General features: G+C 44.9%; 1 pseudogene; it reads left to right on the top strand.

The window, feature by feature from the left end:
* The first annotated feature begins 18,212 nt into the window (after positions 1-18,212).
* Positions 18,213-42,378, top strand: LOC148138185 (uncharacterized; annotated as a pseudogene).
* The last annotated feature ends 29,711 nt before the right edge of the window (positions 42,379-72,089 follow it).

Raw genomic sequence — 72,089 nt, 5'->3', positions numbered from 1 at the left:
GTTTGGAGGCTCTTGCTGGAAGGACAGATTTGAGGTAGATTGACAAGCCGTTTCAAGGACAGCAGATTGTTACACAGTATGTTGTAGAACATAGGACATTACAGCCCAGTAGAGGGCGTTTTTTCCTTCATGTTGCGCCCACCTATGAAACCAATCTGAACCCAATCTTTGACTGCACTTTTCCATTTTCATCTATATGTTCGTCCAATTAACAATTAAATACTCATGAAATTGGCGAGTCTAGCACTGTTGCAGTCAGTGCGTTCCATATCTCAACTATTCTGTGAGTAAAGAATATATCTCCGATATCTGTCCTGTATCTATCTCGCAATTTAAAGCTATATCCGCTCGTGCTCGCCATCCTACGAAAAAGGCTCTTAATATCCACCATATCTAGTCCTCTGATTATGTTGTATGTCTCAGTTAAGTCACCATTAACCTTCTCCTCTTTATGCTAAACAGCCTTATGTCTCCTGGCCTTTGCTCATTAGACCTTCCCTCCAAAACAGGCAAAATCAGAGCAAAATGTCCTCTGGGCCATTTCCAAAGCTTTCACATCCTCCCTATAAACAGAAGTGTAAGCAATACTCTCAGTGCGGTGGCAACAGTGTTCCAGCATGACTTCATGGCTCTGCAACTCAATCCCTCCGCCAATAACTACTAACGCCCCAATACCCTTATTAACAACCCTATCAACTTGGGTGGAAACTTTCAGGGATCTACCCATTCCCACTCTCTCTATGTCACGACCTCCTTCCTCTCACTGCTCGTCTCGAGCCCCTAATCTCTCTTTGTCCACCCCTTTCACACTCTCTCTGTATAGACCCTCCCACACTCTCTCTGCCCCCTCCCACTCTCCCTATCCAAGCCCTTTCAATTCTCTCTCTCTCGCTCTCCACACACCCACTCTCTCTCCACCTACTCCTTCACTCTTCCCGCCTCACCCACTCTCTCTCTCCCCTCCAAACTATATCCCTCCTTCTGTTCCCTTTCCACTCTACCACTCTTTAACTCCTTCTCACTCCATTTCTCTCCAGCCCCTCCCACTCTCTCTCTCCACCCCTTTCCACTGTCTTTGTCTTTACACCTCTCCACTCTCTCTTCACGCCTTGCACTTGTCTCTCTCGGCCTCCTCACACTCTTTCGCCCTCTGTCTACCTGATTCAATGATCACTCTCTCTCCCAACTCCCTTCGTCTTTCCATTTCTCTCCACCCCTTCCCTCTCTCTCTCTCTGGCCCCTCCCAGTCTCGCTCTCTGTCCCACTCTCACTCTTTCTCCGCCCGTTCACAAGTTATCTCTCTCTCAACCCCCACTCCCTCTGCCTTTCTCCAACCCTCTCTCCCACTAACCCAATCCCAGTTTTTCCATACACCGCACCCACTCTCTCTCTGCCCCGTCTGACTCCCTCTCTCCCTCACTACCCCCTTCCCATGCTCGCTCTCTCTTGCTCTCCACCCCTTCCTCTCCCTCTCACCCTCTACCTGTCTCAGATTCACTCTCTACTTCCTTCCAACTCTATCTCTATAGCCCCAATTCCACGCTCTCTCTATGGCCTTACCACTCTCTTTATCTCTCCTGCTCCCAACTCTCTGTCCCTTCAAACTCTCTCGCTCTACCCCTTCCCATTATCACTCTCTACATCTTTCATCTCACTCTCCCTCTACCTCCTTCCACTCTCTCTGACCCCTTCCAAATCACTCGCTCTTTCTCCGTAACCCTTTCCCACTTTCTTTCACTTTCTAGCTCTCTACACACTCCCACCTTTTACACTGTTCTGACCTTCTCTCTTCAGCCTCTACCCACTCTTCCTCCCTCTCTCTATGCTTTCCTACTCTCTCTCTATCCTCTCCCTCTCTCTCTCTACCCCTTCCGACTGTCTCCCTCTCACTCTCACTCGACACATCAGCACCTGTCTGTCTCTAGCACCAACCACATTTTCTCATTATCTGTACCCCTTCCCTCTCCCTCACTCTCTCTCGACGAGCTACTCTCTGAGTCTCTGTATTACCTTCCTACTATCACTCTCTCTACCCCCTTCCCACTCATTCCCACTCTCAAACCCTCCACTCTCACTTTCTAGCCCCATCGCACTCTTTCTCTTGATCCCTTTATCTCTCTCTGTCGCCACCAACACGTACTCTCTCTCTGTATCCCCTTCCCAATTTCGCTGTCTCTCTCTACCATCTTCCTCTCTCTCCCTCTACTCCCCTCGCAGTCTGAATCTCTACCCCCTTCCATTCTCACACAATTCCTTCCCACAACTTCATTCGTACCCACTCTCTTCCTCTCTGTCTCTCTATTCCCCTCCCACTCTCAATCTCCCGTACCAACTCTGTATTCCTCAGCCCCTTCAAACTGTCTCCTTTTCTTTAATCCCCTTCCCACTCAATCTCTCTTAGCCACTCCACTCTTTCTCTCTGCCAGCTTCGATTCTCTCTCTACCCCTTCTCACTGTCTCTCTTCACTCACACTCTCTCTCGACCCTCTTCCAACCAACTATGTGTACCGCCTCCCACTCTCTCTGCAAAATCTTCCAACTCTCTCTCTGTTTCCCTTTGTCTACTCTCCCACTCTCTCTCTACCACCCACACTTGCTCACACTCTACACTCTCCCACTCGATGTCTGTCTGCACCACTCCGTCTCTCCTCTCGCTGTCTCTATCTTTCTGCCTGCTATTCACTCTGTCTTTCTGCAGCCCTTCCACTCTGTGGCTCTTTATCCAACCTGCTCCCTCTATCTCTCGACCCCCTACATCTCGTTTTACCTCCGCCCACTCTTTTTCTCTACCTTCCCAGCATTTTCCTGGCTCTGCCTTTCTTTCTCCCTCTAGCCAACTCCCACTCTCTCTCTTTCCACCACTTCCTACTCCCTGCCTGGAAACCCTTCCCATTCTTTCTTTCTCCTTCTCTCTCCATAGCTTCTTCCCACACAGACTCCACACTCTACCATTCTCTTTCTCTACCCCTTCCACTCTCACTTTCTCTACTCCATCCTTTACTTCTCTCTGTACCCACCACCCACTCCCTCCTCTCTCTCGAAACACCTCCAACTCATTCCATCCCGACGTCCTTACACTTGCTCTCTAATGCCTACCACTACCTCTCTCCATCCAACAACTATTTCTGTCTCTCCTTCCCTCCTCTTTATCTCTCTCTGCACTCCCCAATCTATTTCACTCGACACCCTCCCACTCTAGGTCTCTCTGCACCACGCCCACTCTTGTCTCCCTCTCTATCTTTCCGCCTGTCCCCTCTCTCTCTCTGTCTCTCTATATATATATATCCATTACCCCTCCCTCTTTCTCTCTCTACCTCCCTCCTACTCTCCATATCACCCTCACATTTTCACTCTGTCTCGCCCAACCCAACTCCCCCTCTCTCTATCTCATCTCACTCTCTGTCTCAAACGCTACCCCCACTCTCTCTTTGACCTTCTGTCTCCATAACTCCCTTCAACTCTCTGTCTATAATCCACCCATTCTCTCTCTCTACCCTTTCCACTCTCTCTTTCTCTAGCCCCTCCACTACCTCTCTCCCCTTTCTCTCTACACCCACCACCCACTCTCTCCCTTCTCCCTCTCTACACGCCTTCCAAACATTCTATTACACTCCGACTCATTCTATCTACCCCTTCCCATGATTTCGCTCTATCATGTCCCACTCCTTCTCTACCCACCGCCCTCTCTATCTACCTGTCTCTCACTCATTCGCCATCTATACCCCCATTCTCTCTCTCCCTCATCCCACTCTCTGTCTCCCCTCCAATATTCTTTTTCTCTACCTCCTCCCTCCCTCTGTCTCTCTCCTCCCTCTCTGTTCCCTACTCTCTGTCTTCCCTCTCTCTCTCGCCCTCTTTCTGACTACCACTTCCCATTCTTTTTCCCTCTACCGATCCCTCCAATTCTCTCTCCCTTCCTGTATCCCTCCATCTACCCCAGCCCATCCTCTCACTGTCTTTGTGTATCACCTCCGATTCTCTCTCTCTACCGTACAACTCTCCTCTCTCTCTTTCCCTCTCTGCCTTCTCCCATTCTATCTCCCTGTATGCAGCCCCCCACACTGTCTCCTTCGATCCACCTCCCATTTTCTCTCTCTACCACTCCCTCTCACGATCCCTCCCTCTCTCTCTAGTCGCCTTCCATACTCTCTCTCAGTCTGCATCCGTCCCACTCTCTTACTATACACACCTCCCACTGTCTCTCTTTGTCTACATCCCTCCTGCACTCTCTACCTTCCCACTCTTTCTCTCCATCTTTATGCTATCCCACTCCCAAACTCATTCTCTCAACTCTCTCTCTACCACTCTGTCTCTCTCTCTCTCTGCCCCCACTGTCTCTCTATCTGACTACGCTCTCTCTCTCGAATCCAACCTTCTTCCTCCATCTCCTTCACTCTCGCTTTAGACACCCCGATCCCCTTCTCTACCGCCTCAATGTCTCTCTGTACACCCCTTCCACTCTCCTTTCTCTTCTCTCTCTGTCTACCACGTCCAACTGTTATCCTCGCTAGCACCCTCCCAGTCTCCTTTGTCACTTTCTCATCTGCTTTCCCCTTCCCACTCTGTGTCTCTAAATGTAACATTCCACTCTTTCTCGCTCTCTCTACCCACTTGCCCCCTCGCTCTTCCACTCCCACTCTTTCTACTCCTCTCTCCCTCTCTTCCCCTCTCTCGCTACTCTGTCTATCTCTCCCACTACGCCGTCCCACTCTCTTTCTCCTCTCTCTCTCTTTATATCCCTCTCAATCTCTCTCTCTACTCCCTCCCACTGTTTCTCTACCCCACTGTCTCGCTCTCTCTGTGCCCTGCCACTCTACCTGTCTACTCCCTCTGTCTCTACACCCTCCCACTCTCTTTTTCACTTTCCCGCTCTATTCCCATCCCATTCTCCCTCTCTCCCCTCCCACACTCACTCGTTCGCTTCCTCCCACTTTCTCTTTACACTCCCTCTCTCTCTCTATCCCCTCATTCATTCTCTCTCAATCCATTCCCTGTCACCCACTCGACCCACCAATAGATCTGTCTCTTTATGCCCTCCCACCGTTTATCTCTCTGCACTAATCCACTCTTCTCCCCCTCTCTATCTCTATCTACACCGCTCCCAAGCTCTTTCTCGGCCCCATACCACTGTCTCTCTCCTTCTCTCTCTCTTGTCCCCATCCACCTTCTCTTTTTTCTCTTATGCCCTTCACATTTTCTATCACTACCACTCTCCCAATCATTATTCCTCTATCCCTGCGCGCTCTCTCACCTCTCCCTCTCCATACTCACTCCCCACTCTCTCCTCTCTCTATACATATATACACTCTTTTGGCACTCTGTCCACCCGCCTTCTACTCTGTCTCTCTGTACACACCACGTCATTTATGCAACTTACCCACTCTCTCTCTAACTCCTCCCCCTCTCTGTCCTCCCCCCCACACTCTGCTTCCTTGTCTCCTCCCACGCTCAGTCTCTCCCCACCCCTCTCTCCACACTCTCTGATCCCTCCCTCTCTCTCTGTTTTTCTGTGCATCCCCAATCTCACTCCTTCCACCCTGCTCCCAATCTCGTTCTCCCTCTACCCCTTCCTCTCTCCCTCTGTACACTGCATACACTCTCTCTGTACATCACCACTCTCCTCTCCCCCTTCTCTTTCCCTCCCAATGTCGCTCTCTCTCTCTGCCCCCCAACTCTCTATGTCTCTCTCTCCTCTCTCTCTAGCTCCTCCCATTCTCACTCTACCCCAGTCCAACTCTCCTTTATCTTTTCATCACTCTCTCTACCACAGTCCCTCTCTGTCTCGCTGTCAGCCCGCTACCACTCACTCTGCCTCTCTCTACCCACGTCCCACGCTCTTTCTCCCACCCGACTCTGTCTTAATGCCCCCACTCTATCTCTCCGTCCGTCCCTATAACCCCTTCCCACTCTCTCTCTCCATAGTTCCTCCCATTCTCCCTCTGTTGTCTCTCAATCGACCCGCCTCCCTCTATCTCTTTCACTACAGCCTCACTGCCTACTCCCAGTCTCTCTCCTTCTTCCTCCTCTGACTCGCTCACTCTTTCTACCCAATTCACTCTCTATCTCTCTCTCTCATCCCGTCTCATTTTCTCTCTCCCCTCCCACTCCTTCACTCTCTTCACACCCATCCATCTCAATAGCTTCCCCTGTCCCTCTGTCTCGCAATCTCTCTCTCCTACCTCAGCCTCTCCATACTCCCTCCCTCTCTCACTATACATTCCCAATATGTGTCTATCGACACCATCTCGCTCTCTCTCTTTCTGCACCACTCCCATTCTCCTTCCCTGTCTCTGACTGCACCTGTTGCAACTTCCTCGCTCTCTTTCTACACCCCTCTGACTCTTTGGCTCCCGACGTACTCTCCTCCCGCTCTCTGTCTCAACCTCCTCCCACTTTCTCTCTCCTTCTCCTTGGAGGCCCCTCTCACTCTCTTTATTTCTCTCTACATCCCTCCCATTCTCTCTCTCCACAATTCTCCCAGCCGTATTTTCCCTACCCCAACACTGTCCCTCTCCCCGGTATCTCCCTCTATACCCACCAAACCATCCCTCCCTCCCTCCCTCCGTCTCTATGCACCCCCTCACTGTGTTTCGGTCTCTCTCTCAAACTGCTTCCCACTTATTCGCTGTATAAAACCCCAGCATCTCTCCACCCGGTCCAACCACCTCTCTGTACCTACTCCCAATCTCTCTCTACACACCTTCCTCTCTGTATCTCTCTGTCCACCCGTCTGCCACTCATTTTCCCACTCTCTCTCTCCAACGTCTCCCACTGTCTCTCTTTCCTCTCCCATGCTCTGTCTCCCTACCACGTCCCACTCTCTCTTCCACATCCGTCTCTCCCCATTCTCTCTCCTCTCTTTCTCTCGACTATATCCTAATCTGTCTCCCTCTACCTCCTCCCACTCACTCTCTCCCTCGATACGCCTCACTATCTCCCTCTGTTAACTTCACATTCTCTCTCGCTACACCCTTTATCTCTCATCTTCCGCTGTGTCTCCCCATCTAACATTTCCCATTGTCTCTCTCTCCATACTTTTCCCACTATCTGACTGCAATAACTCCATCTCACTCTATTTCCCTCTAGCGTCTCCCAATCCTTCTCTACCCCACTCCTACTCTCCTACCTCTCATTTTCCCTCTACCCACTCCCACTGTGTTTCCCTCTGTGCCCCTCCCACTCACTGTCCCTCTCTCTACCCACCTCATAATCTCTCTCTTCCCACACTCTTTCTAATCCCCTCTCTCTATCTCTCTTTTACTAAAGCCCTGCTCCTCCCACCTCTCTCTACAGCGTCCTAATCTCTCTCTAGCCCCTCCTACTGTCGCACCTCTCTCTAAACCCTCACTCTCTCTCTACCCCTCACTCTCTCTAACCCATCTGACTCTGTCTCTTCCTACATACCCCTACACTTTCTCTCTGCACCTGCCCACACTCTCTTTCTGTCAATGCTGTCCCACTCTCTCTCTTTTTAAACCATCCCAAGCTCTCTCTGCCCCATTCGCATTGTATTTCTCCCCTGCCACTCCCTGTCTATCGCTGATCCCGCCCTCTCCATCGCTACCCCTCTATCTGTCTGTCTCCACCCACGCACTCTCTCTTCCCTCCACTTTAACTCTTCCGAAAGCGCTCTCTCTCGACACCAATCTCGCACTCAAACGCCACCCACTCTGTCCCTCTTAACTGCCCCAACTCTCCTCTACATCATCTCTCTGTCAACCCATGTTCCGCTCTCATCTTATTCTGCCCCTCCCACGTTCTCATTCTGTCTCTCTTCCTCCATCCTTCACTCTCTTATACCTTCCCACTCTCACTGTCTCTAGCCTCCATCCCAATGTCTCTCTCTATATATACTCCTCACTCTCTGTCTCTCACCCTCCCTCCCACTGTCTCTCTCTCTCTCACTATACACCCCACTAACTCTCTTTCTAGACATCCTTGCCACCCTCTGTTTCGCTCAACCCGCCTCCAACTCTGCCTCTCAACACCCTTATACTCTCCCTCTCTACACCTTTCCCTCAATCTCTCCGTCTCGACCGTTACCCCCACTTTCTCTCTTTCTATCCAACCCACTCTGTATCTATTTCTCCTAGTATCTCTCTACCGCCATCATTTCTCTCTCTGCACTCTGTGTTACTCTCTTTCTGTAACCGCTCCCGTCCTCTACTCTCTGCCACTCTCCCTCACTCTCACTCTGTACCCTCCCACTATCTCTCTCTCTCGGCCCCATCCAATTCTTCTTCACACCTCTCGATCCCGATTTCTTTCCTCACTCTCCCGACTCTATCTCCTACCCCCTCCCCGTCTCCTCCCTTGCACTCTCTCTGTACTCCTTCCCACTCTCTTCTCCCTCTGTCATTCTCTATGTACCCCCGCCCACTCTCTCTAAGCCCGTCCACTCATCTTTATTTCTGTCTCACACCCTCTAGGCTTCAGCCACCCTATCTCTCTCCCTGCCTCCTCCCACTCTCTCTGTCTCTCTGCCTCCCTCCCACAATCTCTACCTTCCCACTCTCTCTCTATACTGCTTCCTACTCTCTCTCTCTCTCTCCACCCCCCTCCCACTCTCGCTCTGTCGGTCAATTTACCTCCCATGCTCTCTCTCTACCTTCCCCTTTCTCCTTATACCCTATCGCACTCGCTCCCGTTCACATTAATACCCTCCCTGTATCTTTCTCTACCCTCTTCACTCTCTCTTGCACTCTCTCATGGCCCCACCCACTCTCTCTTTCGCTCTACACTGGTCCCTGACATTTACTTTCACAACACACCCATTGCCTCTCTGTCCACTTCCATTTCTCTCTGTCTTTCGACATTCCCAATCTCTCTCCCTCTATCCCTCCCACTTTCTATATACTTCCCTCTCAATCTTCAGTCCCTCTCTCTATTGATCTAACCTCTTCCACTCTCTCTCCCTATTCGCCTCCCACTCTCTCTCTACCAGCCTCCCATTTTCCTCTTTCTCTCTGTCTCCCCGTACCCCCATCCAACTCTGCCTTTCTGTCTCCGACCCCCACATTCTATCAACCTGTCTCTACCCAGCTCACTCTGACACTGTCTCTACTCATTCCCACACTCTCTTTCCCTCCACTCTACCGAACATTCCCTCTCTCTCTTCCACCCTCCCACTCTCTCTATACCCTCTCCTAAATTCTCACTCTACTCCTGTTCCCACTGTCTCTCTCTGCAACCAATTCTCTCTCTTACTCTCTCTCTCTATCACCCATCCCACTGTCTCTCTTTCTTTCTACTCTCATTAGGTCTCCCTCAACCTCCCACTCTGTCTCGTCCCTTGCACTCTCACTGTCTCTCCTAAGAACTCCCACTCTCTTCTGTCTCCTTCTGTCTCTCTCTCTCTCCCTCAACCCATCTCCCACTCCATCTCTCTCCCTGCCCCCTCCCAATATGTCTCTGTCTGTCTACGTCCTTGCTGTTCCTTGTCTCTAGCTCTCCACCCTCTCTCTGCATCTCACTGCTTCTCACTATCCTGCTCCCACTGTCTCTCTCTCTCTCTATCTATCTTTTCCTCTCTCTCTCTTCACCCGACCCACACTGTCTCGGTCTCTCTTTACCTACGTTGCTCTCCCTCTCTCAACGCCCCTCCCACTCTAACACTCGTGCTACCCATTGCTACTCTCTCCCTCCCGACCCCCTTCCGATTTCCTTCTCCCTCTGTAGGCCCATCTTTCTCTCTCTCAATTATCACCCTTTCCATTCTCTGTCTCTCAAACTTGCTCCCACTCTTTTTCTATAAACCGCTTCCACCGTCTCCCTTTTCTCCCTCTACACCCTTCACACTCATTCTACCGCTACAACCCCATTCTCTCCATCTGTGTCCTCCCATGGACTCTCCACCCCATTCCACTCAATCTGTCTCCACCCAGTCTCACTCTCTCTTTTGAATCCCTCTCTCGCTCTTTCCACCCACCTAACGCTCGCTCTCCCCACCTCCCACTCATTCTCCCGCCACACCCCCTCTCTCTCTCTTATCCGAACTCCCATTCATTCTCTCTCTACACCCCTCCCACACTCTCTCTGTTTCTCTACCTATCTCCCACTCTCTCTCTAGATTCCCACTCTCACTCCCTCTCAATACACGCCACACTCTTCCTCTACACTCTTCTCACTCTATGTTTCGACCTCACTCCCTCTCTCTCGCTTTCTCTCTGAAATCCTACACTCTGTCTGCCCCTACTCCACCTCACACTCTCTATTTAAGCACGTCCGTCTCGCTACCACCTCCCTCTCTCTCCCTAACTTCCCTCCTTCTCTCTCTTCAAACCCTCCTACTCTGTCTCTCTACCCCTCCCTCCCTCTCTCTGACTCACTCTCTACTCGCCTCACACATTCTCTCCCGACATCCGTCACACTCTCTGTCTAAGTCCCTTTCTCTTTCTCTCCATCCCCTCCCTATTTCTTTCTCTCTAACTTCCCTCCTGCTTTCTCAGCACTCCTCCCAATCTCTCATTCTCTCCTTAGGTACCCTCTCCTACTCTCTCTACACCGTATCCAATTTCCCCCTAAGCCCCGCTAATTCCTTATCTCTCTCTGTACCCACTCCTACTGTCTCTGTTCAAACCATTCCAGTCTCACTTTCTTTCTCTTCCCACCTCTTAATCTCTCCGTCTATACCCCTCCTTCTTTCCCTATTCACCCTTTCAACTCTATCTAGATCCCTCCCGGTACCGCCGTCCCACTTTCCCTTCATGTGCCTATTACCACACTCTCCGTCTTTCTACACCCCGCTGACTAATTCTCTCTGAACCCTCCCATTTTGTCTCTCTCTCTACCCTCGCACTGTACCCCTTTCATAGACTCACCTTCTCCCGATCGGCTCCTCCTCTGTCTCTCCCGGGCCATCTCCTCTAATTTCTCTGTCTCTAAACCATCCCATCATTCTCTGTAAGCCATTTAACTCGCCCTGTGCCTCTCTCTACTCTCCACCCACTCTGTCTCGCTCTACCCCTGCACTCTATCTCTACACCGCCACTCTCGCTTTCCACAATATGTATCTCTACCCTTCACCCCTCTCTCTCGACAACTCTCTCACACATTCTCTAATTTCCCCTCTCACTCTCTCTCTCTTGCTTCCCGATTCCCTTCCTCTCTCTTCCCCATCCCTCTCTCTTATTCATTCGAACTGCCATTCTTCAATCTCTACATGCTGCACAATCTCTCTCTCTCTCGTTATCTTTCTCCATCTATCCCCTCCCACTCACTCTCTACATCCTATCCTACTCTTACCCTCTCTCCAGGTTTGCACCTCAAACGCGCTCTCTCCCTCTACCCTCTCTCACTACATCCCTCTCAATCTATCTTTCTCTTTGTCTACCATGCTCCAACTCTCTCGTTCTCTCCACTGTCCACAAACTCAGCCCCTTTACGCCCCCCACTCTGTTTCAGTCTCCCTCTACCTTCCTCTCTTTCTCTCCCTCTCCGCCCACGCGTCTCTCTCTCTCTCCGTACCACCTTGCCACTCTATGGCTCTATAACATTGCACTCTCCCTCACTCTCTACTGCTTTCCCAATCTCTCTCATTCTCTCTCCATACCACCTTCCTCCTTTTCTCTCTCTAATCCCCTCCCACTCTCTGTATCTCTCTCTTCTACCCTCCCACTCTCATTCTTTGCCTCCGCCCTCTCTCTCTTTACAACTCTCCAAGGCTTTGTCTCTTCTTCAACCCTTTCGCCTCTCTTTATCCTCCTCTCTCTCTTGCTCGATCTTGCTCTCAAAACCCTGCCACTCCCTCTGTCACTACACCCCTCCTACTTTCTATCTATTAGCAACTCTCTCACTATTGCTCCACCCGAGATCTCTCCCTCTATTCCAGCCCATTCTCTCTCTTCCTCTGCACGCTTACGACTCTCCTCTCCCTCTGTTTTCTCCCACTCTCTCCCTTCCTGTACTGCCCTCTCACTGTCTGTCTGACTGTCTCTCTCCACCCCCTTTCCACTCTCTATCTCTCTACAACATTTCACTCTCTTTCTCCAACTACACTCTACCCCCTCTCTCTGGACACTCGCTTCTCTCTCTACACAGCTCCCACTCTCCTCTCCCCCTTTGTCTCCCTCTATTTATCACACTGCCATTCTCTGATTCTCTGGCCCCTCCTTCTCTCTCTCCCGCCTCCCATTGTCTCTGTCTCCAACTCTCTGAAAAGTCCTCTCCCACTCTCTCCCGCTCTGTTTATATACATCCCTCCCTGTCTCTCTGTTTCTCTCTCTTGAACCGCCTCCCACTCTCTCTCTATACCCCTACACACTCTCAGTATACCCACTGTCTCTCTCTAAACACTACGACTCTCTCTCTCATTCTAAACTTCCCTCTCTCTCTCTCTCCCAAGCCCGCTCTCTCGCTCTACCCCCTTACATTCTCTCTGTACCACACCCACTCTCACTGCCTCCGTCCAATTCTCTCTCTCGCCACTTCCTCCCTTCCTCACTGTCTCTCCTTTCTCTCTCTCCGTCTACTCCCTCACAATCTCAGTCCATACCACCCCAATTTATATCTTTAACACACTCCTTCGCTCCCTTTCTCCACCCCCAATCTATCCCTCTCACCCCTCCCAATATCTCTCTCCACACACCTTCCACTCTCCACTCCCTCTCTCGATCTACCTTCTTGCACGCTGTCTCTCTCTAACTCTCCCCACTCCCTCTCTCTACCCCGGTCCCACTCTCCTCCCTTTCTTTCTTTCTCTCTCCCTCTACCCGTCTTCCTCGCTGCCTGTCTCTCACTGGCCCCACCCATTCTGTCTCCATCTTCCCATTCTCTATCTCTGTCCTCCTCCCACTATCTCCAACTCTCCCTTCTCCCCTGCGACTCTATCTCAACTCTCACCAATCTTTCTCTCTCGCCCTCCCTCTCAATGCCCCCACTCTCTGTACACCCCATCCACATGTTTCTGCTGAGGTGCCACTTAAATTCTTTGCTCACAATTCTGCTTTCACTAGTCCCCAAGGCACTTTCCATCCTCATTGCAAAAAGAAAACAATTGCTTCCCCATCTCATTTAAACTTTCCGAACCTCACCCTAATCTTGTGCACCTTTGTATTTAAATCTTCTGCACTGAAAAAAGAGATTTCGACTATCCACGTTGTTCTTGCCTCTCCTAATTTTATGTAAATCTATACAGTCACCACTTCGCATTTGACACGAGCCAAACAATCCAAGTTTGTTCAATCTCACCTTATAGCAAACACACTCTGAAAACAACAAACACAGGCAGCATGTTGATAATCTGCTTTTGCACCCTTTCCAAATCCTCCATATCCTGTCTGTCGTATGTCAATGTGAACAACACATACTAGTTCAAGTATGGCCAAACATTTTCAAAAGTTTCATATCCATACACCATAACATGCAAACATTCCTTCTCAGTTCTGCGAATGGTGAGGACAACAATGCCATCTGCTTTCTTTCCGACCTCACCAAATTGTATTGTCACTTTCATGAAGCATTGGAGGTGCGCCAAGATCCCTTTGTATATAATTGTCCCTCAGTATATCACAGCTTTCTTAAAATTAACCCCGACGAAGGCATCATCTTACACATGTCAAGTTAAATTCTATTTACCTTTTCTTCATCTAATGTTTCAACTGAACTTATCCTGCTGCAACTATTGATACTGTCCCTAGTATCCATAACTCCACAAAGTTTCTTGTTGTCTGCAATAATTACTTTTGCCATTGGACTTGTTTTCCTTTGTGTGAGAATCTATAACCAGAATCCCAGCAACGGCTCACCCATCGGAGACAGAGATGCGAAGGAGGTAATTAATTCACTCAGAGGGTAATTAATCTATGGAATTCCTTGCAGCAGAGAGCTGTAGAGGCTGGGTCAGTAAGTATACTTACAGCAGAAATGGTAAGACTTTAATTCATCAGGGAAACAAGGGTGGCATGGGAAAGGCAGGAACCTAGAGGTCGGGGTTATCGGATCAGCCATGGTACCAATGAATACCGGAAACACGCAATGGGACAAATGGTTTAATTCATCTCCTCCACTCATGGCTTTCTCTTCATCAAATTCAAGCTCAATAAAAGGATTATATCTTATTCTGGTTCTCTGCTTAGAAAGATTCTTTAAAACGAGGTTATTAGATAGTTCTCTTAGCACAACATTTGGTCCGGAATATCCCGTTCCCTTGATGGTTTCTTCACACGCTGTAACGGAACACCATCTTGTATAAGATGCAGGATTCCATCTATTACAGTCCTGATACGCATTAGTTATCTCGTCAGGACGGAGACTGCTGTAGCACACAGGAATTGTACTGCACTTGCTACAGGTACATTCAATTTCCTTATTGTAACCATATTTACTTTACCATCACTGCTTGGTGTTGATAAAATATATCCTGTTGATGGTTACTGCTTCCTTCTGTTTCTCATCTTCATCCAAATAGAATCTGAATTTTGATTTTCATATCCATTTGATTGTCCCAGAAATTCACTGAATGCATCCTTTCATCACAGCGTTACCAGACCTTGTTGGACTTCTTAACAATCCTGCCTAAGTTCTGACAACCCTTCAATATTCACTTGCCAGTCATGGGCATTCTTCAGTCATATTTTCATAATGAAAGTTCGATCATATCTGTTCACTTCAGTTAATGCTGTCATTCCAGTTGCCCTTGTTGCAAATCCCTGGTGTGTTTCAGTGTTCGTGGGAGTTAAAGGGATGGACAGAGGGCACAGAGATAGGGACATGCTCAGGGGCTCGAGGGTGTGACAGAGTTAAGCGCAGATGCAAGCAGTCGAGAATGTTAGTGGAATGAAGAGCTTTAGGAATTGGATGGATTTGCAGAAACAGAGCAGGCTGAATTATACTCCATGAATAGGGATGGGTGTAGTGAGAGACAGGCAGAAAGCGGAGCGCACACAGAGAGAGGAGTGTTCTAAAGAGAAGACTGGAGAACCTAACAGAGATATGGAGGATTGTTGTGTCTGCAGAAGTTTACAAATATAAGAATGCTTGTGCCTTCTACAAGTTACTCAGACAGGGAATTTGTGGAGTGTGGAAGCTTTTACAGACCAGAAGCACCTACATACATAGGGGGTATCAACAAACTGGAGGAGGTACCCTAGGTAGGGATGGTTGAGGATTGTGACTTTGCATAGATTGGGGTGTAAGAGCTGCGGAAGGATATCGAGATACGTAGGTGGATTACGAGACTGGATGAGCTGATACTGATATTCAGTCTTACAAACTGGAGACTAACACAGATTGGAGTGGGTGATACAGATCAGGAATCCTGCAGGACCCCTGAGGGAATTAATCAACGAGGGGAGGTTTTTGGTGCTCCACAGATTGTTCTCAAGAACAGAATAGTTAACACGGAATTAGGTGTTTCATGGAGGGAGTGGAGGGGTTTGCAGCAGTGTACAGGCAGGAAAGCTTTTCGACACATCCACAAGATAGACAGAAAAAAAGTGTTACAGGCGTTATAGTATGTATAAGAATGGAACGGTTAATGGGTGAGGAAGAGCTGGGAGAGGTAGGGCTGGTTATGTAGCCGGAGGAGTTTATGAATTTTAGCGAGACTTGCAGACTTATGGAGATTAGAAAGCGAAGCACTTCAGACACAGACCGATTTTAGAGACTGCATTGGGATTGGCAAATGAAAAGTGATACAGAGACTGGAGGAATTTGCAGCAAAGGAGGACGTTGAAGCGATTGGAAGACATTACAGATGTTGGGAGGGTTGTGAAGGCTGGTGGATGTTGGAGATATGGAGGGCTCGAGAGACAGCAGGGGATCAGATAAATGGGCAGGTTCCTAAGAGCAGGGGACGGTAACATAAAGGAAGTGCCAGAAGAAGGTTCATAATTTAGGAGATTTCAAGGTGTGGATCAACGTTACAAACACAGGAACAGTTGTAGCGATTGCAGGAGCACACAAAGATCGAGAGAGATTTAGACACTGCATGATATTACGTTATAAAGCTAAGAATGGATTAGTAACTAATGGAAGTTACAAAATTTGAGAGGATTGAAGGTAACGAAGCACTTTGACATATGTGGGGTCTTCTAGGTTTTGAAGAATGAGATTACTCTGACTGGGAGGTCGAGTGAATGAGAGAGGTTATGGAGATAGGGAGGACTATCTCTATAGTCCTCCCCTGATGGGTGAGTGCCAAACCAGAGGACACAGCTTAAATATACGGTGTAGACTATTTAGGACAGAGATGCGGAGAAACTTCTTCACCCAGAGAGTGGTGGCTGTGTGGAATACTTTGCCCCAGAGGGCAGTGGAAGCCCAGTCTTTCGATTTATTTAAGAAAGAGTTTGTTAGAGCTCTCAAGGATAGTGGAATCAAGGGTTATGGAGATAAAGCAGGAACAGGATACTGATTAAGGATGATTAGCCATGATCATATTGAATGGTGGTGCAGGCTCGAACGGCAAAATGGCCTCCTGCACCAATTGTCTATTGTCTATTGTCTATTGACAGTGGGGACTGAAGGAGATTATACAGATAGGGAGGCCTGTGGCGAGTGAAGGAGGTTATGCAGAGAGCGAGGGTCGTGGGGCCAGAAGAAGTTTCCAGGGAACGGGGGGACTTGTGGGCTACACAAATATGGAGTGTCGTGGGTACTGAAGGAGGTTACACAAATAGGGAGCGCCGTGGTCACTGAAGGAGTGAGGGCTGTAGAGAACGAAGAGCTTATACATATAGAGAGTGTTGTGGGGACTGAAGGAGGTTACAGAGATAGGAAGGGCCGTAGGTACAGAAGAATGCTACACAGACATGGAGGACAGTGGGGACTGAACGAGGTTACACAGATAGGGAGTGTCGAGGGAATGAAGGAGGGTATAGAGATAAGGGATCCATGGGGACTGAAGGAGATAAGCAGGTAGGTTGGGTCGTAATGAACTGGAGGAGGTTACATGGAAAGGGAGGGTCGGAAGGACTAAAGAGGTTACGCAGATAGGGAGGGTTGTCGGGACTGAAGGACGTTGCACAGATAGATCAGGTATTATGGACTGAAGCAGATTACACAACAAGTGAGGGCTCTGGGAACTCAAGGAGTTCGCACAGAAAGCAAATTTCGTGGAGCCTGAAAGAGGCAATACAGATAGGGAGTTTCGTGTGGACTGAAGAAGGTTACAAAGATAGAGAGAGTCGTGAGGACTGAAAGCGTTTATGGAGAACGGGAGGCTCGTGTGGACTGAAGAAGGTTACACAGAGAGGGACAGTCATGGAGACTGAAAGAGGAGACACAGTTAAGGTGTGCCGTTGGCTCTGAAGTAGTTTATGGAGATCACGCAAGGATCGTGGATAAATGCCATGTGCTTCCAATGTATCAGTTCTTGTATCTCATGGTCATTCTGGATAAATCAGTAGTAGTGTTTCCTGGTTAAGTGACCGGTCGAGTGTTTGCATGCATTAATGAAGGCGGCCTTGAGTTTGGACAAGAGGCTATTGGCATCCTGTTGCTGAAGGTCGTCCGGTTTGTGGAGAGGGGCTAGCTTTATGAGGCTCTCTTTTCACTCTCTTCGAGTGCCTCAGTATTGAACTTGCTGTGGCTCTGCTTCAGGTGTCTCCACTGCGGCAGGGCTTTATATATGTTGAACATGGCTCGGATCAGCCGATGGTCTATCCAACAGTCGGCGGCTCCTATCCCATGGCGCAGTTGATTCTCACGTCATTCTGATCCTTTGCTCTGACGATGACGTATTTAAGCAGGAACCAGTGTTTGGGGCACGACTGCTGCCACGTTGTCCTGTATTTGTTACTTTGTGGGAACAGTGTGGTGGTGATGAATTAGTTGGGTAAGCAGCATTTCGTCAGGGCAAGTGTGGCATTGGAGTTTTGCTTCTCTCTTCCCTCTTTCCTTTTTACATTGTCCGAGAGGTCTGCACTTTTCCAGACTGTGTCGTTGAAGTCTCATGGAAAATTAGTTTATTCACTGCAGAGTGCTGAGAGAGAGAGATTGGTCAATGCTGGAATAGAATTCCATCTTGCCCCCAGCCGATACATGGAGCGTTGTTGCATGCGCACTGAATATGGTGACATACTGGTTTTATGAATTTGCAGGCATGTCCTGTGCCTTTAAGAGAGAGTCAAATCTCCGTGGCACTGAGAGTTTGCAGGTAACTGTCATGTGACCGACTATCAATCGTAGAGTGTACTGGAAAGTTGAAAATATGTTACCTTTGGCTGTTTTCAAAACAGTCCAAATTTAACCAGTTTAGATTAAGCCCCAAGATGAAAAACCAGAACGAATTTCAATCTTATGTCTTTGACGACATCAAACCAAAGAAACGATCCGTTGCTCGGGCTGTAAAGTAGCTGGCATTTTGAAAGATAATCAGAGGGAGCGTCCAATTACATTGAGAGACAGCAGGTCAAAAAAAATTCTCTGTCAAAGATACGTTTTTCATATGAAACAGCTTTGCAGCAAAAGACCGATAACAACCCAGGAACATCTGGCAGTGCATAGAAGACCGACAATGATGACAGCCTCTGAGTAGCTTTGAAAATTCAGTTGCTTTAAATTAATTGGGAACTTTTATTGTTAGAGAGTGGACGGTTGATAACGTTTAAGAGAAACGAGACTTAGAGTTGTAAATAGCTGTTGTTTAATATTCACTTTTAAAGTTAAAGAATACAATTGATATTTATTCTCTAAACAGTGGAATTTGGGTAGTTCTTGTCACTCATACTTTCACAGATTACGAGGCGAGTTGAGCTTTCTCTGTGAGTCTGGTTTAATTTGCAGAAGGGTTTCACGCCATTGTTGTAACATTAGTTCCCAGCAAGGGGGAGGCCGAGGGCCATGAGGTGTTGATGTATTTCACAGGGGAGCTCAGAGTTGGTCCATCAGTTTGGTTTTCACTGTGAAGTTGACTCCGTGGATGGAGGCCTCTTCTTCGGCCTTGACTTCCTAGAGAAATGTGCCGCCGCCACTTTGCTCTCTGAGCTGAGATCTCCTTCCCCTGCCTCCGGCCAGGTTTCACTCACGGTTGTATCATAGCGTCGGTGTTCCTGGGGAATAATGGCGGTATGGCGTTCCAGTCTGTCGCTGGTGGGACTTTCCATAATGAGTCCTGATGTTCCATGTCCCAACTCCATCCTCAGGGTGTGAAAGATGCGTGTTTGGCATATTTAACTTGGGGACACCATTACAAATCAGCTATCACACGATCTTAGCTGCACAAGGTGTTGGCACAGTGGCGAGGGATGGGTCTAAGATAACTTCAGAGCAGGAACTGCTGTTTGAACTCAGATTGCCTGCACTGCCAGTGCAGATTCACAGTTCAGCGCGGTGGGAGTGGGAGGACAGAGGTGAGGAGAGTGGGAGGAAGGGGAGAGGACGAGAAGGAAAGCACAGCGACTGCCATTGTACTTGTCGAGTGCTGGTCACATCCATTTTCACGCTCACTGTGTGATCCACTCTCCCGCTCACTCCGTTGACCCCCCAGTAACGGATACTGGGATGGTGATTTAGATTGCAAACCCACGGGGTCGAGGATTGGCCGCTGCACTCGGTCTCTGTTGGTTCCTTCGGGGGGCTGTTACGGCTGATGCAGTAATCTACATATCATCTTGGGCGATCACACATCAAGAGTGATCTCAAAGAGGAATTTGTAAAATGTTTCTTTCTGTCAGTGTTTCCTGGAACAAAACATTGTACAACTAGCTCGGAATGTATTTATCTCAGATAAGCATTGAATAAAGAGGCTGAGTAAAGAGTAATATCACAGTCAGAGATCTCCTGAGAAATTGAGATGAGATGGAATTCACATGGATTACGGAGTTTTTCACTGACCATTCATAGACCGTTATGTTAAACGCAGCTCCTGACATGTAACCACCCTTGCATAGACCGTAAAATAAACACAGCTCACCACACAAAAGTGACCATTCAGAGAATGTATGATTAAACACAGCTCCCCGTAGAAAAGTGACAATTCACAGACAGAAAAATTAGAAACAGCTCACCCATAAAAATCTGACTACTCAAAGACCCTGATATTAACATGATACCAACACAAAACTGACGATTCATAGACCACAATATTAATTAAAGTTCCCAGAACAACACTGACCCTTCATAGATTAATCATAATCGTAGCTCTCCGCCGAAAACTCATCGTAATATTAACGCAATGAACCCAGACAAAACTGACAATTCATATACAGCAATACTCAACACAACATTCAGAAGAAATGTCAACATTCATTGACTGTAATATTAAAAAAGGTCATCCACACAAAACTAATTATTCACAGACTGAAATATTAAGCACAGCTGCTGGCAGGAAACTAACCTTTCACAGTCTGTAGAGTAAACACAGCTCGCAACTCAGATCTGATCGTTTAGCGACCATTTTAATAAACACAGCACCCCGGACAAAAGTGACAATTCATAGACACAAATATCGAACACAGCTCGAACGCACAAAAACTGACCATACATTGACCACAAAATTAAACAAATCTCCCCACACAAAGCTGCCCATTCATAGACCATAAGATTAAATACAGCTAACCATACAAAACTGATCATTCATAAATGTAATATTAAACACATTACTGACCATTCATGCAATATAACATTCATCACAACTCACCCACAAAATATTAACACTCAAAGACCCTACACAATACTGACGATTCACAGACAGTTCTATTGAACACAGCTCCCCACTCAAAACTGACCATTCATTGACTGTAATGTTAAACACAGACCCATCACAAAACTGTCGATTCTTAAACTGTAACATTAAACACAACTACCCATACAAAACTGACTGTTCATAGACCGTATTAAACGCAGCTTCGCAAAATGAAACTGACCATTCAAAGACCCTTACTTTAATATGACAACCCAAAAAGGGACATTCACACACCACAATAATAAACCCAACTCTCCACACAAACCTTGCCATTCATAGACCATAATGTTAAAAACAACTCCACACATAAAACTGTCGATTCATAGAATGCAATATTAAACACAGCTCCCAATCAAAACTGACAATTGAAAGACTAATATTACTCATGGCATATCCAAACAAAAATGACCGTTCTTAGACGCTAATATTAAACACAGTTCACCCACACAGAATTGACAGTTCATAGTGCATAATATTAAAAACAGTTTCACACACACTTACACAATTCATTGACCATAATGTTGAACAGAGGTCCCCAAACAAAACTTACCATTTATTGATCGTAATATTAGACACAGCCCATGCATAGGCTGTAACATGAAACTCGGCTCCTGGCATGCAACTGACCATTCATTAGACCGTAGAGTAAACGCAGCTCCCCATACAAAACTGACCACACAAACACACTAATATTGAACATACATCCTCGTGCAAAAGTGGCCATTCATTTAGCAAAGTATTAAACACATACCAAAGTAACAAACTGAACATTCAGAGACTGTAATATTAATGGCAACGCAACACATTATTGTCCATTCATACTGTATAATATTGAGCACGGCTATGTTCAGGACACTGACAACTCGCGGATCTCAATATTAAACACAACTCACCCACACAAAATTGATCAATTGTAGACTGTACTATTAAACAAAGCTCCACGCTCAAAGCTGACCATTCATGGACCAACATTAAACACAACTTCCTGCAGAGTACTGACCATTCCTAGACCAAAATATTAAACACATCTCACTAACACAAAACTGACCATTCTTTGACCACAACCTTAATCACAGCTCACTCACATATAAGTTACCTTTCAGACAGTAATATTAAACACAGCTGCCCCATACAAGAATTACCACTCATAGATTGTAATATTAAACACAGTTCACGAACACAAAAGTGACAATTCATACACGGTAAGATTAAAAACAGCTTTGCACAAAAAAGATTAAACACGGTTCCCTGCACAAACTGACCATTCACAGACCCTAATATTAAACGCAGCTCACCCACAAAAACTGGCCATTTATAAGCGATGAGATTAAACACAGCAAACCATTGAAAACTCATCATTCGTCGACGATAATATTAATCAAAGACCATGCACAGAAAAGTGACAATTGAAAGACTGTAATATTAAACACGGCTCACCTACACAAAACTGACCATTCATAGACTGTAATATTGAACACAACTCCACACCCAAAACGGATGACTAATTGACAGTAATATTAAACACATCTTCCACACAAAACTGGCTTTTTATATACTGAAATATGGAACACAGCTCCCCACGCAAAACTGACCAATCAATGACCGTAATGGTAAACGTAGCTCCCCAAGCATAACTGACCATGCATAGATCATAATATTAAACACAGCTTTACACGCTAAAATTACCATTCATAAACTGGAACGTTATACACAACTGACTTCACGACATTGACCAATTCGCGATTCCAACATGAAACACAGCTCACTCACACAAAACTGACCATTTATAGTGTGTAGCATTAAACACTGCTGACTTCGAGACACTCACCGCTCGCAGACCGTAATATTAAATACAGCTCACCCACATAAAACTGGGCATTCATAGACCGTGACATTAAACACAGCTACCGAAAGAAAAGTGACTATTCATTTACCGCAATATTAAACACACCTGCCCCACACAAAACTGACCATTGGCAGACTGTAATGATAAACACAGCTCCCCTCTGAAAACTGGCCATTCATTGACTAAAATGAAATACGGTTCCATTCACAAAACGAGCCATTCCTGGACCATAAATTTAAACACAGCTCCTGGCATGAAACTGCCTACTCATACACCATAATGCTAAACGTAGCTCACCCATACAAAACCGACCATTGGTTGACCAGAATATTAAATACAGTCCAAACAAAAAATGGGCATTCAGAGATTATGATACAAAATATGGCTCGTTTTTGTATCATGCAAAACGGAACATCCATGCACGATAATATTAAACACAACTCCCAAAACAAAACTGACCATTCATAGACAATAATACAAATCACAGCTTACTCATAAAAAAACGAACAATCATACACACTTACGGTAAACATAATTCCCCGTACAAACCTGACCATTCATAGACCATAATAATAAACACAGCTCCCCACTCAGTGGTGACCAAACATACATATCTGGATTACACCCAGTGTTACAAGCTAGTAGGGGCAGGAATAGGAGGTTGGAGCAGATGCATACATGGCTGACGAGCTGGTGTATGGGAGAAGGATTCACATTTTTGAATCATTGGAATCTCTTTTGGTGTAGAAGTGAACTGTACAAGAAGTACGGATTGCACATAAATTGGAAGGGAACTAATATACTGGCAGGGAAATTTGCTAGAACTGCATGGGAGGCTTTAAACTCGTAAGGTGGGGTGGGGCCCAGGGAGATAGTGAGGAAAGAGATCGATCTGAGATGGGTACAGCTGAGGACAGAAGTGAGTCAAACAGTCAGGGCAGGCAGGACAAGGTAGGACTAATAAATTAAACTTTATTTATTTCAACGCAAGAGGCCTAACAGGGAAGACAGATGAACTCAGAACATGATTAGAAACATGGGACTGGGATATCATAGCAATTACAGAAACATGGCTCAGGGATGGGCAGGACTGGCAGCTAATTGTTCCAGGATACACATGCTACAGGAAGGATAGAAAGGGAGGCGAGAGAGGAGGGGGACTGCCATTTTTGATCAGGGATACCATTACAGCTGTGCTGAGGGAGGATCTTCCCGGAAATACATCCAGGGAAGTTATTTGGGTGGAACTGAGAAATAAGAAAGGGATGATCACCTTATTGGGATTGTATTATAGACCCCCCAATGGTCAGAATGAAATTGAGAAACAAACTTGTAAGGAGATCTGTAAGAATAATAGGGTAGTTATGATTGGGGATTTTAACTTTCCAAATATCGACTGGGACTGCCATAGTGTTAAAGGTTTAGATGGAGAGGAATTTCTTAAGTGTGTACAAGATAATTTTCTGATTCAGTATGTGGATGTACCTACCAGAGAAGGTGCAAAACTTGGCCTACTCTTGGAAAATAAGGCAGGGCAGGTGACTGAGGTGGCAGTGGGGGAGCACTTTGGGGCCAGCAACCATAATTCTATTAGATTTTAAATAGTCATGGAAAAAGATAGACCAGACCTAAAAATTGAAGTTCTAAATTGGAGAAAGGTCGATTTTGGTATCAGGCAAGAACTTTCGAAAGCTGATTGGAGGCAAATGTTCGCAGGTAAAGGGAAGGTTGGATAATGGGAATTTTCAGAAATGAGATAACGAGAATCCAGAGAAAGTATATTCCTGTCAGGGTGAAAGGGAAGGCTGGTATGTATAGGGAATGCGAATGATGAAAGAAATTGAGGGTTTGGTTAAGAAAATGAAGGAAGCGCATGCCAGGTATAGACAGGATCGATCGAGTGAAACATCAGAAGTGTATAAAGGAATTAGGAGTATACTTAAGAGGGAAATCAGGAGGGCAAAACGGGGACATGAGAAAGCTTTGGCAAATAGAATTAAGGAGAATTCAAAGGTTTTTACAAATATATTAAGGAGGAAATAGTAACTAGGGAGAGAATAGGGCCCCTCAATGATTAGCAAGGCGGCCACTGTTTAAGAAGGGCGGTAAAGACAAGCCAGGGAACTATAGACCGGTGAGCCTGACTCGGTGGTGGGCAAGTTGTTGGAGGGAATCCTGAGGGACAGGATGTGTTTGTATTTGGAAAGGCAAGGACTGATTCGGGATAGTCAACATGGCTTTGTGCGTGGGAAATCATGTCTCACAAAATTGATTGAGTTTTTTGAAGAAGTAACAAAGAAGACGGATGAGGGCAGAGCAGTAGATGTGATCTATATGGACTTCAGTAAGGCGTTCGACAAGGTTCCCCATGGGAGATTGATTAGCAAGATTAGATCTCATGGAATACAGGGAGAACTAGCCACTTGTATACATAACCGGCTCAAAGGTAGAAGACAGAGGGTAGTGGTGGAGGGTTGTTTTTCAGACTGGAGGACTGTGACCAGTGGAGTGCCATAAGGATCGGTGTTGGGCCCTCTACGTTTTCTCATTTACATAAATGATTAGGATGCGAGCATAAGAGGTACAGTTAGTAAGTTTGCAGATGACATCAAAATTGGAGGTGTAGTGGACATCGAAGAGGGTTACCTCAGATTACAACAGCATCTGGAACAGATGGGACAATGGGCTGAGAAGCGGCAGATGGAGTTTAATTCAAATAAATGCGAGGTGCTGCATTTTGGGAAAGCAAATCTTAGCAGGATTTATACACTTAATGGTAAAGTCCCAGGGAGTGTTGCTGAACAAAGAGACCTTGGAGTGCAGGTTCATAGCTTCTTGAAAGTGGAATCGCAAGTAGATAGGATAGTGAAGAAGGTGTTTGGTATGCTTTCCTTTGTTGGTCTGAATATTGAGTACAGGAGTTGGGAGGTCATGTTCCGGCTGTACAGGACATGGGTAAGTCCACTGTTGGAATATTGCGTGCAATTCTTGTCTCCTTCATCTCGGAAAGATGTTGTGAAACTTGGAAGTCTTCAGAAATGATTTACAAGGATGTTGCCAGGCTTGGAGGATCTGAGCTACAAGGAGAGGCTGAACAGGCTAGGTCTGTTTTCCCTGGAGCGTCAGAGGCTGAGGCGTGACCTTATCGAGGTTTTCAAAATTATGAGGGGCATAGACAGGATAAATAGACAGAGTCTTTTCCCTGGGGTCGGTGAGTCCAGAACTAGAGGGCATAGGTTTAGGTTGAGAGGGGAAAGATATAAAAGAGGCCTAAGGGGAAACTTTTTCACGCAGAGAGTAGTACGTGTATGGAATGTGCTGCCAGAGGATGTAGTGGAGGTTGGTAAAATTGCAACATTTAAGAATTATTTGGATGGCTATCTGAATAGGAAGGGTTTGGAGGGATATGGGTCGGGTGCTGGCAGGTGGGACTAGATTGGGTTGGGATATCTGGTCGGCATGGACGGGTCGGACCGAAGGGTCTGTTTCCATGCTGTACATCTCTATGACTATGACACTACACATCGTAATATTAAACACAGCACCCCATACAAAGTAGACCATTCATACACCAATATTAAAAACAGCTCCCAGTGCAAAACTGACCATTCATAGATCATAATATTAAACACAGCGCATCCAAACAAAGCTGGCCATTAATAGCCGGTACTATTAGAAATAGCTCACCCAAACAAAACTGACCATTCATTTGATGCAAAATTAAACATAGCTGACTTTGCGACACTGACCACAATATTCAACACAGCTCACTCTCACCAAACTGACCATTCATAGACAGTAACATTATACATAGCGCTTACCTCATCAATACTGATTATGTGTAGACTACAATATCACAACAAACCTCCCTTATGGAAAACTGAACATTCATCTACAATCATCATAAGTACAGTTCACCCATACAATATTGATCATTTATAGATTGTAATGTCAAACACAGCTCCCGCCACAATAATGACGATTCACAAACCATAATACTAAACACAGCTTCCTTATACAAAACTGACCATTCATAGACCGTAACATTACACACTGCTACCCACACAATATTGGCCAATCCAAGACCATAATACTTATCACAAGTCCCTGTGCAAACAGTCTCCTCAAACAGAGACTGACCACCAAAATCCACAGGTTGGAGACAGCTCCCCCACGGGGGACTGAACATCTGCAGTCCACAGGTTAATAAACACCTCCGCACAGGGACTGACCATCTGCAGGCCACAAGACAATAAAGACCCCCAACACGGCGACTGGCTATCTGCAGCTCACTGGCTAACAACTGGACCGCACAGAGGGACTGATCAGCTGCAGGCCACAGTTAAGAATCACACCTGCACAAGCAGCGACTATCTACAGCCCCCAGAGAGGGACTGGCCATAGGTTAATTACCGCCCCTCACGCAGAGACTGACCATCTTCAGCCCACTGGTTAGGAATAGTTCACCATACAGGGACTGACCATCTGTAGGCCACAGGTTGGAAACAGCTTCCCACACAGGTCCCGATCAACTCCAGGCCACAGCAAAATAATCAGATCTCAACAGGAGATTGACCATCTGCGAGCCATAGGTTGTAACTATGCGCACACAGGGAGGGACGATGTGCAAGTCATGAGAAAATAAAAGGCCCCCAAACAGAGACTGACCAGCTGCAGCTCACAGGATAATAATCAGACCCCCAGACAGAGACTAATAATTTGCAGCCCAGAGGATATTATCCAGCCCCTTCATAGTGACTGACCATCTGCGAGCCTTAGGTTGGAAAAAGCCCCACACAGGGACGGATAATGTGCAGGTCACGGGAAAATAACGTGCCCCTACATAGGTAATGACGATCTGCTGTCCATACCTTGGAAACAGTTCCCCACACAGGGACAGATCACCGAGAGACCACAGGATAACAACAATCCCCCGCATAGGGACTGACCATCGACAGTCCACAGGATAATAACCAGCCCCCTCCACACATGGACTGACCACCTGAAGGCGACAGGATAACAACTCGACGTCGTGAAGAAACTAGTAAAAACGAGGTAAAAACGAGGTGCCTACTGCCGTGTCTGCTTCCGCCACCCCCAGGCCGTGTCTGCCATACGCCACCCCTACTGCCGTGTCTGCCACCACTTCCGCCACCACCAGCGCCACTCACCTGCATTCTGCTGACACGCCCCCCACAGACCCCACTGTCACTATCCCCACCCCCCAGAACCCCGAGGGGAACACTACCCCTGCTCATGACTCTACCCCCATTCCCCCCACCATCACACCCACTCCAGGTCCTGGCTCCGAACCCCCTCCCAGCTCTACACCCACACCAGCTCCCAACTCCCAGCCCTGCCGAGTTTTCACCATCCCTCCAGACCTCCCCCTCACTGAGGACGAACGATCAGTCCTCAGCAAAGGACTCACCTTCGTCCCCCTCTGTCCACGCATCAATGAATTTAATACACGCCGTGACATCGAACACTTCTTCCGTCTCCTCCGCCTCCGAGCTTACTTTCACAATCAGGATTCCCGCCCATCTTCCCAGGACCCCTTCGCCCACCTCCAACACACTGCATCCACGTGGACACCCCGCGCTGGCCGATGACCTGCCCTCGACCTCACCATTTCCAATTGCCGCCGTGACATTAACCGCCTCAACCTGTCGACCCCCCTCCCCCACTCCAACCTCTCACCCTCACAACGCGCAGCCCTCCAATCCCTCTGCTCCAATCCTGACCTCACCATCAAGCCAGCGGACAAAGGGGGCGCAGTGGTAGTCTGGCGCACTGACCTCTACATCGCTGAAGCCAAACGCCAACTCGAGGACACCTCTTCCTACCGCCTCCTTGACCATGACCCCACCCCCCATCACCAAACCATCATCTCCCAGACAATACAGAACATCATCACCTCAGGAGATCTCCCACCCACAGCTTCCAACCTCATAGTCCAGGAACCCCGCACTGCCCGGTTCTACCTCCTTCCCAAGATCCACAAGCCTGACCACCCTGGCCGACCCATTGTCTCAGTATGCTCCTGCCCCACTGAACTCATCTCTACCTACCTCGACACTGTCCTATTCCCCCTAGTCCAGGAACTCCCCACATACGTTCGAGACACCACCCACGCCCTCCACCTCCTCCAAGACTTCCGTTTCCCCGGCCCCCAACGCCTCTTCTTCACCATGGATATACAATCCCTCTACACCTCCATCCGCCATGACCAGGGCATCCAAGCCCTCCGATTTTTTCCTCTCCAGACGTTCCCAACAGTACCCCTCCACCGACACGCTCATTCGTTTGGCCGAACTGGTCCTCACCCTTAACAATTTCTCCTTTAATCCTCCCACTTCCTCCAGACCAAAGGGGTAGCCATGGGCACACGTATGGGCCCCAGCTATGCCTGTCTATTTGTTGGCTACGTAGAGCAGTTGATCTTCCGTAATTACACCGGCACCACTCCCCACCTCTTCCTCCGCTACATTGATGACTGCATTGGCGCCACCTTGTGCTCCCGCGAGGAGGTTGAGCAATTCATCAACTTCACCAACACATTCCACCCAGACCTTAAATTTACCTGGACCATCTCTGACACCTCCCTCCCCTTCGTGGACCTCTCCATCTCCATCAGTGACGACCGACATGACACTGACATTTTCTACAAACCCACCGACTCCCTCAGCTACCTGGATTACACCTCTTCCCACCCTACCTCTTGCAAAAATGCCATCCCGTATTCCCAATTCCTCCGCCTCCACCGTATCTGCTCCCAGGAGGAGCAGTTCCACCATAGAACACACCAGATGGCCTCCTTCTTTAGAGACCGCAATTTCCCTTCCCACGTGGTTAAAGATGCCCTCCAACGCATCTCGTCCACATCCCGCACCTCCGCCCTCAGACACAACCCCTCCAACCGCAACAAGGACAGAACGCCCCTGGTGCTCACCTTCCACCCTACCAACCTTCGCATAAACCAAATCATTCGCCGACATTTCCGCCACCTCCAAACAGACCCCACCACCAGGATTATATTTCCCTCCCCACCCCTCTCCGCCTTCCGCAAAGACTGTTCCCTCGGTGACTACCTAGTCAGGTCCACGCCCCCCCAGGACCCACCCTCCCATCCTGGCACTTTCCCCTGCCACCGCAGGAACTGTAATACCTGTGCCCACACCTCCTCCCTCACTTCCATCCAAGGCCCTAAAGGAGCCTTCCACATCCATCAAAATTTTACCTGCACATCCACTCATATCATTTATTGTATCCGTTGCTCCCGATGCGGTCTCCTCTACATTGGGGAGACTGGGCGCCTCCTAGCAGAACGCTTTAGGGAACATCTCCGAGACACCCGCACAAATCAACCAAACCGCCCCGTGGCTCAACATTTCAACTCCCCCTCCCACTCTGCCGAGGATATGGAGGTGCTGGGCCTCCTTCACCGCCGCTCCCTCACCACCAGACGCATGGAAGAAGAACGCCTCATCTTCCGCCTCGGAACACTTCAACCCCAGGGCATCAATGTGGATTTCAACAGCTTCCTCATTTCCCCTTCCCCCACCTCATCCTAGTTTCTAACCTCCAGCAACTCGATCCCCTTGACTTGTCCGGACTTGTCCGACCTGCCCAGCTCCTTTTCCACCTATCCACTCCACACTCTCTTTGCTGACCTATCACCTTCATCTCCTCCCCCACTGACCTATTGTACTCTATGCTACTCTATCCCCACCCCACCCTGCTCTAGTTTATCTCTCCACGCTTCAGGCCCTCTGCTTTTATTCCTGATGAAGGGATTTTGCCCGAAACGTGGATTTCGAAGCTTTTCGGATGCTGCCTGAACTGCTGTGCTCTTCCAGCACCACTGATCCAGGGTCGTGAAGAAACTGATTATCTATAGGCCACAGTTTGCGAGCTGCTAATAAACAGCTCCAAATGAACAAATTGTCATTCATCTATCACAGGATCAAACCAATCTTCACTAAAACAGAACTGACCTCGTAATCCACTGAAAACTTCATAAAACTGCACCGTATAGAATACATGTCCACCGTTAACATCGCCAAGTCAGGATGGTGATAAAGTAATTCCTTTTGGCCAGGAAGAATGCAGCTCCAAAAGCTCGACAAGCCTGACACCACCCAGACAAAGCAGCCCCGTACTTGACACCTCATTCATTAAATTCAAGATTCACTCACTTCAGTTCATCACACAGTGACAGCAGTGTGTACCATGCAACCGATGCAACGATTCAACAAGAGTCTTTCAGAAACACTTTACACACTCAAACGCACTGCACGTGGGAAGGGAAAAGGCAGCATGTGTATGTTACCCGCAGCATTTTCAACTACCGCTCCAAGCCACGCTCAATCCTCCTAGCACTGTGGTTGCCCCTATCACAAAAGGATTGCTTTGAGTCAGCAAGGCAGCTCACCACCACCTCCAGCGGACAAAGAAGGGAAATATTTTTATTGATTCACTGTGGGACAATGGCCTGTGTGTATTTTTATTTCCTCGTTGTCGTTGAGATGGTGGTGCTGAGCTGCTTTGTAGAACTGCTGCAGTCAAGGTGAGACGTCATGGTGATTGTTGGTTTCCTGAGTCATTTGACCGGGCAGGTGAGATTCAACTGCATTGTTGTGGATCTGGGGTTACACGGAGGCCAGGCCATGTGTGGAGGTAGATTTCCTTCCTTTCTTTTGACTGAGACAGATGCAGTTTTCTGACAATCGGTAATGTGTTTATCAGTAGATTCTCAATTCATTTTCTTTTTGTTGAATTCAATTTCCACAATGTGCCGTGGTGGGATTTAAGCCAGTCTCTTAAGAACGTTAGATTCTAGAAGCAAGACTACTTCGAGGCCATTACTTCCCCGGATAATGGTGTGTCCTGTAATGTCTATTGCCCAGGAGTGAATAAAATACAAACCTCACTGAGACTATCCAAGTTCCCTGTAAGTGATCGAATCCTTCATCGGACCCACGTTTCTGTTGAGTTTTGTATCATCAACAAACACTAAAGTGGAGTCACGAGTAGACAGGACCGTAAAGAATGCAGTTGGCATGCTAGCGTTCGCCTACCAGAGCATTGGGCATTGGGGATGGGACGTCTTACTGAAGCTGTACAATACGTTGTTGAGGACACATTTAGCTTACTTTGTACAGTTCTCGTCGCTCCACCAAAGAAAGGATATTATAAAACTCGAAAGAGTGCAGAATAGATCTACTAGGATGTGAGCTGTACTGGAAGAGTTGAGTTACAAAGGGAGGTTGGGTAGGCTGAAACATTTTTCCCTGCAGCAAAGGAGATTAAGGGTTGATTTTAAAAGATATATACAATCAAGGGATGCATAGATCAGTTCAATTCTAGACAGATTTTCCCCATGGTAGGGGAGACAACAACTAGAGGGAAAAGGTTTAAGGTGAGAGCGAGAGATACAGATCGGTCCAGAGGGGCACTTTTCTTCACACAGAGTGTGATCATAGTCTGGAACGTGCAGCTGGAATTAGTGGTGGAAGTAACTACTATTTTCTCATTTAAGATACATTTAGACAGGTATGTGGACAGGATATGCACGGACGGATATGGACCAAATGCAGGTAAACGGGATTGTGAAAAATGGACGGCAAAGGAAAGTCGGACCAAAGGGCCTGTTTCTATGCTTCAGACGTCTCTGTCTCTATGATGAATGTAGAATGGGCTGTATGGGCTGGAGCAGGTTAGAGATAGCAAGGTATATAGAGCTGGAATTGATAATGCTGAATATACATGTGTATTAGATTTTCCTAACCGCTCCTTAAATCTTATGCCCTCCAATTCAGGCAGCATCCTGGAAAAGCTCTTCTGCATTTTCTTCAAAATCTTCTCAACCTTCCAATAATGTGATGACCAGAAATAAACGCAATAATCTCAGGGCAGCCTAACCAAAGTTCATAAAACTGCAAAATTAGCTGTTAACAATGGTGATAGCGAGACAATATGTTGAACGTGCTGGCCCCCTGTGTTCTCTGTCGATGCCATGATATTTAGATTGATTCTAATCTAAAAAGTGAGATAACAGAGTTTACATAAATTCATGCAGGTTTTGAGCTCAGAGTTCTACATGAATGCATTCTGAGAATAGGTTGAGAGGAATAATAGTTTCTGGTTACTGATCCTGTTTGAGAATGGTGAAACAGTTTCTCTTGTAGATGTAGCATCAAACTGAAGTGCTGCTACTCCCACTCATTCCCACTTCACCGAGAGTCCAGTTGGATATTTTTTTGTCATGGGAAGCTTTTCAACGGTCAGCCATGACACCATGACCATCGCAACCCCAACCCACCCGTGGAAATGAGACATTATGACTTTAGGAAGCAGGCCTCCTGATTCCTTTCTGGGATATTCGCCACAAAGGAGAGCCTCTCTATCAAGGTGGAAATCTGGACTTTCATTCGATCAGATGTGGATCACAACCAGCTAATTCCATATTCCGTCTCCATCTCCCCCCCACCCCCGGCCCCGGAAATGCTTATTGCATTGCACTGACCAACTAAAACAGGATCCATTTCTCCAACCTGTTCGTCAATGCCCAGTTCAGAACAACAGTTTGTGCAGTCAGAGGGAATTAATATCAGGATATTGAGGTTTATGATGTCTCGGAATCCATAGCATGGAAAAAGGCCCTTTCGCTCAAGGTGTCCATACTGATCATTTTTCACAATATAAACTGGTCCCATTTTCCAGCATTTGGTCGATGTCCCTCCACTCCTATCCATATAGATGCCGCAATTCTTCTTGAGTAACAAAACTGTATTCACTTTCACCAATACCTCTCGCAGCCTGTTCCAGACACTCACGACCCTGTACATGAAAACAGTTATCACCAACCCATTTTTATTTTTCCCTCTCACTTTCAACCTATGCCGTCTGGAATTAGACTCCCCTATCACGCTGGCTATCAAAATTGTCTATGCCTCTCATGACTGGCAAGATACACAAACTTTAAATCAGAAATTTTCAGATGTGGGTAATTTTCATTCTGTTGCAAACGTATAATTTTACCAAATCTAGGAATTATGTTTCCAATGAAAGAAAAAAAAACATCTAGGCCCATTCCTACATCCTAGAGAATGCAGTAAATAGGAACCATCGGTCGTTTGAGCCTGGTTTGCTGTTCAGTGTGAATGTGACTGCTCCCCGATTTAAACTCTACTTCCCTGTCCAATCCTCTTATGTCCACGTTCTCAGAAAGACTAACAATGTTTGTCCCGGCCTGAAATGTATTCAGTAAAGCAGAAAACGTAACCAACACAGAAAATGTTAGGAGAGCTATTAGGTCTACAGAGTTTGTCCAGAGAGAATCAGAGTTAACATTTCAAGTTCGGAGTGATTTCTTTCGAACTGTGTTTATGTGTTCACACTTCAGTTACGAGTGTATGGGAGGAGCTGGATTGTGTCTGGGGAATGTGGTTTGGTACAGAGCAAGACATATTGGGAATGGAAGGGGGAAAGTTGCGATGTTGGAGAGAGTGGGATGTGTTGAAGGGTAAAGGGTGAATATACAAACACATCAATAGGGAAGAGTAAGAATGCCATTCAGCTACACAAAGTATCCTTATCATTCAATGAGAATGGCTAATGATTTTGAGCTTTGATCTCCAAACCCATATCCACTTTGTTTCGTCAACTGTCTAACTCTACCTTAAACATTTTCAATGTACTCCACTCCACCAACTTCTGAAAAATCAAATTCCAAACACATCTGCAATCTGTTCCAATAGCAATGGTCGTGAACTCATTCTCAACGTATTATGCTCGCAATGGCCATCTCCATTCTCTTCTCCCAGCAACTTCCTGTGAATCCATTCTCACTGTGTTCTCCTTGCGAAGGTCTGTGCACCCATCGTATGATTCTTTCATTGGAATTGCCTCTGAAACCATCCCACTGTGTTCTCCTAGCAACAGCCATTGTCCACATCCCCCGTCTACTCCCGTAACAACAGCCTGGGAACTGATTCTCACTCTCTTCACCAAGCAAAGACCTGTGAACCCACCGCTATTTTATTGCCTTAGCAACAGCCTGTAAAAGCATCCTCACTGTTCTCTTTTCAACCGCCTCTCATTCCAGCCACACGCTGTTCCCTTCGCAAACACCGATGATTCAATCCCAACTCTCCTCTCTGAGCAACGGCCTGTGAACACACCCCAACTCTGTTTCCCTTTCAACACACTGATGCTATATCAACGTTGTTCTCCCAGGAACCCATTCCCACTTTACTCCCCAAGCAACTGACAAAGCCACATCCCAACTCTGTTGTCATAGAAACGTCAGTGAACCCATCCTTACTCTCCTCTCCCAGGAAGGGCCTGTGGCCCCATTCCCACACTGTTCCACTTGTTACAGCCTGTGACACCAACACCACACCTTCCAGCTATCAACGACCATTAACACAATTCCTGCTGTGTTCTCCTAGCGATGGACTGCGCACGTATTCCCATTCTGTGCTTTTAGAAACGGCCTCAATACCATTTTCATGCTGTTCACCTAGCACTGGCCTTTGAACGCAACCTCACTATGATCTCCTAGCGTCCCGAGTGGTGGGAGAGTTTATGGGGGCTGAGTATAATTGTGTGTAAGTGTGCAATAGAGATAACAGGACAGTGAATCAGTGTCCGGGGGAGTAGTGAGGCAAATGCAGGAATGTGGGCAGGATAGGTGGGGCAATGTGCGGGGAAGTCAGGATGCTGGTTGAGGGTATGTGGGGCAGTGAGCATGTCAGTGTGTGGGCGAGTTTGTGGAGGCGTGAGCGCGATGGTTTTGTAGTGTATTAGGTCGTGAGATTTTGTAGTGTATTAGGTCGAGGAGGCAGAGGAGTGAGCGTGACAGTGGGTGTGAAGTTGACAGTGGGAGGAGCGTGTGGTGGACTGAGCGGAACAGTTGGGAGTGTGGGGGAGTGACTGTTGCGGTGGTAGCATATGCAGTGAAGTGAGCGTGATGGTGGGCGCAATTGCGATGGTCTGAGGGTGATGGTGAGGGGGTGTGGCGGGAGTGAGCGTGACAGTGGTAGAGTGTGCGAGGGAGTGTGCATGGCAGTGGCAGAGTGTGTGGGTGAGGGAGCGTGATGGTGTGGGATTGTGTGGGGGAGTAAGGACGACGGTCAGGAGTGTGTCAGGGAGTGAAGTTGATGTTGGAGAGTCTGCGGGGAGGTTAGTGAAATGGAAGGGTGTGTGCGAGGGAGTGAGTGAGATGGTGGTTTAGTTAAAGGGGAGAAACAGTTTCGGCCCAACGTCCTTTTTGACAGAAGGGGAGAGAACGAACGTCGAACTCAGGTGTTGGGTTTAAGTTACTCGATACTTGCTTTCACTTCTGATGTTCTGCACTCTGCCCCATTCTCTTTCACTTTCCCTCTCTCGCACTATTTGCACTTCCCAATATCTCTCTCACTGTTTTAAGTCACGCTTGTGTTTCATTACAGGGTGATGAGTGGACAGGTTTTTGCTTGGAGAGCACAGTGTGTATTGGCACCACTATCCATTGCTCATGGAATAGAGTGGAGATGGGATCACAGGCCATTGATCAGCCTACAGAGTGGAATTGGGTCACCATCTAAGGTAACAGACTGGGTATATGGTCACAAGCCGTGTCTAGGGCCACAGATAGAGGATGAAGTTACAGGTCATTGCTCGGAGAACAGAGCAGGGACAAGTTCACAGACCGTTGCTCGGGAAGAGTGTTGGAATAGGATCACAGGCTTTTTTGTCGAGAAATAGAGTGTGTATGGGTAATAACTCGGTGCAAGGAGAATAGTTTGGGTATGGATTCACAGTCTGTTACAAGGAGTGCCGGGTTGGGATGTGGTAACAGGCTTTGCTTGTGGAACACATTAGTAATGTGTTCACAGTATGTTGCAAGTTCAGCAGCGTGTGGATGGGTTCGGACGCCGTTGGGAGTGGGACAAAGTCGGGAATGCTACAGAGACCGTTACTTGGGGAACGGAGTAGAGATAGATTGTCATACCGTTGCTGGGAGAACGGTGTTGGGGTGGGTTCTAACGCCTTTCCAATTAGAAGAGAGAGGGAATGGGTTCAAGGGCCGTTGCTAGGTAAACAGAATGCGGAAGGTGTCACGGGCTATGGCAAGGGCACAGACCAGGGATGGGTTCACAGGCTATTGCGAGGAGAACAGATTGGGGATGGGATCAGAGTCCATTGCTTGGACAACAGATTGGTGAAGCGTTCACCGGCGTTTGCTTGGGGAACAAGGTGGGGATTGTGTCACTAGCGTTTGTGAGGAGAACAGTTGGGGATTGGGTCACAGGACGTTGCTACGGAATCAGACTGGTGATGGATGCACAGGTGCTTTAGACAACAAATTGCCGATGAGTTGAAAGGCTGTTGCCAGTAGTAAAGAGTCGGAACGGGGTCACAGGTAGTTGCTCGGAGAACAGAGCAATGACAGTCATGGGCAGTTGCTAGGAGAACGGTGTGGTGATGGAGTAAGAGGATGTTCCAAGGGGCACACTGTGGCGATGTGTTCAGAGGCCGCTACTAGGACAAAAGAGTGGGGATGGGGTCACAGACATTTGCTACGGGAACAGAGCGAAGATTGGGTCACTGGCTCGTGCTAGGACAACAGAGTGGGGATGGGTTCAGAGACCGTTTCTGGTAGGACAGAGTGAGGATGCTATCGCAGTCCATTGTTTGGGAAACAGAGTGAGGATGAGTTCACAGGTGCTTGCTCGGGGGACAGAGTGAGGATGGGATCACTGGCGATTGCTAGGAGAATAGAGCCGGAATCGGGTCACATGACGTGGCTGGAAGAAACGAGTAAAGGGACTGAGGATGGGATTAGCGGCCATTGTTACAAGAATAAAGTGCAGATTCTTGCTCAGGTCGCTTCTAGGGGAATAAAGTGGTGATGACTTCAGAGGTCATTGCTTCAATAACAGATTGGGGATGTTTCATCAGTCATCGTTCGTGAAACAGTGTGGGAATGGAGTCACTGGCTATTGTTAGGAGTACAGAGTTGGGATGCGTTGACCGGTCGTGAATACTGGAGCAAACACATACTGCGAATGCCTTTACAGGTCCTTGCGCGGAAAACAGAGCAGAGACAGAATCAAATGCTGTTGCTCAGGAATCAAGGTGTCAATGGGTTCACAGGCTGTTGTTGGGAACATAGTGTTAGGACCTATTACAGGCCTTTGCTCAGAGAACAGACACTCTCACCATCAAGCCTACTCCCCCACCTTGACACTCACTCCCCCTCACTCTCCCCAACTGTCAACATCAATCCATCACAAACTTCTCAACCATTACGCTTTGCTGTTGTCACATCCACTGCGTCAGTCATTTCCCAACATATTACCCAACGTCATGCTCACTCATGCACAAAATACCAATATCAATCTCACGGCACCACAAACGTCCCCGCTGTCACGCTGATACTATCACACACTCCCCTGTCAACAAACTCATTCCTCTACAGTCCTACACCGTCGCATTCACTACCCTATGCACACTCCAACTATTAGACTCAGTTCCCTATGCACTCCCACACTGACTCTCCCGCATAGCCCTCCGTTGGCACACTCACTCCCTCACAACATTCCCCACTGACACATTTGCTAACCCTCATGCAAACCCATCGTCATGCTCAGTCTCCTGTGCACACAATCGCCATCGTGCTCACTCCCCTGCTTGCACCCCCACTGCCATGCGCCCTCCCCCTCACTCTCACTCAAAATTGCACACACTCCCCTGCACACTCCCACACCATCACACTCACTTCCCCACACGCTGCCTCAGTGTCAACCTTACACCGCTACACACTTGACCATCTCTACGCCGAATCCTCCGCTCACTCCCCCGCTGTAAAACTCACGCCTCTGCACAGTCCCACATTGTCGTACTCACTATCCGAATGTCAAACTGATTCCCTCCAAGACTACAACACTATCAGGCTCACTTTCTCGCGCACGCCCGACCATCACACTCACTTCCCCACACATTCCCCTGCCGTCACACTCACTCTCCTGCGCAATTCCCTGCCATTAAACCCACGCTCATGCATCCACCCGCACATCACACAATGTCCTCCGTGCGCTCACCCATAGTCACAGTCATGCCCCCGATCTCTCTCCTGCCGTCAAACTCGATCCTCTGCAGACTCCCACACCATCATGCTCACTCCTTGCATACTCCTCCACTGTTACTTTGACTCACCCACAATCACCCCGTGTGCTGCCCCACCATCATGCCCACACTTCCACACTCCACCACCATTATGCACAGTTCGCCAAACTCACCTCGATCGTTATTCTATCTCTCCCACACACGCCGTCACACCCACTCTCTACACTCTCCCCACCCACACTCACTCCCCAAAAAGCTCACCCATCGTTAACCTCACACCGATACGCTTTCTCTTCATCGTGCTGACTAACCATGCACTCCTGTACTGTCAAGCTCAATGTCGTCCAACGCTGTCACACTCACTCTCCCATGCACGTCCCCACCGTCAAACTGACTCCCCCACACACTCCCACAACATCTTAAGGCTCACCTTAGGTACCCAGAATTCTTTCCTATTTGTCCATTTTTCTTGAAATCCATCATGTTTTTGAGAGCCCTTCAAGGCCAAGGACCTCCTTTTTTCCTGATGTGATGGATAACAACATGAAAGGCAGTGACTGCAGGACCATGCCTATTCAAGCTAAGCCCAACATATACTGGAGCAACGAAACTGATGCAGATAGCATATGAGAAAACGGCACTTTCTAGAGATTGATCAAATACAAAAAAAGGTAAACATTGCCATCGAAGTACGCCTTGCTCCCGTTCCTTCTCGTCCTTCACTTGACAGGCGCATTGAGCTGGGTGGTCTCGATGTTCTAAGTGTGAGCCCGCACTGCTTATCTGTGAACCCGGACAGTGAATTCTGGTTCTGTGAGGTCGACACCATACAGATATTCGTCTCCCTTCAGGTGTCGGCCTGTCATGACAATGTGCGAGGTTTATTCTGGAGATCAGACGATGGTGATGCATACCATCATGAGGCCAAACGGAAGTATTGTATACTGATGCACCATCTTCCTAATCATCCCTTTTTGGTTGTGCTTCATGCTTTCCACGATCCCACTGAATTGTTTAGTATACAATGTGGAATTTCTGCTTGATACCAAGCATAGTTATCAAAATTTGCATGACTCAGCCTTTGAAATGGATTCATCGATCTGACTTGTTACTGCGAGGTAGACCCCATCCTGTAAATACCGTCTCTGTTATGATATATCCTGTTGCTTTTGTTGTATTTAAATAACAAGGAAAGCATCGACCCATTTTGTCACAGTACCTATGATGATCAGAATGCAGATATGTCCATTACCAAACATTGGCAGGGGACCTGTGAAGTGAATTTCAAGTATTGTCCGGTGCCCTTCCACTTCTTAGTTCTCCCCTTCGCGTGTAATTGTCTGTATTGTTTTAGGTGGAGACAAAACAGTTCCCTTTATTATGTGCTGCATCCCTATGGAACTCGGGTCAACAACACACTGATTTTAATCGTTTTGTAGTGGCCTTTCTTCCCTGGTGCACGTGCCTATAATGACATTTATGTATAATTTGGTTCCTGTCTTCAGTCGAGGCGACGTGCAATCATGATTTTAGAAATAACGTGTCACTTACGTGTAGGGAACGCTTCCATCTGGCAGAGGCATCTGGGTAAACTCTTCCCATAATTTGCTTTAAGGAATCATCACGGCGTTGTGATTGCCTAATGTCCTCTATGTTTTACTGACTTAGACTTACAGCATTGGCTGCTTACCTATGGGTGCCCACCAGGAAACTCCTACATTAGCCCGTCTTTTGGCGCATTTGTCTGCTCTGCGATTACATTATGTGGATCACCTGTGGTTAGTTCCATCTTTGATTATGCTGGACTTAACCTACTGTGAACCTGCAGTTGTTCAGTGAGGGGGCTGATGATAGTTATTTCACATCAGCGGAAACAAAACATCGAACTTCCCAAACTGGTAAGCATTCTGTCAAGCTTTTGCATACTTACGCGCTGTCCGAACATATATCTGCGCGTGAACGTAACAGAACACGGTGGGCGAAGATACAGGCTGATCGATTGGACCAAACGATGCATTTATATCCATGTTGATGGCAGGATGATCCTTCGATATCCATTACTGCAGGTGCTCGGTGCACATAGCCTCTTCCAAATAACGCTGTGAGGCGCCCCTTTGACTGGGATATACCTCGATGTTTGTGATCGAGCTGATTCATTTTAACCCCAAATTCAGATTTATATTTTAGATCTTCAACTGTCATGCTGATTGCAAACTTTCTGTTGGTCGCTGCAGCCAGTCTGGATTCTGTGGCATGTTTAATAGCACAGTCATTTTGCCTTAGTTTCCCCAATGCTTTAGTCGTTGTCCATTTTTAATTAAATCTATCATCCCATCAGAACATATCTAGAAGGTCCGATTTTGAACATCCCATCAGAACATATCTAGAAGGTCCGATGGGAACAAAGAAGAGAAAGCATTACTCGGAATGTAATTTGTGCCGATATATTCTAGGAATTTATGATTGAACAATTTGGAAAGTGCTCTGATCTGTATCTTATTTGTGTTCGACATGAAACGAGTATCTTGCTGCAGTTGCTATTCAGGGGAAAGCTCCTCTGCTAATTTAAACCAGACACACAGAGAAACTCATCTTGCAGCACAATCTTTTAAATTTCGAGAGGCAAAGAACATTCCCAGATTTCACTTTTTAAAGTATAAATTAACACTTGTATTCTTTCAGTCCAACAGCGAACAGTAAAACCACAACCTGCTTCCAAATTCTTACTTTTAGCTCTTTCTTTAAGTGCCATTCCATGGTACTAGTCCGCTAAAAATAAGCTGATTATGATTTAGGAAAATTAACTCTAAAGTTTCAAAATCCAGCCAGTTATCCATTCTTCTTGGTAGATTTTCCTCTGGAGATTCTCGTCTGCATTTCCTGCTGTCGCCTTTTATTTGATCGCCTGTTGCACAACTTTAGTTATGGACAGATATCTTTCAGAGAACTATTCGGCTGACAGTCTGTTTTGTTGGTGCTGTGTGCCATTCTTCCTAACTGTTAAGAACATTCGGCATTACACCTCAAAGTATCGGTTCATTTCATTGTTTTGATGTTATCAAACAATGAAATTCAAATTCGATTGGGTTTTCTTAACTTGGGCATAATTTAAAATGATTGGCCGAATTTCAATTTGTTTTTGCTCCATGTCAACGCAACTCCAGGTATTCGTTTCAAAAATGTCTGACAGTTTTACTTTTTTAGCACAGCCTCTGCTTTGAGTCAGTCCTTACAACCTTTTCCTCTCTCTTAAAGCTACAGTCCACACCCACACGTTCATAACAATTCTCGCACAATAATCCCTTTTCGATATAGAGCTGAATGATCCATTTTTCATTTAGTTTTTATAGTCATGTGTATTCTAGTACAGAAGTACAGCACTGCAGCGAAAATTGCATACAGTTGCCATACATTGTGTCATCTTAGTTGTCAAGGCACCTCGGATTGTAAAAACAAATTCCTTTGACACAAAGGACGGAGAGAAAAGACGCGTTGAAAAGTTAAGTATTAGTTGATAGAATATCAGAAAAATAGAGAAATCGATAATAGTTCACATCAATTCGTTTTCATCATTTAGAGTAGGATAACAAAGAAATACGTTAAAGCTTCAGCAGACTTAGATGAGTCCTTCACTTACCTCGGTCTGCTGTCTGTTGTCGACGTCTCCACCATGGATTCCGTCACTACTGCTAAAACTGCCGCCACTACGATCACCCCCGTTGCCACGGCAACATGCCTGGGCAGGATCCACTCGCTTGTGAAGCTGAGACGCCGCCATAAACTGAAATGAGAAAGCTCATCTTGCTGCCATGAGACCAGGCCGGGTACAACCATGAACCACCGAGAGACCAGGCTGCGAATCGCCGAGAGAACAGGGCGGGATCTGCCATGAGTTGCAGATGGGCCAGATTGGGATCTGCGAAGGAGCAACATCAGATAAAAGAGATGAAAAAGAGAAAAGAATAGGAACAGAAAATTCGGAGAATGCGAGCTGCAGCATTCTACTCTGTCGCGATAACACGAGATTATCAACATTTTTCATCTCAAAGTTGTTCTGCTTCTGTCATGTTATGAAATTAGTAGCAACGATCCTAATTTAATGGAGAGACGATCACTGACAACAGCGAAACATGTTTGCTCTCATCAGACTATACAAAGGATTTGCGATATTGATAACAATGGACTGATAACAATTACTTTAAGTCCAGCAACTAGCTATCTGATTCATTTTGCTGCTTCGAACATCCCACCAACTTCCAGAACTCGAAACCTCTACCAACAAAAAATGGAAAAATGGAATGCGGCAGTCTATTGCTGTCCATTAAGTGCAAATGCCATCGTTTTACTGATTGGAATGTTGGGGAGTACGAAAAGAACTTTAGTTTACCCTAAAACCTGTAGAGACTCCTTTAAAAATTAACTTGATGATTAAAACGTTTTCAGTGCATTCGAGGCAAATCCTCACTTCACGTAATGAACACTGTGAAGCTTTCTGCTTCTGCTGATCTAAAACTGCCAATGTAGTGCTCTGAAATGTGAATGGTCACGGACATGAAATTAGTGGATTAGTTTTAAAATACACATTTTCACTCCTTTTGTTTGTTGTGTCAAATTGTAAGGCCTAACTAATTTTAGGTGTCACGGTGGATTAATACTTATTCAGGGCAAAAACAGTAAAATAGCTCAAAAACTGGAAATTTGTTTTTGTTGCTTTCTTTTCAGATTTGGAATATATACGAACGAATCAATAGAAATGTAATGTCGACCACAACACACAATGCTTGACGGATGCATATGAAATGAAATCTGGACCTGTTCTCCCAGAGAAATGAAGAAACCAAAACATCAAAATAGAATGTTAACTGTGACTATGTTCTTTTCATCTGCCATGTTTGGTGTGCACGTGTTCATTTTTAGGAATTTGAAAACCCAATCATCTCAAATGACAATGCTGTCACTTTGAAAAAACTCATTTTGTCCTTTACTTTTCATGATACGTCGTAACAGCAGAGGTGCTGAAATGTCTACTTTCCCAATGGCAGGTGAGTGCCCAGTTCTCCCAGTTCAGGTTTTTGTTTTGCTCCTCTGGTTTAGTTGTGATGCTGAGAAGCTGCTGCTTTAGCTGAATCAGATGCTGTTGCAGTCAAACAAAATATTCCAAGATTCAGCAGATATTTCCTGGCTGGCAGTTCTCTCTAAAATGTCTCCTGCCTGTGAGAACCTGCGTTTGAATTTACTCATTGTCAAGGAGTGCGTTCATGGAATGTTATTGGAACTGGAATTGCTCTGCGGGCTCAGTTGTGTTTCCAATAGTTCAGTTATTTTAACTTGCGCTTTCAGTTGATTGTGTTTCGACTGTAATGTTTAAATAAATTCTGTTTTGCTTAAAGCCGAGTTGTTTGACGAGCTGCACGTCACCTGAGAAACCACTAAATTTCTGCCTTTAAAATAATAAGAAGTTAGGATATCAGTTTCCTTCTTAAAATATTTTGATGTGGCATCGCCTGATCCATAACACATTGAGGCCTCTTGTCGCAATTAATTTGATAATTCCAATTTTGGATTAGTGTCGTTGGACTTAAAGGCGGTGAGTGCAATGTTTTAATGCCTTTAATTTCAGGTGTTGAATTCAGTTGTTTTAAACAGCACTTGGTGCAGTACTAGGTCGTTGAGTCATTTCGAGTTTTCTGGATTAGAAGAAGTGACTTTGGGGCTGACAAAAGATGACCAAGGCAAACCTGCTGGAAATTGCAGTCAGAGTTGCCTTCAGATGTGAAAAATAGCGACGTAATTACAGCAATTGTTCGACACTAAAATTTGCTGGAAATGCTAAAGAATCTTTGGAAATGACGAGAATTTAATTGCCGACGATGCAGCTTGAACATAAAAAGGAATCAAAACAGTTTTAATAACAGTCAGAAGAAGAGGAAAAAGGAAAACATGACTTGCCCTGGCATAATAAAAAGAAAAGGCAAAATCGCTTTTGCAAAAAAAAAGTACAAAGGTAGTGGAAGGCCCCAGGAGAACCACTGGAGAGAGAGAGAGAGAGAGAGAGAGAGAGAGAGCATAGAAAGGGGGAAACAGAGAGAAGAAGGGAAAAATGAGAGAGGAGAAAGGGAGAGAGAGTTTCAAATTCAGAAATGTGCACTCACACAGCAAAGTTGATTGAAATCAATGGAGATGAATGTGGAAGGTAGGTTTAGAGGGGAAGATAGAGATGTTGTCCAAACCCAAATGTTGTCACCAAATGCCTTTCAGCGATCTGTTCACATACATCCAAACATTCCATAAAGTTGACAGCAGAGATGTCGAAGCTACTCTCACTACATTTGAAAAGATGAAGAAAGTAATGAAATGGCCAGAGGTCACATGAGATTTGTTTATCCAAACAAAGCTGCTCTGTAGATCTGGTGAGGTATTTGGACCACTATCAGAGGAGGTTTCCGGGGACTGTGCAGACGTAAAGAAAGCCATCTGCAGTGCATGTCAGCATGTGCCTGAGACCGACAGACAATGTTTGAGGAATTTAACCAGGGAGTCTGTTCAAACCAACAGTGAGTTTGAAAGTATCATACAAAGTAATTTTGATAAGTAGATAAGGGCATTAAAATATGCCAATCATATGACGCTCTTAGAGAGACGATTAATTTCAGAGATTTCAAAACTTCACTTCCTGAGATAGAGAGAACCAATGAGAAGAACAGAGATTTACAGAAGCAAAATTATCAGCTGAAATGGCTGTTGAATATGAGTTGGTTCATACATCAATTTTAGGCTTCCAACATCCAATTTCAATCCTTGAGGGATAGAGATCTGTGAAGTGGATACTCGTAAGGGGAAAGTAGATCTCGATGAAAATGACAACGTTATCTTACCAGGTGATAAAAATCAGAGCCATGAAGGGTAGACAGAAGTTAAAAACATCTGGTGCTTTCACTGCAATAAATTAGGCCACATAAAGTCACTTTGAATTGGTGGTGAGAAAAAGCTAAGGGAGGGCAGATATAGAAAACAGAATAGTTAGTGAATTTTATGAAAGTGGTAAAGGAAGGCACAGTTCTTTTTGAAAAGCTGCACCAGATTTTACAGTCTGGTGGGAAGTTTGCTATTGAGGAAGTGCCTGACCTTCTGAAACCATTTGCTGGCAGATTTTAGGTTTACGCACAGGCAGGAGCAGCAGATGAAGTAATTACAGCATTAACAGATACGGGATAATGTTGAAAGATGGGGTCGGGGAGTCCAGAACTAGAGGGCATAAGTTTAAATTGAGAGGGGAATGATATTAAAGAGACCTAAGGGGCAACGTTTTCACGCAGATGGTGGTAAGTGTATGGATTGAGCTGTCGGAGGATGTGGTGGAGGCTGGTACAATTGCAACATTTAAGAAGCATTTGGATGGGTATATGAATAGTAAGGGTTTTTAGGAAATGGGCCGGGTGCTGGCAGATGGGACTAGATTGTGTTAGGATATCTGGTCGGCATAGACAGGTGGGACCGAAGGGTCTGTTTCCATGCTGGACATCTCTGTGACTCTATGAGGAGAAATGTAACTCAGAAGGTCAATTACCAGAAAACGTCCTCGTTCGGGGAATTCATGGTGAGACAAGAATTGGTTAATTATGTAGAGTGAGGTTGGAGTGACCAGTGAAAAGTGGAGAAGTGGTACTGAAGGAACTCTCAGAACGAGGAATGCAATATCTCCTTGCTAACGATTTTGCTCGGTCTGAGGTAGGACAGCAGCCAACTATGGTTGAAAAGAAAATGGAATATCAGGCAACTTCTGCAATATAGAAAACATATACCAGTTTCCATCCCTCACTATATGGTAACAAGCTCATAATATCACCAGTTAAATTGGAAGGAGAAATCAGTGCGTAGAGATAAGGCAGTTAACGTAGAATTATCAGGATTGTTTTACTGGTAGACGAAACAGAAACAGCTGGAGGAGAACGTGAACATTTTTAGTTCAGGAAAATTTAACTGTTTTGCAGCGGAATGATGAAAATCTGATGCAATTCTCGCAAAAAGCATATATCGAAGTAGAATCTGAGTGCATCCCTGAGTGATCGGATCTTAAAAATGAGGTCTTGTTGAGAAAATGGCGACATCCCATATTCAGGCACTTGCAAAATGGACAGAGGTTCATCACGTTGTATTGCGAGTGGGTTACAGAAAATAAGTGTTGCGATTGGCACATGAATTAACAGTAGGAGGTCATTTAGGGTGAAGAAAAGCTCGAACAAAAATACAAAAACATTGTTACTGGCCTGCACTGCATAACGAGGGAGTGAAATTTGCTGCACGTTTTAAATATCAGGTAATTGGACAACCACAGGTAGCAATAAAACCAAAACCTTTAATACCTATTCCTGCATTTGAGGAATGATTTAATTGATTGCGTAGGACGCCTATCTAAAGGAAAAATGGGAATCACTATTTGTTAACAATAATGGATGTGTCCACAAAATTCCCAGAGGCCATTCCATTCCACAATAATTCAGCCAAAAGCATTGTAGAGGCGTAGCTCAAATTATTCCCTGGATATTCACTAACCGTACAAATACAATCAGATTAAGGATTAAAATTTATATCAAAATTATTCAAGGCGATTCCGGAAATCTGAGGAGTTCAACAATTCAAATCCACTGCGGATCATCATGAATCGTGGGGATCGCCAGAAATCTGGGATCAGACATGAACGACAATGTTGAAGCTTTACAGTCAAGAAAATCCAGATGATTTAGATGATGGAATTCGGGTTTAACTTTTTGCCATTCGAGATGCACCAACTGAATCGACCAAGTTCAGACCATTTGAATTAGTTTTTGGTTATGAAGTCAGAGTACATCAAAATTGATTACGAAGAAACTGAAGATACAAAATTCAGACACCACATATTTGGATCATGTGTCAAATGTTGGAGAATGTTTAAATAGAAGGCAAGGCTGCATTTAAAAATATTACATTATACGACGAAGCAGGAAGCAGATAAGAAATCAAAAACTCGTTACTTTTCTAACGGAGATAAACTCTTAGTGTTGCACCCAGTGAGGGATGCACCTTCGAAAGATAAGTGTAGTGGATCTTATCTGATCGAATGGAGATTGAGTGAGGAGAACTGTTTCATAACGATGCCAGACAGGAAGCAATCTCACAGAGTGTGTCATGTGAATATGGCGAAAATGTATTCTGCCAGGGAAAATAAAGAAACAGCAACTGTCTTCCTGGTCACAGCATACAGTGAAGAATCAAGTTCCAAACATTCAAAATTGGACATTCCTCAAATTACATTGGAAAATGGGGATATTGTCAAAAATTGCAATTGATTATTGAGTTACCTTCAAAGGGAAAAACGACATGACCTAAAAGAATTATTGAGTTTGCATGGGATTAAGCTTGGAAGTGCTAATGTAATTATGTATGATGTAGTAAAAGGTAATCCTGTTCCAATTAAACGGTGTCCTTCTAGACTTCAACTTCTGAAGTTGTCAAGGGTTCAAAAACAGATTGAACGAATGCTCCAAGGCAACATTTTCGAAGTGAGTTGCCATGACTGGAGCACACCCACAGTAATATTGTCAAAACAAGATGGTACCAGCAGGTTATGTGTAGACTATCACAAAGTCAATTTTGTGGCGAAGGTCTGATTCTTATCAGATCCCCTGTTTAGAAGACTGCATTGTGGATGTGGGGCAAGCAACGTATAATTCCAAGTGGGATTTACTCGGGGGAAACTGCCATGTATGTTCACTGGAAAAAGGAAATTTTGCTTCATCATTCGTAACACCGAATGGACTATATAAATTTAAAATAATCTCACTTGAAATGAAAAAAGTTCGCACACCACATTTGAAAGAATCACCAATAATATAACTTCTGAATTATCCAATTGTTTAGTATCGACGACCTGGTGATTTTCGTCACACATGGAAGAAACATATGCAGCATTTATTGGAACTTTTCGATCGACTTCGATAGGCAGGCTTGGTGATAAACTGATTAAGAGTGAATTTGCCAAAGTGGAAAAGGTAGATGGGATACAGCCAGGTGATGGAAAGGGAACAGGCAGACAGTGCAATGGTTGAATGGGGCCGTTCCACGAAATAACAAGTACACTGATACGAGTAGTGTTGGGATGTCACGAAACAACAGGAGGAAGCGATGGGATAGAGGTCTCCAGCACAGACCCTGTACCTGTTGCTGAGATAGGAAGGTCGGAGTGTAGGAGAGCATTAGTCATTGGGGATGCCATATTTAACGGGACAGATAGGAGATTCTGTAGGAATGAGAGAGATTCGCGGTTGATGTGTTGCCTTCCAGGTTCCAGGGTCAGTGATGTTTCGGATTGTATTTTCTTAATCCTTAAGGGGTAGAGAGAGCAGTCTTACGTCGGGGTTCATATAGGCACCAACGACATAGGTAGGATAACGGATGGGGATGTAAGGTTTGGTGTGCGATTTGTTGTTTGTTCCCCTTGCCACGTGCTAGCAAGACGAAGAGTAGGGCAAAAAGACCAGTTGAACACGTGGCTACAGAGATGATGCAGGAGGGAGGGATTCAGATACCTGGATAATTGTGGTTCATTTTGTGCTAGGTGGTACCTCGACAATCGGGATTGTCTACACGTGAACCAGAGGGGTACCAATAGCCTGTAGTGGTTGGAATTTTGCTCATGCACTTCGGGAGTGTTTAAACTACTACGGCAGGGGAATGAGAACTTGAATTATAGCACCAGTGTGCAGAAGGTTGTGAGTAGTAAGGTAATAAGTAAGGTATCAAGGTCGCAAAAGTGCACCGGCAGGTAGGAAGTAAGTTTCAAATGTGTCTGTGGTCAACGCAGGAACGTGCAGAATAAGGTGGGTGAACATGCAGCATGGGTTGTTACTTTGGACTTCGATGCTGTGGTCAGTACAGAGACATGAATAGAACAGGAACAGGAAAGGATTTTGCAGGTTCCGATATTCAGATGTTTCAGTAAGAACAGGGAAGATGGTAAAAGAGGGGGAGGTGTGGCATTGTTAGTGAAGGACAGAATTACAGTGGCAGAAAGGATGTTTGATGAGGACTCGTCTGTTGAGGTAGAATGGGCTGTCGTCCGAATTATGGAAGAGAGGTAACCGTTAGAAGGTTTCTATAGGCATTCGAAAAGTTGAAAAGGAAATAACTGCAACGAAAGTTCTGTTTAGGAGCGAAAGTAACAGCGCAGCTTTTATGGGGGGCTTTAACTTTCCAACTAGTAACTGGAAATGTTGTTGGTGGAGTAGTTTAGATGGATCAGTATTCGCTCAATGTATTGGAGAGTTTGTTGATACCGTATGTTGATTGACCACCAAGCGGCGATGCAATATTGGATTTAGTTCTATGCAATAAATTAGGCCAAGTCTTAGATTTAGTGGGAGGTGCACACTTTGGTAATAGTTACCAGAATTCGGTTGCACTTATTTTAGTGATGGAAAGGGATAGGTATATATCACAGGGCAAGAGTTATAAGTAGATATAAAGACAACTATGATGCGATTCGGCAAGAATAAGGATGCATAGGATGGAGAAGGAAAATGCAGGGGTTGCGCACTATTGAAATGTGGAGCTTGTTCAAGAAACAGCGACTACGTGTCCTAGATATGTATATACGTATGAGGTACGGAGGAAGTGGTCGAGAGAGGGAACCGTGGTTTACAAAGGAAATTGAATCTCTTGACAAGAGGAGGAAGGAGGATTATGTAGAGATGAGGCGGGAAGGTTCTGCTAGGTCGCCTGTGTGTTCCACGTTCGGGAGGAAGGTCCTAAACAGGGAGCATAGAAGAGCCATGAGAGGACATGAGAAGTCTTTGGAAGGTAGATCAAGGAAAACTATAAAGCTTTCTATGTGTGTGACTGGAATTTTAAAAAACATGACTGGGGCACGGTCAGACCAAGTCAAGGACAGTTGTGAGAATTTGTAAGTGGAGTCTGAGGATATAAGGAAGGTGCTAGATGAACACTTCTCTTTAGTAGTTGCACTGGACAAAGACAATTTTGTTGAGTACCATGTTGAGATACAGTCTGTTAGGCTAGACGAGATTGAAGTTCATGAGGAAGGCATGTTAGCAATTCTGGAACGTGTGAGAATAGATAAGTCCCTGGGCCGAATGGCATTTATGCTCGGATTCTCTGGGAGCTGGGAGGAGATTACAGAGCATTCTGCTTTGATGTTTATGGCGTCATCGTCTAATGCATAGTGCCAGACGGCTGGAGGATAGTAAATGTGGTTCCTTTGTTCATGAAGTGGAAGAGAGGCATCCTTGGCAATTATGGACCATAATTCGGTTGTGGTTATGGAGATGGAAGGCATTATAAGAGATAGGATTTGTAATCATCTAGAAAGGAGTAATTTAATTACGGATATTCAACACGGGTTTGAGAGTGTAGGTTGTGCCTCACAGAGCTTATTGAGTTTTTCGAGACGTTTATCAAGCAGTTAAATGATGGTAAAACGGTTGACATGGTGTATATGGAGTTCAGTGAAGCGTTTGCTAATGTGACCATAATTCCCTAAGATTTTAAATTCTTGTGAATAAGGACAACACTCGACATCGGCTGAAGTTGTTAAATTAGGGGCATGGTTAACTATAATCGAATTAGGCAAGAATCAGATATTGTGGGCTGAGAAAAGACTGTTTGAGTGTAAATGAACATCTGACTACATGGACTCCCTTACACATCAACGGCTTCGAGTGTTGGACTGGCATGTTCCTGTGAAAACGATGGACAAGAATGGCATGACTCTGGAACCTTTGATGACAGGTTTTCAAATTCATCAGATGAAGGAGCGTACCCAATGTGTGGGCAATCAATAAAAACAGACAAGGTTTTGAAGAATATATGGAACCTATGAAGGAAGTAAAACCGGGATTTTCGAAAGCAAAATGAATCAATGAAATATCCGTGGCCAAGAAAGATAAGGTGATTCCTAAGGCAATTCATATACATGTCATGTTTAGGAGCAAGAGACTAGCTGGGGTAAGACTAAGCTCCCTCATGAATAAAGTAATGGGATTACGTGAAGAACCACAAGGATAGGTGAGATCCTTAATGAGTACTTTGCATCAGTGTTCTCCAAAGAGGGGGACATGAAGAATATTGAGATTAGGAAAAAGTGTGTGAATACTCTCAAGCAGATCAACATAGTGAAGGAGATAGTGTGGGTTGCAGATGCTGGAAAGTCAGACCTGATAAAATGTGGTGGTGAAATATATGCAGCAGGTTAAGCAGCACAAGAGAGGCAGGAGAGTCGACGTCCTGGCAAGATCCTTCATCAGGCCTGGGAGGGTAAAGCAGGCTGGGAAATAAATAGAGGAAGTAAGATGGGTTTTGGGGAAAGATAGGTAAAGAGGCGTAGGTGGAATGGTGGTAGGAGGATGCACATCGAACGTGAGGGAAGATGGACGGATTTGGCCTGGTCAAGGGAGCGGTGTGGAGATTATTGAGGGGATTTGGTAGCAGGGGAATTCTATGTGAGGTCATAAGGTTGTAAGCTCCAGAACTGGAAGGTGAGATGTTCTTCCAACAGTTTGCCTGTGCCCATATTTTGAATGAAGAAGAGACCCAGTATGGACATGTCATTGAGGGAGTGGGAGGGGGAGTTGACATAGCTATCCACCAGCATGTCGGGTTGAATGGAGCATTCCGACTGACGAGTTCATGTCGTTCATCAACTTCACCCACACTGTTCACCCTGAATTCAAATTGACCTGAGTCATCTCTGACAACTCCATTCCTTTCCTGGAAATCTACTGCGACATTCCCGACAATCAACTTAGCACTGATATCAATTTCAAAGTCACTGACTCCCACAACTAAGTCAACGACAACTCCTCCAACCCTCCCTCTGAAAAGATGCAATCCCATTCGCCCATTTCCTTCTGTCTCCTCTCTATGGACTCCTTCGGTGACAATTCCACTTCAGGACACCCCAAGTGTCTTCATAATGCAAGGACTGTAAATTCACCTCCCTCGTGATCTATGATGCCCTCAACCGCATCGACTTCATCTACAACAACCTTGCATTCAAGTACCACCACCACAAATCGCCAACCCCAGCATGGACAGATTTCCATTGGTCCCTCCGTTCAAGTAGACTTTAGATTAGATTCCCTCCAGGATGGAAACAAGCCCTTTTGTCCAAATTATCCACACCAATCCTCCGAAGAGTAACCCACCCAGACACATTTCTCAACATTTACACCTGATTAAAGCGTCTAACACTTTGGATAATTTAGCATAGTCACCTGACCAGCACATGTTTGGATTGTGGGAGGAAACCGGAGCACCGGAAGAGGCTCACGCAGGGTAAATTCAAATTTGGAAGAGAATTGACTTCTAGTGATAGGTTGCATTGGTTTCTGCTGACACGTTCAACTCTGCAACTGGATTTGTTTTATTGAGGAGGAGACAAGACAGTTGATGAGGGAAGGGCAATAGATGATTTTCACGTGGACTTTTACAAGGCATTTGATAACGTACGCATGAGAGGCTGGAACAAAATGGAGATTCTCGTGGGAGCCGTGCTCTGCTGATGAGATGAACTAGGTTGGTCGTAGAAAACAGTGAGTTGGGACGGAATGGTAGTTTTCAGAACCGGGATAGGTAACTACTGGTATTCTGCTGGCATCATTAATGGGATTTTTGTTGTGTCTGTTCGGTTTAAATTATCTGAAGGAAAATGTGGGTTGTCTGATTAGTAAGTTTGCGAATGATACAAAAATTGCAGGTAGTGCTCAGAAGTATCAAAATATACATCGGGATATACCGATATATAGGCAGGTTACAGATTCTGATAGAGAAAAGGCAGATGGAGCTTAATCCGGAAAATGAAACTTGCTGCGTTTTGTTTGATCAAATTCAGGTGTTAATTATAGAATAAATGCGTTAGAAGCATTGGCACGCAGAAAGATTTGGGTGTAAACATCTCCAGATTCCTGACAGTGCTATATCGGGCAGAGAAGGTGGCCAAGAAGGGATAAAGCAAGCTTGCGTTCACAAGCTGAGGCATGGAGTACAGGGCAGGAGTTACACCTTTTGTGGTTGCAGGGGAACGTTTCATGTCGCAGTGGGGGCTGGGGTCGGTGGTGTCAGACGTGGATGAGGAATGAGCCAGGTGGTCCGGGAGAGAATGGTATTTGCGGTAGGCTGACAAGATGTATGAGTCTGGTTGTTGCATACCGCTGAAGGTAGTGTAAAATGTGGCTTTTAATACTGAAAACAAAATCGATCAGTATTGTTCCAGAGATGGCCAGATGCATTTCTTTGTTGATCAGTGACTGGATGAGAGTTTTGCCAATTAGTTCTGTTCAAAAAAATATGCGTTCTCTCTAATAAATCAGCACTGGATTCATTCGTTAACTGAAACGATCATTGATAATAATTTGTCATATCTTCTGTGGAAGCTTTCTGTGCACAGCTTCACTCTTGCATGTCAAATGTAAGCGCATGTGTAGAAACTGCAATGAAGGCATCTCAATAAGGCTTACTTCGTTTGAGACTTTACAAGAGTGAAGAAGCATTATAGAATACAAGAGCGTGAAAAAGTTCGAACAAACGGCTTGCGATGCTTTCAAGCTTCTGAATTTGTTTCGGTTGATTGCATAAAAACCGTCAGTCAAATAGCAATTCAGAAGAATACTGGCATTGTTTGAGTTGCTTCATTAATTATGCGAACAGAAAGTTCAAAACAATGATTGAATTTACAACAATGGGAATACCGCTTGCAAGTGATGCCCCGGAGTTATGTTCATGTTTGCGACATCGGTCAATACTGGTGCAATTTCCTTTTCATTTGTTTTAAACATTTGTCGAAGTGTTGTTGCTCCGACACTTTATTGGAAACGAAAATAAATCCAGAAAGAGAGGTCCGCGATTAGACAACTGAATGTGATAAAGTAAGTGAACATTTGAGTTTACACAGCGCAGCATTCATAGAGACACTCGTGCACATATATGTACTGAGTTCTCTCAGGAATGTTTTACACAATTTTTGCTGTCGCACGAAAAGAACGAAAGTTCACATCTGTACTTAGAGACAATCACTGTCAAGTCTCATTCTTGCATCCCAGTCTTTGCAATTTGACTACTGCGTCCCCTGTCGCTTCAAATAGCTATTGTACTTTCTCTGTAACCTGATTTTCATTTGTAACCAGATATTGTTGCGAGAAGGATACGAAAATAGAACTGATAACAAGGATTAGTTTGTTCATTAATTCAGGAGCCAGGGAGACATAAGAGTTTACAAAACCTCCCTCCATTTTGCCAGAGCGGCGAGGAGAGAAGGATTAGTGAAGCGAGGGCTGCAGAGAAGGGTGAGTTTTCCTGCATTAAAAGGGACTTACCTCGGGAGTCGCGCCTCCATTTTGCCAGTGGCGAGAAGAGAAGTAGTGGTGAAGCGAGGACTCACGGGAAGAGTAAGTATTCCCGCATTAAAAGTTGCTGACCTCGGGAATCGGGCCTCCATTTTGCCAGAGCGGCGAGTAGAGAAGGCGTGGTGAAGCGAGGGCTGCCGGGAAGGGTGGGTTTCACGCATTAAAAGGGACCTATCTCGGGAGTAGTGTCTCCACTTTGCCAGAGCAGCGAGGAGATAAGGAGTGGTGAAGCGAGGACTGCCGAGAGGGATAAGTTTTCCCGCATTAAAAGGAACTTACCTCAGGAGTTGAGCCTTCATTTTGCAAGAGCGAAGAGGAGAGAAGGAGTGGTGAAGCGAGGGCTGCCGAAAAGGGTGAGTTTAAAAACATTAAAAGAGACTTACCACGTGAGTCGGGCCTCCATTTGCTGAGAGGTGCGAGGGAGGAGCGAAAGACATCTGGGAACTCGTAAATTTGTGTGGTACTGCTACCCGAAGTATGAGTCGGGTAGTGTCCCCCAATCATCTTCCATCTCTAACCAAAAAAAGTTCTGTGCACCAAATTGGTACGGTAACAAGTTTATTTTTATTACTTATATTTCAGCAGTCTCTTTGGGAATTTAGAATACTGGGAATGGAGGTGCGGGCAGTTGAATGTTCCTCCTGCAGAATGTTGGAGGTAAGGGACACCACGAGTGTCCCTGCTGACGACATCTGCGGGGAGTGCACCCAACTCCAGCTCCTCGAAAACCGTGTTTGGGAACTGCAGCTAGAGCTGGATCAACTTCGGATCATTCGGGAGGTAGAGGGATTTATTGAGAGGGAGGTAGACACTCCTCAGTTACAAGAAAAAGGCAGATGGGTTACAGTCAGGGGACGGAAAGACAACTGGCAGGCAGTGTAGAGAATCCCCTCAACAATAAGTATACCGTTTTGAATATTGTTGGGATGAACGACTTACCAGGGGAAAGCAGTGGGGCACAGGGCTCTGGCACAGTGTCTGTCCCCGCTGCTCAGAAGGAGAGGGGGAAGAGGAGCAGAGCAGTAGTCATTGGGGACTCCATAGTTAGGGAGACAGACAGGGAGTTCTGTGGGGTCAAGAGAGACTCACGGTTGGTGTGTTGCCTCCCAGGGGGCAGAGTTCCTGATGTCTCTGAACGTGTTTTTGTGATCCTTAAGAGGGAGGGGGAGCAGCCACATGTCGTAGTCCACGTTCATAGGAACGTGGCTGCAGGGATCGTGCAGGATGGAGGATTTTGGATTTTTGGATAATTGGGGTTCGTTCTGGGGTAGGTGGGACCTCTACAAGCAAGATGGCCTTTATCTGAAACAGAGGGGTACCAATATGCGGGGAGGGGTGTGGGTGGATTTGCTCAGGCTATTGGGGTAGGTTTAATCTAATCCAGCAGGTGGATGGGAACCAAAATTGTAGTTCAAGTATAGAAAAGGTTGAGAGTACGGAGGTCCGAAATCAAGTTTCATGGACGCACGATGACACCAGAAAGCAAGAAGTTGGATTGAAGTGTGACTTCCTCAACGCCAGGAGCATCCGGAATAAGGTGGGTGAACTTGCAGCATTAGTCAGTACCTGGGACTTCGAAGTTGTGGCCGTTTAGGAGATATAGATAGAACAGGGACACGAATGGCTGTTGCAGGTTTCAGGATTGAGATGTTTCAGTAAGAACAGAGAAGATGGTAAAAGAGGGGGAGGTGTGACATTTTTGGTCAAGGACTCTATTACAGTTGCAGAAAGGATGACTGGGGACTCGTCAACTGAGGTCGCATGGGCTGAGGTTAGAAACAGGAAAAGAGAAGTCACCCTGTTGGGAGTTTTCTGCAGGCCTCCGAATAGTTCCAGAGATGTAGGGGAAAGGACAGCAACGATGATTCTCGATAGGAGTGAGAGAGACTGGTTAGTTGTCATGGGGGATTTGAACTTCCCAAATATTGACTGGGAACACGATAGTACAAGTACTATAGATGGGTCAGTTTTTGTCCAGTGTGTGCACGAGCGCTTCCTGACACAGTATGTAGACAGGCCAACTCGGGGCATTGCCACATTAGATTTCGTCCTGGGTAATGAGCCCGGCCAGGTGTTAGACTTGGAAGTAGGTGAGTACTTTAGTGAGAGCGATCACAATTCTGGAATGTTTACTTTAGTGATGGAAAGGGATATTTGTGTATACCACTGGGCAAGAGTTACAGATGGGGGAAAGGCAATTACGATGCGATTAGGCAAGATTTAGGAAGCGTAGGATGTGGAAGGAAACTGCAGGGGATCGGCAAATTAGAAATGTGGAGCGTATTCAAGGAAAAGCTCCTGAGTGTCTTCGATAAGTATATACCTGTCAGGCAGGGAGGAAGCTGTTGAGAGCGGGAGCCGTGGTTTATGAAGGAAGTGGAATCTCTGGTCAAGAGGAAGAAGAGGTCTTACATTGGGATGAGATGTGAAGGCTCAGTTAGGGCGCTTGAGGGTTGCAAGGTAGCCAGGAAAGACAAAAGAGAGAGTTCAGGAGAGCCAGGAGGAGACATGAGAAGTTGTTGGCAGATAGGATCAGGGTGAACCTTAAGGCTTTCTATAGGTATTTAAAGGATAATAAAAAATGACTAAAGTAAGATTAGGGTCAATCAAGGATAATAGTGGGAAGTTGTGTGTGGGGTCACAGGAAATACGGGAAGCACTAAATTAATATTTTTCGACAGTGTTCACTCCAGAAAACGACAGTGTTTCGAGGAGAATACAGAGATACAGGCTAATAGACTCGGTGGGATTGATTTTCACAAGGAAGAGATATTAGAAATCCTGCAGAGTGTAAAAATAGATAACTTCCCTGGGGTGGATGGGATTTATTCTAGGATCCTCTGGGAAGCCAGGGACGAGATTGCCGAGCCTTTGGTATTGATATTTAAATCGTCATTGTCGACAGGATCAGTGCCAGAAGACAGGAGGTTAGCAAATGTGGTTCCCTAACCAAGAAGGGGAGTCGAGATAATCCTGGAAATGATTAGTTGTTGGTAAAGTGTTGGAAAAGGTTATAAGAGAAAGCATTTATAATCATCAAGAAAAGAATAATTTGATTAGGTATAGTCAGCACAGTTTTGTGAAGGATAGGTCGTGCCTCTCAAACCTTACTGAGTTATTTGAGAAGGAAACCAAACAGGTAGATGAGAGTAAACTGGTTGATGTGGTGTATTTGGATTTCAGAAAGGCGTTCGATAAGGTTCACCACAGTAGGCTCTTGTACAAAACGCAGAGGAATGGGATTGTGGGAGATATAACAGTTTGGATCAGTAATTGGATTGCTGAAAGAAGACAGAGGGTGGTGGTTGATGGGAAATGCTCATCCTTGAGTCCAGTTGCTAGTGGTGAACCGCAAGAGTCGGTGTTGGGTCCACTGCTGTACGTTATTTTTACAAACGACCTGCATAAGGGCGGGTTAGTAAATTTGCAGACGACATGAAGGTCGATGGAGTTGTGGATAGTGAGGAAGGATGTTGTAGGTTACAGAGGGACATAGATAAGCTGCAGAGCTCGCTGAGAGAGGGAAATTAGAGTTTAATATGGACAAATGTGAGGTGATTCATTTTGGTCGGAGTAACCGGAATGCAAAGTACTGGGCTAATGGTAAGTTTCTTCGTAGTGTAGATGAGCAGAGAGATCTCGTCGTCCAGGAACACAGATCCTTGAAAGTTTCCACCCAGTTTGACAGGATTGTTGAGAAGGCATACAGTGATTTAGCTTTTATTGATGGATGGATCATCTTCCAGAACCATGAGGTTGTGCGACAGCTGTACAAAACTCTGGTGCGGCTGCACTTGAAGTATTGTGGACAGTTCTGGTCACCGCATTACAAGAAGAATGTGGAAGCTTTGGAAAGAGTGCAGAGGAGGTTTACTGGGATGTTGCCTGGTATGGAGGGAAGGTCTAACAATGAAAGGCTGAGGGACGTGATGATTTTTCGTTGGAGAGAAGAAGGTTGAGAAGTTACTTAATAGAGACATATAAGATGACCAGACGGTTAGATAGCGTGGACAGGGAGAGCCTTTTTCCAAGTATAGTGACGGCAAGGACGATGGGGCATAGCTTTAAATTGAGGGGTGATAGATATAGGACAGATGTTAGCAGTAGTTTCTTTACTCAGAGAGTAGTAAGAGTATGGAACACTTTGCCTGCAACGGTAAGAGATTCGCTAACATTAAGTACATTTAAGTCGTCATTGGACAAGCATATGGACGTACATGGAAAAGTGCAGGTTAGATAGGCTTCAGATTGGTATGACAGGTCGGCCCCACATCGAGGGCTGAAGGGCCTGTACTGCGTTGTAATGTTCAATGTTCGATGTGTTATATCATTCTGCATTTCATTATTTATTCTGTTTTACTTCTGAAAAAGGAATGGGGCTGTTTGATGGAACAGTGGAAACGTGTCGAGGTTCTTTTACTTTGAATGTAACCAAGTCCTGTATCTGCATTCAGGGAATCTCGTTTTTAGGCGAATACGCCGAAGGTTTTCTTAGTACCAAACACCGAGCTGTACTGACCCTAGAGGTTCAATCAGAACAAAGAAGAATAAATTTTACTCTGATTTTAATTTGTGCAGATATGCTCTTGGAGTGTTTTTTTTTTAATTGTGTAAGGTGGGAAGTGATTTGCTCTATATTTTATTTGAATTTGACGTTCATTGAGTATTCTGTGGTTGTTGTTTTAGAGTAGAAGAATTTGTTAACATGAACACCAAAACTTCCAGTTACCCATACCCGGATTTTAAAATTCATCCGCACTTTCGATGAAGTAGATGTTGCATACTTATATTGGAATTCCAGGAGTCAACAGAAAAAAGCAAATATTCATGGAAGCCTGGAGAGGGAATCATTGAAGAGGAAGGATTCATAACTCCCTTTGGGAAGAGTGGCTCATCGCGGGAGGTGGACTCCTTCATTCACCACTTCAATTCTATTTTCATTTTATTCCAACACTCCACTTAGAATTTCACGTAGGCATTTCCCCTCCTGTGCTCTGCTGGACACCGGCTCCCTGGAGAGATGGCGATATCACAATATTGTGGGAATGTTTCAAAAGTGCAACCAAAAGATTACAATCGGCTCATTTCAGAAGACAATCTCCGAGCGGGCTCGCCACAGCGAGTGGAATGCAGAACAAAAAAAAAGAAACGCGGACGATGAGGGGACAAACAACTTGTTCAAGAATGAGTCCTCGTGAAGAGATATGGATTTTGAATTCATTTTTTTTTAGGGTAAAGTAAGATAAATATTTTACAAAATGTGGAGTTCAAGGAGTTGAACATGAAGTAAATTCAACTTCCAATTCCGGTCGATTAAATCATTGCTGATCTAATTGTCACCTCACACCCAAAACTCCATCCGTCTCAAAAACTGTTCACTCCGTTGCTAGTACACAGATGGCAATGTGGAATAAAATCTTTTTTTTCCCCAATAACACGCTCGTAAACATTTGGCAAAATTATGTTTTGATATTGTTAAACTCTGTACTAGAGCGCAACTACATGAGTTAAAACCAATGGCAGTTGTCCGGCTGACACACCAGTTCCAAAATGTAATAACATCATGGATAATCTGGTTGTCTTGATACCCTTTAACTGTGCGCTGGAAGGACTGCACTCTGTTTTCTTAAAATGAAACAACTTTAAGAGCGATAGAGCTTTGCTATGTTTGTGCTACACTTATTTTAAGCGCCGTGTCACCTTTCTAACTTGGCCACTATTTCAATTTTGCATGGCAATGTCATATTTACTGCTGCAAAATGACTGCTGTTCTAGTTACTGGTGAACTCGCTTTTCAGAATTTATTTGCGACGTGAGGATATGAATTGAAGTTAAGGTGTAAAGTGAACGTATTATAATGTTGGCACACATAATTCCATTTCTGATACAAGTTACCTCGGCACAAAAGGGTTAAGGTACAAAGTACGAAGAGAAACATGAGTTACAAAGCGAAGTATTCCTTCATAGAATATTAGAAAATTAAAGAATTTGGGAACAGTTTACACTAACGTTTCTCACAGATTAAACTAAGTATTAAAGGAATATGTTAACCATTCAACTGATGATTCCTCAGCCCATCTCGCTCTGCTGTCTGCTTTCGACGCCACCACCACACACAGAATCGGTGCTGTTGAAATTGCAGCCTCATCGATAACTCCCCGTGCCTCAGGGGACATACGTCGGAAGGATACACTCCTGCGCCGAGCCAAAATACCGCCACGAAACTTCGAGAGACCAACTGACATCCTGCCGTGAGATCGGGCTGACAGCTGCCGAGATATCAGTTCGGGACAGGCCAGGAGCCGCAGAGAAATCATACTGAGACCCACCGAGAGACTAGGACGGGATCTGTCTGGAGACACATGGAGGCTAGACTGAGAGTAGCGGGAAAACAAAATCATAAGAAAGCAGAATAAACTCGGAGAAAATGAGAAAGAAACATGGAGAGTGGAGGAACTCCCGTTGGGGTGTCCAATTCCGTCGCTTTTAGACGAGGAATTACATTACCTTTTCCATACCAAATGAGACTCCTGCTTGTGTCACATCGTGAAGTGAGGAGAAGTAATCCCCACTTTGATGGAGGGACGATCGTTGATAACAGCGAAATATTTTTGGTCTCATGACACTAGCCTGATGATTTTCTGTATGATTTACTGGGACTGTGTTGCTTGACCTCCAGTATGTACAAACGTCTGATTTATTTTTGCTCCGACTGAAACTCCAACCGTCTCCTCTAATCAAAACCTCTGGGGACAAAATTGGACAAATAAACTGCTGCAATCTGTTGCAGTCCCTGAAGTGCAAATGCTACAGCTTACTTCACGAAGGATATCGCGCAATGCAAACGGTTCTGTGTTTTATTTTAAGATCTCCAGGGACTTAGCTTTTAACAATTTAATACGGGGAGAGAAAATTTTCAGTGCATTCGAAGAAGTAAATCTTTCCTGTTATGATAACTAGAAAGAAATCTCCTTCTGCTGGCCAAATTTTGCCAACGCAAAACTGATATATGGATAGTCATGTACATGAAATTGATGGATTAATTTAAAAAAAATTCACAGTTTACTCATTTTCGTAATTGTGACAATTTGTACGGCATGACTAATTTCAGGTGTCAGCGCTGATCAATGCAATACGTATCTTTACTCCCATACTTCAGATTTTAAATGCTTCCAGGATGTCACAACATAATTTTAACTGTAACTACATTTTTTTTTACGTTTAGGATAAGAGGCAATCTTGGTGTACTTGTGTACATTTTTATAAAATTGCAAAACAAAGTTATCTTAAATATTTTAACAGAGACCATGGATATACTTCCCTCCAGATTTTACACACGGATGAATCAAATCTTCTTATTGTGAGCTTTTACGTCTGGCAGAAGAGACGATAACTTGATAAACAATCTCTGTCATAGGTGGCTACCAAAAATATATAAAGAGGTGCTGTGGGTATGTTTGTCGATCATTGCCTACACACGTGCCAGAATTTATGAGCTGCAGATTCATAAGATTGTGTGTGATTTTAGTGAAGTGTTGAAGTTACTTCAAGTTATTCAGCCGGTCTCACTGTATGGGACATGTCGTAATATGCTTGGTGAAGTATTTGAAAGCATCTTTGAACTCACCTGTCAACTTTGCCTGTGTCATTGCATAAATATCCGTATTCGTGCATGAATGTAAGAGTTGCAGCATGTATCCGATTTACTGCAGAATAAATTTTGGGTCATTGGGACTTGAACCGATCGAATAGCTGTCACCTGAAATCCGCACAAGTAGAAAATGTGCAATATATGTCAGACAAAACAAGACGAAAGTGCCTGAAATGGCAAAGACCAAAGTAATGGAGTTCCTCATGCTCTTCATTTCTGGGTCGCATTTATTAATTTTATTGTTGTGTTATCGGCGTCTCCTGCGGTCTCCTGTGGCAACCTTAATGTGTCTGACAGTCACGACATGAAGCAGCAAAATAAGGAGCAATGGAAGACATGGGGTTTATGAGAGTCCAATACTAGAGGAAATAAGCCTTTGGTTAGACAGGACAGATTTGTAATCCAGAGAGTCCCGACAGTGTGAGAAAAAGCCATTCGGCCAATTTTCGCCGCATTAACCATCAAAGAACATCCCACACTGACCAGCTCCTCTCCCCCACCCCTGTAAACCAACATGTACTGTAAGATCTTAAGACCACAAAGCAGCAGCAGAAATTAGGCCAATCGGCCCATCGAACCTGCTCTTCCATTTCATCCTGGACGAAAGATTTTGTTATCAACCCCGTTGTACGGCTTTTCCACACAACATTTGATCACCTTGGCAATCAAGAACGTGTTTATTTTTGTTTTAAATATTCTCAATGACCTGTCCTCCATAGCCTTATGTGGTATTAATTCCCACAGATTCACCTCTCTCTGTGGAAGAGAAGTTTCGCCTTATCTCCTTATCTCCTGTCCTGTCTCATCAAAGGCTTATTTCCTCTAGTATTGGACTCTCTTAAACTTGAAAGAAGGACATGGCAAATGTGATGATACTATGGCTTTAGGTTTTGTAAATGAAGAAAGATGCTGAATATTCTGTTACAATGTCTGTAAAGTAAACAGCTTGTGAGGCCTTGATTTCTTTTTGAATTTGGAACAGTAGAAGCGGCCTAAACTGATGGGTAACACCTGCCTACGGCCTGTTTTTTTTCAAGTTATTGCCTCTAATAGTCTTTTCTAGTATCTTTGCTGGGAGCTCTTATTCCTGTCTCTGTTAGAAGTAAAGATGGGATGTTCTTTCAGCTACTAAAATGGCATGTCAGAAAATTGACCTTGCTAAATCTGCCTTTGCCAAGTTTGTGTTGATGTAATGTTATTGTATTGCAACAGTTAATTAGTCGTCGTTAATATATTATTTCATTAGCGAATTCGATAGAGTTTCAGTAAAATCTGTTTTTTTCTTCTCTTATTGTTATTTTTTCTGCATTTTACTTACAGTGTATGGAAAAAAAGTGTTTTGCTAAATAACCAACAGTTTGCCCAATCGAATTTCATCTGTAACAAAGCGTCTTATACCTAGCGTTAAAATAAGCAAGATGTCACAGTCTGGACTGCCTTCGCAATATATGTTTGAATGTATTTGTTTTGGTCCATAAAACGATTCCCTTCATCTATGCCTAAAGTGTCTTCCCTTCAATCTGAGGCTCTTCCCTCGATCCTCGGCTCTCCTACCAATGGAAACATCTTTCCGCTTTGTCCAGGCCAGTCAGTGCTCTGGAAATTTCAATCGAATCCCCCACTCATCTTTCAATACCCCGTACGTATAGTCCCAGCACCATGAAGCGATCATCATATGTTAAACTTTTCATTCATGGGATTATTCTTATGTACCTTCTTTGAACCTGTTCCAGGGTGAATACATGTTGCCTGGCATATGTGGCCGAGATTTGCTCAAATACTCTAAATGTGGTATGACCATAATATTATGAAGTCCCAGACGTTCATCGTTGTTTTTACATTCTGGTCCTTTCGAGATGAATGGCAGCATTGTATTTGCCATCCTAACTATCGACTCAACCTTTAATTTACTTTAAGTGAAACCTGGACTCGGACATCCAATTTTCATTTAAAGTTACTTGCAGAACAAATTTTCAAAGTGGTGAATATGTGAATGAGTCTGTGGAGGAAGCAGTAGCAGCGATCAGAACTACAGCATTTTCAGAAATTGAGCATATACATGAATAGTAAATGCTGAGAGTGATATGCAAAAACACAGGCGAATGGAGCTAGTTCATCTCAACACATTTGTTCGGCACCTGCCAATTGAACCAAAGTGTCTGTTGTAAATGTTGTATGATTTTATGACTATAAACAAATTCACATTAAGACCCCAGGAAGATGTGAGTGATATGCTGAAGACACAGACTGTCTCAAGATCATGCCTCGGGAAAGAGTCGAATATTGGATTTTCAATCTAATCAGAAAAGTCAACTGATCCACCAAAATAAACTTGATTGAACTTTCTGCAGACACCATCAATATCTGTTTGAAAGTCTAAAATAAACACAATGGCATTTTTCACGAATATCTCTTAACATAAAACAGTGATCTAATAATGCAATTGGTTATCACGGCAGAGATCTATTCAAGTGGTAAAAGGAATCACATAACTCGCTGGAAAATATGTACAGATGCCTCTTTTTAAATTACGTTTTCACCATCTCATGGAAAAGAACAATGCAAATGCATTCGCGGCAATAAACAGAATGAATGCAACATTTACTGCAAAACCTCAAGCAAAGTGACATTTACTATAAATTGGAAACTGACTTTCATTAGACGGGATCTACCAGCTGAAGAATGCATAATATATCCACTTTTGCAACCTTGAGAAATGGTAATAGAAAGCCAATTGACCACACTTTAAAACAAAAAAAAAGCCAAGCATGTAACTTAGCTAATGCTGTAAAAAAAGGAAGACTACAATTTATATTTTCACAGATGATATCAAATCTGGATATTTTTTGCTGAAGACTACGTTTTGTAATGTTTCCGAACCATTTTTGGAAACGCAGATTGAATATCTACATTGAATATGCAATGAATTTGTTCATGGACCTCGGACAATTTCCTGCCATTTTCTTCTTTTTACTTCTATCTGTCTTACATTCGCATAGTGTATCATCCGAATCATCTTCCAACAACCTCATTCATCTGCTCTCTGCCATGGCTCAAAATGAACATAGCAGACTCAAGAAGACCCCATGAATGCGAACCTGTTGGTTGGGCCGAAAATCCTGTAAAAACGTATCAAAAAATGTTAGTTTACTTTCTGTTTCCTTTGTCTGGCATGGCGACATGGTATTTTTCATTTCTTGTTCTCCACACCTGAAGCTTGTAACACCGACATATTCAATTGTCAGAGAGGTAAAAACAATGACTGCAGATGCTGGGAACCAGATTCTGGATCAATGGTGCTGGAAGAGCACAGCAGTTCAGGCAGCATCCGAGGAGCAGCAGCAAAATCGACGTTTCGGGCAAAAGCCCTTCATCAGGAATCCGGACGATGTCTACCAAATTAATTTTAAGATTGCATTATGCCGAAGCAAGTCACTTCGAAGGAAGGCAGAAAATATTCCTCAGGATTGAGAGCAATTTGAAAGGCATAAAGTAACGAACAATTGTCCATACGGGAGGTAGAAAACAGAATATCAGCACAAAACAGCCATACATATCAAGACAGGTTATCAGTAACTGTACAGCATTAAATACAAAGGCTAAAACTAATTAATCCAGATGCTACGGGGTGGAAATGTGGCTCAGTGATTAGCACTGCTGCCTAACCGCAGCTGGAACCTGGGTTTGATTCCAGCCTAGTGTTAAAGTCTGTGTGGAGTTTGAATATTTTCCCTGTGCCTACGAAGGGTCCCTCTTGGTGCTCTGGGTTTCTATCAAATGTGCAGCTTCGGTGATTTGGCCATGCTAAATTGCCTATAATGTTCAACGATATGCCGCCTCGATGTATTAACTACGGGTCTGAATGGGACGCACTTCAGAGTGTCAATGTGCAATCGGTTGGCTGAATGCCATACAAACACACTGCAGGGGTTCCCTGCAATCTCTCTCCAACAGCAGTGAACGTGAAGTAAGAAGTACGATGCCGAGTTACAGGAAGACCTAAGCAAATACATTGGCCTGGCATCAAATAATTAATCTGTCTTTTTCAGTACACATGTAATTTAACAAGAATGTAATTGTACTAAGTTATTAAACTTTCATATAAAACTGCAGATGGCTCACTAAATCTTTGGAAAGAAGGAATCTCATCACATTATCAACTCGGTAACTCAAGTCACTTCATTTCCAAGTAATACACTTCTCAATTCAGGGTCTCTGGGATTGCCGAATAAGCATTTCACTTCCACAAAAGCTGCAACAGGAACTGATACGTCAATCCAAATTGACTGAGAGTAAAGACTTCAAAGTGGTGCTTGAAACCATTCTTTTTTTTTCTGGACAGTCAATTAATGGTGTCTTGGTTAGCAACACTCACATGACAATAATGATTCAAAACTGTACAGAATTTGGACGATTCGGAAAAAATCAAACAAAAGAAAATGCAATATTAAGATACAACATACGAAACACAAACGAGAAAGAACTGCTGAAGCTGGAAAGCAGAAGCAACAACAGAAGTTGCTGGAAGGAATCAGCCTGTCTGGCAGTATCTGCGGAGAGAAATCATTTAACGTTTTGAGTCCAGTGACCCTTCGAAAGAACTTATCGTAGCTCTAAAAATAATTTTTTTAAATGTAGAATGCAGAGAAGCGAGAGGAAATTAGGAGTAAATGATAGGTAGCGATATAGAGCCCAGAGAGAAAGCAAACCTGTTGGCTCGACAAAAAAGGGAACAGCAATTACCTTTATAAATCTTACGGCTTCTAATAGTGTCTAACAAGGGGTTGTGCATAATGGTAGACTTTGTGTTAGTAAGGACAGGTCTGTTCAAGCGGAGGAAAACTTGGGGAAAGCATTTCGCCTAAAATCGCTAAAAACGATATTGAGCCCAGAATGCTGTATATTTCTGAAGCAGGAAATCAAGTCCAATTCTTCAAGCTTGCGCTGAACTTCACTGAAGCACGGCAGCAAGCCTGTAATGGATATGTGGCCTCGGAAAGTGCGTCATATTCTTGAAGAGGCAGACAAAGGAAAACTATGGAATTTAGCTCTGTGGAAGAAATGTTTGGGTTTAACAAAGCAGTCACTCAGTCTGTGCTTAGATTCGGAAATATAGAGCACACTACATTGAGGAACAAGTGTACCAGACTAAACAATTATACTGAGCGAATTGCTGGTAAATCTGTGCTTCATCTGGAACGTTTTTTCAGGCCCACAGGAACTGAGGAGGGGCGAAGTAATCCGCAGGTAATACACCATCTGTGGTTACATGGGAATGTGCCATAATGCTGTCGGGTGTGAGGTCGACGGTGGATAGGGAGCGGACTAGGATATATCAGAGGGAACGGTTCCCTGCGGAAGGCTGACAAGAGAGAAGGAAACATGTTTCTGGTGGTGGCATCCCGTTGAAGCTGGCTGAAAGAGTGGCGAATAATCCTGAAATATTGTGCAAGTCATACTCAACATATGGGTCTGTATTTGTCGAGAGATGGTCAGATGTAGTTCTTTTTTAATCAATGAATGGACGAGAATTCTCCCAATGATCATGTTCTGAAAAAAGTCAGTTCTCTCCAGTACTTAAGTGTTTATTAATTCGTCAAAATAATAGTCTTATCTATTATTTGGTCATATCTGTTGTCGAATCTTGCTTTGTGGACTTTACCTGACGCATCGCCGACGTTAGTAGAGGTGATTAGAATGCAACGAAGGCACGTGTTTTGAACGAGGACATGCACCCCCGCCCAAACAAAAATTCAAAAATATTAATCCTGACTGTAACTATCTTGTTTCTGTTAAGCAGGCAATTTGTTGATATTCCAGGGATGATGCAATTGGTGCAACCAGTCTGTTTTAAACAAAACGGAATGTATTTCCAAGATTATAGAATGAAATACAAACAAAAGAGAACAGAATACAGAATAACTAAACCTATTCAAAAACCCAACAGATTATCCAAACTTAATGATGTATTTCCAACTACTTACAACAATATGCATGAACACCCCTTGGCAAAAGAGAAAAATAAAACACAGGGTCTGAAGGAGACACGTCAGGGAGAGGAAGGATCAGCATGGATCTACTTCTTTGAATCCAGCTGCTGCTCAACTGAATGCTTGTTTAAATCAAACCAAACCAAAACAGAGTAAAGCTGAGCAGGCAGGACTGGCGACTCCCTCCTGGTTGTATACTATTTTTTAACCGTGAAAGCTTATTCAAGTACATTCCTGCAGTCATTTCGGAAACTTCTTTTCGACCTCCTGAAAAAAAACGAAGGCAACATAAACTTGTAAAAGGAGCAGCAACATCACACACGTCAATCATGTTAACACGTTTTAAGATGTTGCACGATCTTAGGAGCATTATACAAATCCAAGTGCTTGAAAGCATTCATACCATCAAAATTACATTTTGTAGCTTTCAAAATTATGACATTTCTTTAGCTTCAGTCCATTAAAAATTTAATCAAATCGTCATTAATTTGAATGTTGACCTCCTTTGAGATGCTTCATTGATAATACAAACGGTACATTTAAAACAAAAATTTTAATTTCGAAACGATTGTAAAATCGCTTGCAATATCTTTGTAAAATATTTTTATTTGTAACATCGGTCAATATTGGTACAATAATCCTTGTTTCAAATTGAACACAAACTGTTTTTCTGCTGTTGTTGCTTCTACCTTCATTTGAATCCAAACAGGCATTTGTGAAAATGTATCCCGAAGGAGAAGTTCTAGATTAGACAATTGAATGAGATAAAGAAATCAAACATTTACCTGTAAAGCTAGCAGCATTGATAGAGATACACATGCAAATATTTTAAAAGACTGATTACTCGCAAACAACCTCTTCTCAATTTTGCAGTTATAGCAAAAGAATCAAATTTGTTAAGACCCCAGGCAGATGTCTATACAAAGATTTGGGAAATGCATGTGTTCTTTGCGGAGAAGGAACACAGAATCAGAAGTAGACCATTCAACCGATCAAGATTGCTCAGCCATTCAATGTGTCGTCGTTCATCTGATCATTCTTGCTTCCAGTTTTTTCTTCTACCCGTTAACCCTCGATTCACTTCCTGATTAAACATCTGTCTCTGCATCTCAGCCTTGAATATACTGACTGACCCAGACACGACTCCTCCTTGTGGTAAACAATTTCACAGATTCACGCCCCTGGGAACACAGACTCTCCAACAGTCTTGTACCCCATTAACACTGCCCCCCCCCCACCTCCCAAGATAGTGTTCACTCCTTCAACACTGAACCTCCGAATGTCTGGCACTCCCTCAGTACTTACTTTCCAACAGTGTGCCACTCATTCAACCCTGATCCTGTGACAGGGCCCACTCTTTTCAGCAATGATCTTCCAACTGTGGAGCTCCCTCAGCGTTAATCCTCTGACATGACTGCACTTCTTCAGCACTGAACCTCCGATAATGCAAAGATCTGTCAGCACTGACGCTCCACAGTGCAGAGCACCCTCAGCACGGACCGTCTGACAGTGTGTTACTCTCTCGGAACTGACCTTTTCCCAGGGTGGCACTGTTGTAACACTGGCTTTCCGACAATGGAACTCCCTCAGCGCTGACAATCCAGCAATGCAACACTCCCTCAACACAAACCCTCTGGCAGAGCCTACTTCCTCAACAATGACCTTCTAACAATGCCCACATTCTCAGGGCTGACCATGCAATAGTGCTTCCTTCGTCAACACTAAGTTTCTGACAGTTGAGGTCTGACCCTCTGACAGAGTCCACTTCGTTAACACCGACCATGTGACAGTCTTTTCTCCCTGGCACTCTGACAATGCGATTTTCTTTAGTACTGAATGTTCAACAGTGCGAAGGGTTGCAGACACACCGTCCCTCTGAAACACATAGGAAGTTGGGTATCTCGGAGTGAGATCTGGACCCTTTAGTAAATCCTGCAGTCGGTAAGATCACTCACAGGAGACAACATGTGGAGGTGAGCGGATTGCTATATTCAGACCCACAAAACAGGGCATAGATACAGTACTGGGCAGGGAAACGTAGCGCTGTCGGCTTCATTGTCACCAGCTTGTGAGGGACATGCATTCACCTCTGTTGACTGGTCTTTACTGAGACTGCATAGGGGATTCAAGACATCACTCCTGCCCCGTGCTGAATGAGTGATCCTTGTGATATCCTTTTGATCATTCTTCTGTTTGTAACCACCCCTAGAACACTCCCTATCTCTGTCAGCTTCAGAAATCCCTTACACTTTAAGCTCTTAACGTCTCCAATCGATACTACCTTCTTTTGACTCTGTAAATTCCGACAATCATGTCTATCCCTGTAAGCTCCTCCTGCCAAGACATCTCTCCAGGGTCTGTATATTGAATTCTTTCAGGATGTTACAAAACACGCTGATTGCCTGTTCAGAAATTACAGAGGCAGGGGTACAGGGAAATTTGGATGTCTGGATACATAATAAGCTGGCCTATAGAAGAGAGAGTGGCAATAGACAGAAAGCATTCAGCCTGGAGCAGGATGACCTGTGGTGTTGTGCAGGGACCGGCTCTGGGACCTCTGCGCTGTGCGATTTTTATAAATGACTTGGATGTAGATGTGGAAGAGTGGGTTAGTCATTTTGCTGATGACATAAAGGTGGATCAAGTGGTGGATAGTTTGTAGGGCTATTGTAGGTTGCAACGGGGCATTGATAGGATGCAGAAATGGGCTGAGACGTGGCAAACGCAGTTACAGTTGGAAAGGTTGAAGTGAAAAATTTTGGAAGGTCAAATTTGAAAGCAGATTACAGGGCTCAAGGCAGAATTCTTGGTAGTGTGTAGTAACAGAGGGATCTTGGGGTTAATGTACATTGATCCCTCAAAATTGCCACACAAGTGGATTGGGTTGTTGAGAAGGCTTATGGTGTGTTGGCTTTCATTAGCTGGGTGACTGAGTTTAAGAATGGTGTGGTTATGATGTAGATCGCTCGAGACCTGGTAAGACCAGACTTGCAAAATTACTTTCAGTTCTCGTCCCTTCATTACAGGAAGGATGTGGAAGCTTTTTAGTTGGTACAGGCGTGCTTTACAATGACGCTGCCTGGACTCCGGGGTATTTGTTATGAAGAAAGGTTAAGGGAGCCAATAACTTTCCGATTGGAGCGAGGAAGGTTGTGGAGCCACTTGATAGAGGTGAACAAGATGATGAGAGGTATAGATAGAGTGAATAGTCAGCGATTTTATACCATGGCAGAAATAGCTATCACAACAGGGGAACTATTGGAAGGCCTCGGGAAGATTTCAGGTTTCTCTTCTTTACACAGAGTGGTGTGCATTTGAATTGCACTGTCAATGGTGGGAGGAGAGTCAGATCCGTTAGGGACAATTAATAGACACTTGTATAGGCACATAGATTATAGTAAAATGAAAGCTATGCAGGTTTGATTGACCTTAGAGTAGGATCAAAGGTTGTATTGTACTGTGTCCC

This window comes from Chiloscyllium plagiosum, unplaced genomic scaffold (genome assembly GCF_037043375.1).
Source record: "Chiloscyllium plagiosum isolate Xiang-an unplaced genomic scaffold, Cpla_swu_hap1 HiC_scaffold_41, whole genome shotgun sequence".
Classification (NCBI taxonomy): domain Eukaryota; kingdom Metazoa; phylum Chordata; class Chondrichthyes; order Orectolobiformes; family Hemiscylliidae; genus Chiloscyllium; species Chiloscyllium plagiosum.
Note: the sequence above shows the minus strand (reverse complement) of the source record. Positions and strands in the feature narration are given on the sequence as shown.